Here is a 72,089-nt window from a genome sequence, read left to right as displayed (position 1 = left end):
ATTAATTACTAATAATTAAGTTAAAGAATTATAATTGCATTAAAACTCCTATAAAAATGTTAAAATATTTGTGAATGACAATGTGATTTCTAAAATGTACATGGATGATAAGGATAAGCAATGATAAAAGATGTGAAAGTTTTATGAAAGAATTTGTAAGAATCGAAAGTTACGAAAAAAAAATATAGAATTTTGACAAGTTAAAGTTAGTCAAATTATAAAAAGAAATTTAATTTTGATGTAATGTTGTACTATTACAAAAAAAAGATTTTTAGCGATAAATTTTTAACGATCATAATATTATTATCATAATTTTTCTTTTTACATCAATTATATTCGTTTTTTTATATGACAAAATGATTAATATAAAAGATAATTATTTTTATTTATGTAAACATTACGTAATTAAATGCACGTGTAAAATTATTTTATATTAACAATGTATTAAAATCAAATTCTTGTAAAAAATAATCAAAATTTATCAAAATTATATAAGCTTGTTTATCTAGTATTAAAATAAGTTTGCATGCTTATCAAGTAGCATTAGTGTGTGTAGGATAAACATATTTAGTACACAATATTTTTAGTACATATTTAGTACACAATATTTAGTACACAATATTTTTAGTATACATAAAAAATAAATTGTATCTTTATATTTTTACTTATAGGATAAACATATTTAGTACACAATATTTTTATTTATATCTTATTTATCAAATATAATTTTATGTCTATATATCTTTATCTCAATAATCTAGAACTATAAATAAACACAACCTAAAATAATGGTATGTATATTGTATTTCTTTGAGTGAAGCTCATAAATCAATATAAGTTTAGATTCCGAGTTTTTACCCTTTTTATTTTTTTATTAATAATAGAGTTACTAGAAGGTAAAAATATTTTTTGTTGTTGTAATATGATTCTTCTTCTTAATATATTGTTGTATTATTGTTGAAGTATTTGTCTGAGTGAACGATTTTATAACTAATTTATTGTGGAGTTTATACTTATAAAATTGAATTAAATAGATCAATATATACATAAATTATGAATCAAAATTATTTTTTAAAAAAACCAAAATAACTAATCTGAGCATGAAAGATATAAAGTTAAATTTTAACTATAAAAACTTGATAAACATATCTAACCAATAGTCAATAAAACTAAATTTTAACAATAAAAGACTAGTTAAATAAATCTAACCCATTGTCAATTGTGTAATATCGGTTTTAGTAAACCATCCAATGTAAAGCTCCAAACTTTCATCTCATCTTTTTTCCTCAAACTTAAAGCCCCAAAAATGCTACTGTATAATTGATAGCAACTGATTAAATTTATCTAAAAGAAGTTATCTTTTACGATTACAACTTAAATTTTAAATTTTTTGTAGCCACTTTTATCCGTGTGTATTTTTCATGGTAAATTTTAATACTTTAGTTATTTTTTTATTTACTTTAATTTTCTAAACCCATTTTTTCAAATATTTTAAGCAAGATTATATATATATATATATGATTAAAAAATTGACCCAATTGAAGTCAAGATTTAATTAGTATCAAACTATCAATGGAGTTTTTTTCCATTCTAGTGTATGATATATTATTATTATTGACATATTTAATTTTGAGTTATGTTACGTATATATTAAAATTAGCCACCAAAGTCAACCACTAGTATAAAATAGGGTTAAGTATCATTTTGGTTCTTAAGGTAGGATTATTTTATCCCCAATCTTTTTTTCACTACAAGATGATTCCAAAAATTTAACTAAATTTTAAAATCGTCACCCTTTTCCCTTCTTTCCCAAAATCAACCAAGTTTAAGAAACAAAACCCAAGCTGAACCATAACCCTATACCACCACCACCATTATCATGATGGTCATCATCATCATCATTAGAACTTCTTCAAAATCAACCAAAATCAACTAGAAGTAAAACAGAAATCCAAGCTGAACCAAAATCTACTACCACCACCACTACCATTATCATCATGGTCATCATCATCATCATCATCATCAGAAGAAGAACAATAATGGAATCATAAGAAGAAATATGAGAAGAAGAAGAACAACAACAATGATAATGGAATCATAAGAAGAACAACAAAATTCAAAATCCACCACTACCACTACCACTCCCACCCAGAACTCAAAAAATCAGAATTCACAAAACCAGAACAATCAAAACTCAGAATCATCAACAAAATTCAAAACTAAAATTCTTCCTCTTTCATTAACAAAACTCATATGCAATTACAATAATAAAAAATTCTCAAATTCATCTTCAATTACAAAAACCAAAAAATCCATAAATATAATTACCAAAACAAACGACGAGACGAGGTGCAACGGCAAAAAAGAGGTGCGACAATGAGAAGGAGGTGCGGCGAGATGAGGGCGAGGGCGAGGCGACGATGATGGCGAGGGTGAGGCGATGACGTCGGCGAGGGCGGGGAGCAGCGACGTCCACCCTCACGGTGAGATCTAGCGACGAGGACTGAACGACGAGGAGCAGGAGCGGCAGCGGCGAGGAGGAGCGGCGATGGCCCTTTCCCTTTCCCTTCCCTTCCCCCTCTCTTCTCCCTGAACCAAAACCCAACCCCCCTCCAGTTGATACCCTCCCCTTTCCCTTGACCCGTGTTTCTTTTCTTTCTTTTTTTTTTAATTTTTTTAATTAAGGATATTTTTGGAATAAAAATAAAAAATTTAGTAAAAAAGAGGGTTTTAAAACTTAGTTAAACATTTGGGACCATTTTGTAGCGAAAAAAAGGCTGGAGAAAAAATAAAATTTCAACTCTTATCTTAAGGACTAAAATCGTACTTAACCCTATAAAATATATGCTGGAATACAAATACACATTGAAAATAAATTAAACCACACATGTATTTATATATAAATATATTAGTGGTTGATTTTGGTGTACAAATAATATTTTTCTATAATTTTAATATCATGTTATTACTTGGTGGAAGTGAAGCAGTATCTTTTTCTTCTTAGACAAGGCTTCAAATCTCATCTTGAAATTTTGTTTGGTCATGCAATAATTTTAACAAAATATTTGAGAGTTAAGAAAACAAAGTTGAGTTCATATACAAAATAAAGTGGATGGAAGTCACACTGCACTCCAATACCACAAAAAATTACATACACACTTTGTGTGAAACTGATTTTGGGCCTATGGCGGCCCCCTGTAAACCCCAAAATTAATCATTTCTGTTTGATTTTTTGTCTGTAACAGAACATAAAACGGATTTGCTATTTCTATGATGATTTGGATCTTACCTCAGCATAAGAGTTTGACTGTAGTACTAGGAACCTAATAAGCAATTTTCAAACTCCAGTTTCATGTTCAAGCTATGATCACTCCATCAATAAAAGAGAAATAAGGAGTAGAAAACGGACCTTTTATTTACACATGTCACACCAAACCTTAAAACAAGCAAGTTAATTAAATCTCATAAGAATCTTTAATTATTTGTACTAAATTAACTAACTAACCTTTATTACCTCACCACTTCTTCCTCTCTCACCCTTCTTTCATGGGCAATCTCCTTTTGATATTCTTCTTGGCCATGGCCATTATTTCTAGTAAGTCATCGTCATCAGATTCATACACTCTTTCGCTTATTAACGGTGTCGAAGAGCTCTCGACGGAGACGGCGCCACAGCCAGAGATATGTAATGGATTGTTGGGAGAGTGTCACCAAAACTATCACCAAGATGATAATATAAGCAGAAGAAGGAGAAGGAATATAGGTGAAAAAGCAAAGTACATAAGTTATGATGCTTTGAAGAAAGATAAAGCACCTTGTAAGAGACGTGGAAGATCTTACTATGGTTGTGGAAGACCAGGAAAGGCCAATCCTTATAGACGTGGATGTAGTGCCATTACACATTGTGCTAGAACTATAGATTGAGATATATTATAGTTTATGTACACTGCACCAAAGTAAGTAGTACCTAGTAATAGTTCTTGTTCTTGTTATTATCAATATGGCTTGTTATTATTAGTATACATTAACATCTTTGATTTTTTTTTAAATTATTTTGTTCTTTTTATGTTAGTTCACTTATATGACGAGAGAGTGAGAGTAGTCCTGTGATCATAATTGTTTCATTATTAGTTGGTATGTGGTTGGAATTGGAGGTGGTGAAAGATTAGTATTACTAGAGGGTTAGATCTTCAGACTAAGGATTTAATTAGGGCCCAAACACTATTTAGGACTAGATCATGTACAGAGAATAGGTGAAGATCGTAGTGGACTCCAAACGTTAATAGGAAGTGATTTCTTCGAATATTAGCTTTATATAATATTGCAACTATAGATAAATATTCTCTATTCTTTTTTGAATTTATTAGGAACCGAGTATGTTTAATAATGTACTCATAAATAAAAACATTTATTTAAAAAGACATAGCTATTTAAAGAAAAAAAAAATAGTTAACTAAATACACTTTTTAAGACAAATATTGTGGAGAACTTGATTAATTTAATCTTTTATTGTTATTTTTTTTTATCGAAATGATATCAACATCTTTAAAATGATACTTCTTCATTTTTTTTATAATCTATTTGTCCTATGTATTGAGCATTTTTTTCAATTTATTTTGTTTGCGGTTACAATTTTTGGGAATTGATTAAGGCAATTATGAATATTTTAGATTTTTTTTGTTAGAGATAAAAGACAAATTTTACAAAGTCCTTTGTTTTCTTTGTAGAGGATATAAACTTGGAGAGGAAGCGTGCTCTTAGAAATATTCTTCTGATGAGATTACTAGTAAGTATTTGAGAGTACTTCTATTACATGGTAGATCAAAGAAAGAGGATTTTCAATTTATTCTTTTGATTGAATTGACAACATTTGTCACAATTTTGTCTGGGAGAGCTTATTTGGTTAGAAAACTTCATCTTCTCAAGTAGAAAATTGTTTGTTCACCTAAGACACATCGACTTTCTACCAGCACGATTGTTAATAATACAAATTTGATAAAATTAGCTTGAAATGGTGAGACTACTCTCGTTAAAAAAAATCAAAACAACTTTAAATACTTGGTATTCAGTTGGGCACTAGTTTTATGAGGAAGAGTGCAATTTTCGGTTAGGATCTCCTGCACAGACACTCTGATACTTAAAGTAAGTGTTCGTACGATGAGATAGTTAATCAGGATAAAAATGATATACATTGGAGGAGGAATAAGTCGCTCCCTATTTAGACCTTGTATTTAGGTGGGCCCTCTTGTTTGGTCCCGTCCGCCAGCTATTCAGGTGTAAAGTGACGTGTGGCTAATTATTAGTGTTTTCTCGTCCAACTGGCTCGTGGCTCAGTTTACAGGATTTACGCTTTTAATGAGTGTGAACTGTCCCCAGTCGTTGCTTGAGGAGTGTTTCTGTGCCTAGAACAATAAATTCTCTCTATGGGTGATTTGAAAGCTTAGTAAAATGTTTTTTTTGCCCTAACCTCCACGCCCGAAGGTTATCCTCTTTCAGCCTTATTATCCTTTTATCATTCACGCTCCCCTTTTTCACTTTCTTCCACCATCGCTGCTTCTCAACCACCAGTTCACCTTTTTCTTGTTCTATGTTTCCTTATGCTTGCTTCCAATCCATTTGCTTGCTTCCAATCCATTTGCGAGTTTTAGAATATCCCAATCAATCATATGCTTAGATGGCTTTAGTTACCAGGAGTTCTGTAGGTTTTTCTTGTGATTTCTAGGCTTGAAATGGTGCAACATGCCAAAGAATGTAGTTTTAGCTTTTGGCTTGATCCGTGATTCCGACTTCTCAAGATTTTAATATAAGTGGTGCCTTACTGTAGATATGGCACAGCAATTTCTTGTAAAACGTTACGTGTGAACCGTTACGTATAGTGTACCTCTGACGGAGTACATCCTTTAGGGTGAGCGCGTAGTAGTTACAAGAATTTCGTGACTCGGGATCGTTGTGTGGGGAGGTTCCGAGAAAGCCAGCTATAGTGTTTATGTTTCGGGCCCTGAGAACGAATTTGCCAAATTAACTTTGAGGCTCCATGAGTTGCTGATTGGATTGTGGGTATACAAACCCATGTTCACAGTTATGAGAGTTCGTCTTTCTTTTTTTCCTATTCATCATGACCCTTTTGAATCGGGTGTGATGTTGCTTATTCACAACTTCAATGGAATAGCTGGACTGCCATCTATCTGATACTTCGAGATGGTTTGCAAGTATTTAGAGCTCCCTCTTTCTCCTTTTTCTTAATCAAAAACCCATTCTGGGAGGATAAGCATAAAAAAGAGCACATTTTCTTCTGCAGCTCTGTGAATGTTCGCATTTTCTTGGCATTTATTACACTTTTTAATAAACTCATAAGCATCCGATATCATGGAGGGCCAGTAGTAACGAACTCTAATGAGCTTCCAAGTTAAGGATTTTTTTCCAATGTGGTGTCCACAGTATCCTTCATGTACTTCTCTTGGGATATGCACCATTTGGTCGGGCGTAGTAGGGGTTGGTTGAGCCTTTTCTTGTATAGCTATCCTTGTACCACTGTATACTTAGTAGCCTCTCTTCTTACTACTTTAGCTTCTTCTTCATCTTCTGGCAACAATCCTTCTCCAAGAAAATATTGGATCGGGCTGATCCAAGAAAGAAGATCTTGAGCTTGAGCAGGGTTACCGACGACTTCTTCACCAAGCCTTGGATGAGAAATCGGTTTTCCGTTTTGGGTTTGGTACTCACCAGTTTTGACAAAAAGTCTGTTCTATCATTTCTTTTCTTGAGTACATGTTGGACTACTACCTCCTCAAGATCCTTGCACAACTATTTAGTTTTTTCCAAATATTTTTGTAATAATGGGTCCCGGACTTAGTATTTCCTATTAACCTGTGAGGTCACCATTTGAGAGTCGCTGTTGACTTCAAGCTTTACTGCTCTAACGTCTTTAGCTAAAATTAAGCTGCCCAAGGTCTCCCTTTCTTTTGGTTGCCGAGGACCAATGGCTCTGAAAGATTTTTTTAAAGTGATTAAAAGCTTCTTCGCATGCCGGGGTTCCACTCAAAGGCCATCCATTTCTTCATCAGGTTGAAGAAAGACAGTGCCTTTGATGCCGATGCACCGAGAAAGCGTGATAGGGTTATCACTTATCAGTCTTCCCGCCAGTCTTTGTACGTCCTTCACATATCCCGGGCTTATCACGCAGAGAACGGCTTCATATTTATCCGGATTGGCTTCTACCCCTTTTTGTGTGATCATGAATCCAAGGAATTTTACCACTTCCATGGCGAACACACATTTTAGGGGGTTCAGCCTCATGTTGTGCTACACGGCTCAGCTGTCTTCACAAGTATGTCATTCACGTAAACCTCTACCGACTTATCGATGCGGTCTCTCCATCACCTATTCATATTTTTTTCACTTTAGGTCTTAGATTCTATCTCATGAAAAATCTATAATACTTTCGTGTTGGCCTTAGTTTATTTTTTTAGAAAATATTGTGAGTCAATGCTTTTAGTAGTTCACTATAAAAAGTAGGATATTACTGATAATTTTATTCTATTATTGACGAGTAATTGACGGATATATTTGGCTAAAAAGTTCCAATTTTCAATGGATTTTTAAGCTATATAACATGCTCCATAACAGCTTTAAAAAAATTATTTATCCATAAATTATCCATCATAAAATACAATTTATTTATTTATTTTTATTTATTTTTTCCTCGTCAAATAAACCTGTATCCATGAAGAATACCTATAAACTACGATGCATGAACATTTTGCTGAGTTGTCGTGTCCGCGTGTCGGACACATTTTGGACACTACACGCATGTGTCTATTGTGTCCAACCGGGTCTAGTTTTATTCTTAATCTATATTCTTAAAATAAATTTAGATATAGTATATATTATTATTTATTAAAACAAAAAAATATTTTAAATACTTAATATAATTAAAATAATACATTAAAAATAATTAAAAAATATAATTTATATTTTAATATCAATAAAATATCAAAATTTCATTACAATTTATTTAAAAAATACTTTATATTTTATATGTATTCGTGTCTCCGTGTCATATAAAATTTTAAAATTTGCGTGTCAATACGTCCCGTATCAGTGTTAGTATCGGTACATCATAGCCTATAAATGATCAAGTTTTAATTGTGGCAAACTTTCATCCAATATATATATATACACTAAAAACGGACAAATCGGTCCATTTTAAACAAAAAAAAACAATGAAACAAATATATTGATACATCATGTTCAATAAAACAGTGAAACATTAATTATATCTAATTTAGCTAAATGGGGGTAATAATAATAAATTCCAGACTGAGAAAACAATTGATCTTTTAACCATTAGCTATTGTGTAAAAAAATATAAAAAATGACCATGTAGAAAGAAAAAATAAACATACAAGTTAGCAATTAATTAATTCAACAATTAAAAAATATAAAAAAAATTCTATTTTTACCATATTAAAATATAAAATAACTCAAACATCACTTTGTTTCTATTTATGCTTCCTAAATTTATATTAGTATGCATTAAATCAATTCCAAAAAAAAATATTCTAAATGATTTTTGAATAACTATAAACTTTATTATTTCTTAAATAATTAGATTCTTGCACATTATTTTCTTTTTAATTGCTAATGATTTTTTTATTTATTATGAATAAGTTTGGTATGCAATATTAGCTTTATTTCACATAAATAAGATGAGATGCGGCCATTTAGTAATATTTAATTAATTTAGTAAGAATTTTTTAATTGAAGAGAATTTTGGAAGAATGAATAGAAAAAACATAAAAAATTTTTTTTACTATAATTTAATTTATTATAGGCCAAATAATTATTTTCTATTATTATTAATAATAAGATATATGATAAGGAAGGTGCTAAAGTAGAAGGGATACAATCAATAATTGCATTATAAAAACAATCTTAATTTTAATAAGCATGATTATCAATTTATTTTTTTTCGCTTATTTCATTCTTGCTGTGCAAGTATTGACAACAAAAAATAATTGATATTTGTTAAAATAGATGAAAATTTCATCTAATTTAAAAATATAATTAACTTTTTTTTATGTCAAAATACATATATTTTAGTTCAAATTTTATGATCGTTGTAGGAATATCTTCATCTTAGTTATATTTAATTTCAATGTATTTAATGTGAATTCAAAAATTAAAATATTTTTTTTATTAAAGTCATTCCTTATTTTAACCAATATACTTTTAGACCTATTAATTATTGTACTCTCTTTTTATTTTTATTCTGAGTACGCTGAATATTCTGCTATTTTTATTTTCTTCTAAATTTTACTAAATAATACACAAATGATATGACTAATATCTCAGATGAAGAGTATCTCCTTCTTACTTTTATTAATGTTTTTTTAATTTAAAGTGCTTCTTGTTTTATGCTTGTCAATAATACAACTGAAGTTAATATAAGAACATTCACCAAATTGAAATTGACAAGAGAAAGAAGATAACTCTGTTTTCTAAATTTGTGATATACAATTTTAGTGTTATTAAATTATTTAGCTATTGTCTGATCAAGTCAATATCATCATGAATACTGAATATGGGATTAGAGCTTATATACAAGATAAAAAAAAATCTTCTATTGGAAGCTTGGTGCATGCTAGTTAGTGTTGAATGGTTTGAAACGATGATAATTAGACTAATTATTTGGTTTAGATAAAACAATGAAAACTTCACATAGACTTGCATGCATACTCATAAACATAATGTTAATTATTAAAATACTTTAAATAGTGATAGATACATCAATATGTTGAAGTCATAACAGAGTCTAAGTGAAGAAGAGTCGGTTTGAGATTGTTAATTTAAAAAATACTGTCTGTGTTATATGCAATAACGATTTAAAATATGTACATTATTTGTTTTTAGGCTGTGCATTTGTTTAGTAGGTGTGGAGTGCTTATCAGGGTTTGGCCGTCAATGATTTTATCCGAGTTCAATGAAAGAGCATTTTTTAAACTGGAAAGAGGAACCGAGGAGTAAAGAGGGTCGAAGGGTTGAAGAACTTTTGTGCGATTATTTGGAACATTTGGTTGGAAAGGAACATAAGGATTTTCAAGAATAAAAGCAAAGATGTTGAAGAGATTATCAACATGACCGTGACTAACCTTAATGAGTGGACAGGTGTCGATCCCTTTTATTGTTGATGGCTATGCCGAAGATGACTTGGAGACTTTAGTTGTTTTGTTGTGATCATTTATTTAAATAGGATTGTAGTGTTTGTCTAACTCTATATGCTTCACTTTATTGTGTTGAGCTTTTACTTTAAAAAAAAAGGAAAAGACATAAGTACAACATTATTCTCATTTGTGTATGTAGACCATGAATTTATTATTTTTAGAGGACACAACATATTAGCGTAATTTTGAAGCAGAAAAACCTATTAGATGAAAAAAAATTTTTCTTGAATGAATTCAATTCCTTATTAAAAGGAGATTGTTGTTTTTGGCACCTGTATCACTAAAAAATTTAAAAAACAATCATGTACGTGAAGCTGAAAGTGTGTGACATATTATTTTCATGGATAATTCTGTTCGCTGTATTACATTACTAGGTATCTTTGTTCCAATAAATAAGAAAAAAATATAAATTGATATGAATCGAACAGGTTTTCTTCTTGTGAATAGGTTTTGCACTTGACCATGGAATAAGTAACTGTTATGGTTGAAATTATTGCTTAAAATGAATTTGTTATACTGCTGTTACTATAAATTAATTTCTTTTTAGTTCTTGATCTCTTGTTAGGAAGTTTCACATGCCACATACTTAATTCTGTGTTGTATGTATTGCAAAGGATACAATGAAGGTAGGCCGGTTAGCAAAGGATTTAGCAGCAAATGTAAATATTAAACACAAAGCCAAAGGACCGCTTTCTCGTCCAGTGGGTTATGTAACAATTAAGTGTCAATTTTAGTTGTGTCATTCCTTTAATAATTATTTGGCAAAAGAATTTCTCTTATTACTAAAAAGAATTTCTTTCCTAATCTAATATCCATACATGGAAAACATAATTTAAACCGTATGGGTAATAATTTTGTACTTCTTTCTCTGTTGCAGCATTCTTATAAGTTTATTTGGCAAAATAATCTATCTGATTGCTGTGTATAATCTTTAGGCTATTTTTTGTGTTTTTCATTTTATAAGGTTTTGATTCATTAAGTTAATAGTAAATCATATTCTTACAAATGAAATCGAGAAATGATAGCAAATCATATGCATACCTCTTCATCATATAACTGCTTCAGTTTAGAAATGGATTCATATACTTCACCCTTTTTCTTCTGCTTTTCTCCCAACTTTCTTTTCAAAGAATGTAATTCTTGGTTTATGGCCTCTTGTTTTTTCTCTGCATTTCTAATTTTGGTACATTCTGCCATCTCTTTTTTTCTGTTCTCCGAAGATTCATCACAGAACACCTATAACAAGTTAAGAAAAAAAAATCTGTTACAAGTAGCATCTTATGACACAAATAATTGAATGTGATGCTTTGATGTCAATGCCATAACTCACCTTGATTTGGTCCTTTATGGCGTTTTTCATCGATACATAGCCCGGAATCTTCCCCTTCGCAGAAGCATTGGCATCAGCTTTTTTCTTTTGGTTTTGGAATTGTTCAATTTCTCTCAGTAGCTTATGGCAATGATTCTCAGAGTAACCCATTTGATCTGTTTAAAATTTTCAACACTCGTATAAATTTTTAATCAAATCAAAGATTATAAGTCCTTAAATTACAGTATTTCTAAGCACTTCTAGTGACTGAAATTTATCAGCATCTCTCTGATGAGTGTCTATGTTTCTCAGAATTTGCTTTTCTTCCGCGAGACTCATGCTTCCGTGTCGCATCAATGCATTCAGATTCTATACAATATACATTGTTATCAAGTGATAGTAAAATTATTTGGAAGAAAAATAGAGTGAGGTACACATAATATTTAGAAGAGACTAAAGACATATGAAAGAGAGAGATGAGAGAGAGAGTTAGAGAGAGAGAGTGGGTGGGAAACACTGAGAGGGGTAGCTATAGGAATCAGGTAAAGGATCCTAGGGTTTGGAACAGAGAAGAGTACCGTCGATTGGAGAATGAGTCGTTCTTGATTTTCTTGGATAATCTACCAGAAGACATCTCGAAGAGAGAATTGTATCAGTTGTTCTGTTGGACTGGCCGCATAAATGACATATACCTTTCACGAAAACAAAAAAGGGGTACGATTTATATGTTTGTGTTCATACACTACACTACAAAGGGAGGAGCTTTGAAAGCTATAACAGAAATGAATCGTCTGAAGCTGAGAGGAAAGGAGGTGTTTGTTGGGGAAGCAAAGTACAGGAGATTGTCGAATACGAAGGACATGAAGAAGATACAACCAGCAGGTGGCAACCGAAACGACATGATCCGCCAGCCGCCGTGAGAAAGTAAGGTTGCTCAGATAACCCCATCTAGATGCCCTGAAGATGTGTCCAACGGGAAAAAGATCCAAGACCCACATGGAAATGGGTGGACAAAGGAATTGGAAGTTGCTGTGGCGAAAGAAAATTTAGACTGGCTATAGAAAAGTCTAATAGGTGGTACAACGAAGGCCATTGACTTTAGGTCACTAAAGGGTATGGTTGAGAAGATTTTCCCTCAAGTAGTTCAAGTTCGTGAAATGGGAGCGTATAAAGCAATGTTGACCTTTGACATTCTGCTGAATGCTGAAGAGACGTACACGTTTAAAATGAATAGCCTACTGCAGCTTTTTTCATAGCGTGTGGAGGTGGGATGAATCGGAAAGAAGTGAATCTCACAGGGTGTGGTTAGAGTGCTTTGGGGTTCCGCTTCATGCTTGGACTGTGGATACCTTTAAGTCGATAGGAGGTCTATGGGGGGAGGTGGTTGGGTGTGATAAAGTAACAGAATCATACTCCTCGTTCAGCGTTGGCCGTGTCCTAATTGATACCTGTGCTATGGATGTGATTAATGAATGGGTTCATATCAAAATAGGTACCAATGGATTCGACGTATTGGTAAAAGAGGTGGGTCAGGAAGTTTATGGTTCGCACTATAACTTGAATAATATGGCCGATGATATTGTAAGACACGATTACTGGGATTATGTAACAACAAAGGTTGGTGATGATATAGCTACAACGTCTACAACGCCAACAAAGTTGATAGGCTATGATGATCAGGCTGCGGAAGTTGCTACGAAGGTGCTAAGGGATGAGGTTGAAGATGATGATAGATTTGTAATTTCAGAATCAATTTTGAATGAGTGGAGTTATGATAATTTAATACACAATCAAAGAAAAACGGTAACACACCGGCCATTTGATGATGAGAATAAAGGATTGGCAGATTCGGCGGGATTTGATAAGTGTAACGAAATGGATTCTGAGGCCACCTTACCGTGGAGCTATAGCGGAACTCATTATGGGCTGGGTAAGGGGTTAACATTGGATAAATTTAATAGTGGAGGCCTGGCCAACTATGCTCCAATTATGCATTGGGCCAAGATGGCCCAAGATCACCACCAGCTATGCTAACGATTATGCATAGGAAGAAGTACGCTGCTGATGGATCTATTGGGCTGGATCCACACAGGGTTAGTCGGGTGGGCGGGCTCCAAGGTGATAGAACCGGGTCTGGCCATATTTCCCTGACGCCAAGGTGTTCTCGTGCGTGGAGGGGCGAGGGTGGTACGTCGCGCCAGGAAATCACCGGCGCTGAAGGCCGTCGAGGGGATCTCACGGTTGCTAAGGCATCGCCTCAGTGTGCCATTGGATGGATGCTGAACCCACGCTGGGAGTTTGTACCACCTGTGGAGAAGTGCGAAGGCCGTTGAATGAGAAGAAGCCATCAATCAGTCCACTGGAGAGGACCTGAGGTTGCTTGGGTCTGTCGGCGGCAGGGATGACGTAAGAGGGTGCCAAGCGGTGAAGGTGGGGGGGCCAAGAAAGAGATGGGTTACAAGGGGTTGAGAGTGTGAACAACAAGACTAACAATGAACCTGATGAGGATATTAATTTCGAGATTCGCAGGGAAAATAATGCAGATTTTGGTAATGAAGATCCTGGTATTGACTCTCTTGAAGACAGAAATCTCTTTGATCAGAATGAGAGCAAGGGTGTTGGTGACAAACAGAACCACCCGGGGGAAGAAGGCCACGCGAATTATGATGAGGGTAGTGGCACTGAGATTCCAAGCCTGAATGAGCAGGAGACAAAAAATAAGAAGACCTGGGATCTAGCCAAGGAATCAGGAGCAATGCTGTATAATGAAGAGGATGACATTATGGCTATTCTTCAAGAACAGAATGAAGATATCGCTCAGAAAAAAAGGTTGGCAAAACAGAAAGCTAAAGCCAGGTAGAGCAGGCTGAAATCTCACAAAAAGGTGTGTAATTATATTTTAAAATGACTTTATGCTCCTGGAATGTTAGGGGGTTAAGGGGTGATGGAAAGATGAGGATGGTGAAGGACCTAAAGAGAAAATATAGGTTGAATATGTTAGGCCTGGTAGAGACTAAAAGGCAGATTATAACAAGATTTGATGTTTTGAAAATTTGGGGGAACGACTGTGCAGTGTGGGAGTATGTGGGGTCTGATGGTACGTCTGGTGGGCTTCTGTTAGTGTGGGATGATGCTTTTTTCAAAATGCATAATTGCTATAAAGATGAGAGGTGGTTGTGTGTTGAAGGGGTTTTGTTGAATAATAATGTTAATTGTGCTTTTTTCTTGGTTTATGGTGTGCATTCTAGGAATGAAAAACTTATTGTGTGGGAGGAATTGAGTTACATAGCTGGTTTGTGTCAGTGTCCCTGTTGCTTTTTAGGGGACTTTAATAAGATTGTACAGGTGGAGGAAAGACAAGGCACTGATACGTTACCTTCATCGGCGGAAGATTTCAAGAATTGGATATCTAACATGGGTTTGGAGGACTTGCCGATCATTGACCGTAAGTTTACATGGTTCAGAGGACGATCTTGTAGCCGTATTGATAGAGCTCTGGTCAGCTTGGAATGGCTTGAGGTGTTCCCTAAGACTCGCTTAAGAGGGGGGCCACAGGGCTTGTCAGATCACTGCCCTATTATAGTGGAGGTTAAGAGGCAAAGGGATGGCCCGAGACTGTTCATAAGTCTAGATTCGTGGTTCACACATGAAGGCTTTATGAGATTGGTTAAAGAAGAATGGAGAGGGTTAGGCGACCTACAATTCACTGATAAATTAAAGGCTTTGACGGGTCCTCTGGGAAGGTGGCATAGGGCCAATTTTAGTGATATGGATAAGAAAATTACGAAGTTTGAGGACGAGATCAAGAAGATAGATGACATGGTGGGTGACGGGATTTATGATGGAACGGTGGAGGCAAGAAGGAGAGCGTTAGTTGTGTGCTGCGAGAAATAGTATGTGAGGAAAGAACTACATTGGAAGCAACTATCAAGGTCGAAGCATACGAAGGACATGGATAAAAATACCAGATATTTCCATAACTTAGCTTTTGCGAGAAGGAGGAATAACAGGATTGATGAGCTGGTTATTAATGGACGATTGATAAGGAATCAAGCTAGGATTAAGGTTTTCATCAAAGGTTTTTACAAAGACTTATATTATCAAGAGAAGTCTCACATGATAGGTTTCAGAAATGGTCTGGTGAATGTGATCTGTGAGGAAGATGCTTTGGCTTTAGAGCTACTACCGACACCTCAGGAGATTAGAGAGGCAGTGTAGGATTGTGAATCCTCCAAGGCTCTAAGAAGTGATGGCTACAACATGAACTTCATAAAGAGATGCTGGGATGAAATTGGTGCTAAATTCACGGCAACGGTACTGGACTTCTTCCAATCCTCCAAGTTACCGGCAGATGCTAATGTTACCTGGGTGGCACTAGCCCCCAAGTTTACTGGAGCCAAAGAAATCAAAGATTTGCGACCGATTAGCATGGTGGGGTGTGTGTATAAGGTGATCTCGAAGTTGTTAGTTAGGAGAATGCGAGGAGTTATGCCAGGACTAGTGGGCGAGACATAGAGTGCTTTTGTCAAAGGTCGGAAGATCAATGATGGGGCCCTGATAGCGTGTGAACCTGTCCAGTGGATCAAATTAAGGAAAAAAGAAGTGGCAATCGTAAAGTTAGATTTTTAGAAAGCATATGATAGGTGGTGCACGAAATTACAATCACACTTTTGCAACTCCGCGCAACTAACCAGCAAGTGCACTGGGTCGTCCAAGTAATACCTTACGTGAGTAAGGGTCGATCCTACGGAGATTGTCGGCTTGAAGCAAGCTATGGTTATCTTGTAACTCTTAGTCAGGATATCAATAATTCTCAGATTTAATTGTAAAAAGTAAAAGAACATGAAATAAATACTTGTTATGCAGTAATGAAGAACAGGTTGAGGCTTTGGAGATGCTTTGTCTTCTGAATCTCTGCTTTCTTACTATCTTCTTCTTCATGCACGCAAGGCTCCTTCCATGGCAAGCTTTATGTTGGGCATCACCGTTGTCAATGGCTACTTCCCGTCCTCTCAGTGAAAACGTTCCAAATGCGTTGTCACCGCACGGCTAATCATCTGTCGGTTCTCGATCATGTCGGAATAGGATCCATTGATCCTTTTGCGTCTGTCACTACGCCCAACACTCGCGAGTTTGAAGCTCGTCACAGTCATCCCTTCCCAGATCCTACTCAGAATACCACAGACAAGGTTTAGACGTTCCGGATCTCAGGAATGGCCGCCAATAGTTCTAGCTTATACCACGAAGACTCTGATCTGAATCATGAGGCTAAGAGATATGCATTCAATCTAAGGTAGAACAGAGGTGGTTGTCACGGATCATCACATTCATCATGTTGAAGTGCGAATGAATATCTTAGAATAGAAGCAAGCGTGATAGAATGGAAAACAGTAGTAATTGCATTAATTCATGAAGAACAGCAGAGCTCCTCACCCCCAACAATGGGGTTTAGAGACTCATGCCGTAGAAGATACAATATGAAATGTGTAGAATGTCATGAGGTACAGGATGAATCACTAAAAGTTATTTTTATAGTAAACTGGTGACCTAGGGTTACAGAAAATGAGTAAGCTAGGGTGTTTAGTGTAAAAATCCACTTCCGGGGCCCACTTAGTGTGTGCTTGGGCTGAGCATTGAAGCTTTCATGTGTAGAGACTTTTCTTGGAGTTAAACGCCAGCTTTTGTGCCAGTTTGGGCGTTTAACTCCAGCTTTTGTGCCAGTTCTGGAGTTAAACGCCAGAATTCTTGAGCTGAATTGGAACGCCTGTTTGGGCCATCAAATCTCGGGCAAAGTATAGACTATTATATATTGATGGAAAGCCCAGGATGTCTACTTTCCAACGCAATTAAGAGCGCGCCAATTGGACTTCTGTAGCTCCAAAAAATCCACTTTGAGTGCAGGGAGGTCAGAATCCAACAACATCTGCAGTCCTTTTTCAGCCTCTGAATCAGATTTTTGCTCAGGTCCCTCAATTTCAGCCAGAAAATACCTGAAATCACAGAAAAGCACACAAACTCATAGTAAAGTCCAGAAAGGTGATTTTAATTTAAAAACTAATAAAAACATAATAAAAACTAACTAAAGTATACTAAAAACATACTAAAAACAATGCCAAAAAGCGTATAAATTATCCGCTCATCAATAGGGTCAAGTGGAGCTTTGTAGATCTTGTTCTGCAAAAGATGAGGTTTGGACGAAGATGGAGGGGTTGGGTTATGGAATGTATCAGCACGTGTTCGATGTCAGTGTTGGTTAATGGATCGCCTTCTAAGCTGTTCAAGATGGAAAGGGACTGAGACAAGGTGATCCTCTGTCTCCCTTTTTATTTGTTCTTGTTGTTGATGTCCTGCACAGGATGATTGGAGAGGCTGTTAGAAATGGCCGTATATCTCCGTTGTTAGTTGGGAGAGATCATATCGAGTTATCGCACCTTCAGTTTGCAGATGATACGATTTTGTTCTGCCCACCTGATGAAGAAACCATTAAAAATTACAGGAGACTGCTTCGGTATTTTGAATTGATGTCGGGTTTAAGTATTATTTTTGATAAATCTAGCTTGATCCCTATTAACTGTAACGAGCTGTGGGTACGATGTATGTGCAGGGTGTTGGGATGTAAGGAAGCAACTTTTCCAGTAAAATACCTGGGTATCTCGCTTGGAGCAAACCCCAGGTTGGTTAAGACTTGGAAGCCAATTATAGACAAAGTGGAGGAAAAGCTTAGCCTCTGGAAAGCTAAGGTCCTCAACAAAGCCGGTAAGTTGGTATTTATCAAATCTGTGTTGAATAGCCTCCCGGTATATTATTTGAGCTTATATAAGATGCCTAAGGTTGTTGCGGAGAAGTTGATTTCCTTGCAGAGAAGGTTCCTATGGAGTAAGGAGGATGGGAGGAATGGTATGGCTATGGTCAAGTGGGAAGTGGTGCAGGCTCCTAAAAGGTTAGGTGGTTTAGGAATTGGAGATGCTCTGATCTGGAACACAGCTCTTTTGTTTAAGTGGCGCTTTTCTAAGGAGGAATGTCCATTATGGAAGAAGGTGGTTTGTTCCTGTAATAATCTAAATCCAGCTGTGCCTTTGTCCACCCAAGAATTACTCGTGCACCGGGGGGGTTTGTGGAGGGATATTTGTCAGTTACAGTTCACGAATCAAGAACTGAGGCAGAAGATGATTAATGGGTTGTCTATGGAGGTCGGAAACGGAAGAGGTACTCGCTTCTGGGAGGATGTCTGGCTCCTTGGAGGTTTGTTGAAAGATCGTTTTCCTAGACTCTACTGTGTTTCAAACCAAATAGGATCAGTGATAGGGGATTGTGGGTTTTGGGATGGATTTGACTGGATATAGAACTTCCAATGGAGACGACAACTGTTCCAATGGGAGTTGGATCTAGTGAACCAACTACTTGATGCGTTAAGGCTGGTTAGACTTGCATATGACAGACAGGATAGAGTTGTGTGGAAATACGATAAACAAGGTGTTTTTTCAACTAACTCATTTGTGCAGGTAATGCAGGAGGAAATGGTCCCGGAGGATATCACAAGCTATAGTTTTACTAGTACTATCTGGAAAGGACTTGTTCCACCAAGAGTAGAGGTGTTTGTTTGGTTTCCAACAAGATACTTTATGTGTATTATGTAATAACTGTGTTGAGTCTGGTCACCACTTGTTTCTAGGCTGTAGTTTTTCTTGGCAGGTTTGGTGTGCATGGCTATCATATGCTGGTAGAAAATGGTCTTGTCTGGGTACGTTGAGGGAGCATTTTCTAAGTTGGACTGAGAATTTAGATAACGTAAGGTATGGATGGTGAGCTTTTGCGCGATTATCTGGAATTTGTGGTTGGAAAAAAATAGAAGACTATTTCAAAATAAGGGAAAAGGAGTGGAGGAGATTATCAACATGTACTCTCTGAGTTACAAGGAGTGGCTAGGTGCGAATCCCTTTAGTTGTTGATGGCAATGTCGGAGATGACATGGGGATATAATTTACTGCTTGTTTCATGTTTTGTCTTTTATTTTATTCCGTGTTGACTATGCTCCACTTCATGTGTTCAGCTTTACTTTCAAAAAAAAAAACATTGTTATCAAGTGTAAGATGTAGATAGAGATTAATCACAGCACAATATATATACTACTAAAGTTCTAAGTTCTTACATGGTTATTGTTCACACCCTGGGTTGAGCTATCCAATCCGGGATGTTCAGTAACAAAGCGACCGACCTCTTTAGGTCAGGCTATCCGACCTCTTCTCAAAGAGCTCGGTCAAATCGACAGGAAAGCCCAAAAAGGGGCCCAACTTAAGGAATACGATCCAAATCCAAAGGCATCCCAAGCCTACAGAGAGAAGGGCGGTTCCCTTGAAGATAAGCCGACCTCACTCAAAGATAAGATAAGATAAAGATAAAATAACTAACTTATCTTATCTAAGAAGGTCACTCCACACTATTATAAATACACTGGAGCACCCAGGTATAACTCATACTCTGATTCTACTAAAAAACCTGCTTAATGCCCATGCTAACTTAAGCATCGGAGTCTCTTGCAGGTACCCCCACCCTCCGGTGACGAAGGATCAGTAGTGTAGCTAGATCAACAAGTCGGACATGACAGCTCCGGCCGCCACTCACCAGCCGGACACATCATCACCGACCAGTAAAGGAAATCTCGTCCGAGATCGACCTCCAGTTTCAGGTAACCCTCGGAACATTGGCGCCGTTTTCGGGGATCCTGGAAGTCATTCCATCACCATGGCGGACAACCATGACAACGACCATAATTCGGATCTAGAGGATAGAACACCGCACAAAAATGCAGGCAATACGCTGAAAGATACCCCAGAATCTAACGGAGACAAAAACTCATCAAATCCGGGAGTGATAGAAGCGCTTCAAGATCGTTTAAAGCAACTTGAAAAAGAAACCCAGCACCAACGAGAAGTTGGGAAGGATCTACAAAGAGAGGTAAGGCGACGCCGAGAATTAGAAGATAAACTTCTAAAACTCGAAACCGATCTTAAAGACAAAGCTACTCGGTCCACCCCTGAGGATAACTCTCGCAAGGATCAAGATCCATTCACTAGGAAAATCAAGAAGACCAAAATCCCCAAGGACTTCAAACTTCTGGATATGACTTTGTACGATGGCATTACAGATTCCAACCATCACCTCAGCAATTTCAGAAGTAGAATGTACCTCACCGACACCTCAGATGCAGTTCGCTGCAAAGCTTTTCCAACAACTTTCACAAAGACAGCAATCAGATGGTTCGACAACCTACCTCCGAAGTCCATCTCAAGCTTTGATGACTTAGCCAAAAAGTTCCTGGCCAGATTTTCCATCCAAAAAGATAAGGCTAAACACGCCCCCAGCCTATTAGGAATCAAGCAAGGAGATCAGGAAAGCCTTCGCAACTACATGGAAAGATTCAACAAAACATGCCTAGACATACAAAGCCTACCAACAGAGGCCGCCATCATGGGCCTCATCAATGGCCTAAGAGAGGGACCTTTTAGCCAATCTATATCAAAGAAGTACCCCACATCTCTAGATGAAGTACAGGAACGAGCGGAGAAATACATCAACATGGAAGAAAATTCTCGACTAGGAGAAACCTCAAAATCCGGATTCACCTACCGAGACAAAGAAAAAGAGTCCAAAAAGAAGGAAGATCGACAAGGGAAAAAAATTAAAAAATATCATAATTACACCCCTCTTAGGGTGTCCCTGGTGGATGTTTACAAAGAAGTCTGCCACATAGAAAAAATACCCTCAGCTTGACCACTCAAAGGCAAAAGAGGATGAGAAAACCGGAATGAATATTGTGAATACCATCGAGTCCGTGTGCACTCCACCAACGAATGCTTCGACTTAAAAAATGTCATAGAAAAATTAGTGAGAAAAGGAAAGGTAGATCGGTATCTGGCCACCCGGGACGATGAGCAAAGAGAAAGGAGAAGAGACGAGGAGGTTGGACGAACCGAGCGATCACCTCGAACACCAGAAAGACATGTCCATATGATACACTGAGGGTTTGCAGGAGGAGGAATCTCTAAATCATCTCGCAAAAGATATCTCAAAGAAGTATATCATGTCGGAGGAAAGGAGAAAGCACCCGACATCCCCGCAATTACGTTTACCAAGGAAGATGCATCCGGCATCATCTCAGGACACGACAATCCCATGTTCATCACCATTATACTGGCAAATGCAAATCTTCACCGCACACTGATAGACCAAGGGAGTTCTGCCAACATCTTATTCAAAACTGCCTTCGACAAGCTCGGCCTGGAAGATAAAGAACTCAAAGCATATCCAAACAGCCTGTTCGGACTGGGAGACACTCCAGTGCAACCACTAGGATACGTCCCGCTACACACAACCTTCGAAAAAGGAAACCAATCCAGAACACTCAAAATAGACTACATCGTGGTCGACGTGAGTTCAGCCTACAATGCCCTAATAGGTCGGACAACATTAAATCAACTCGGCGCAATAGTTTCAACTCCACATCTGTGCATGAAATTCCCAACTGCAGAAGGGATAGCTACGATAAAAGCAGATCAGAAGATGGCGCGCCGCTGTTATAACGAAAGTCTAAACCTCAGAGGCAGAGGAGAAGAATTCCACATAATCGAACTTGGTGGAGTTCAGAGGCGAGAAGAACTCCGTCCAAAACCTGAAGGTGAAATAGAGAAAGTCCAGATCGGAGACATCCCGGACAAAACAACCAATATTGGCACGACTCTAAAAGGAGACATAAAAGAATCACTCGTACAGTTCTTACGAGACAACGTCGACCTCTTTGCGTGGAAGGCTGCAGACATGCCAGGCATAGACCCCGAGTTAATGTGTCATAAGCTAGCAGTCTACCCTGGATCTCGGCCAGTACAACAGAGGCGTAGAAAGCTCGGACCCGAAAGATACCCAAGCTGTGGAAGAGCAGGTACAAGCTCTACTGGAGGCAGGATTCATAAGAGAAGTCAAGTACCCACTATGGTTAGCTAATGTCGTCTTGGTGAAAAAATCAAACGGGAAGTGGCGAATGTGCACCGACTATACAGATCTCAACAAAGCCTGCCCAAAAGACCCTTATCCACTCCCAAGTATCGTCGCTCTGGTAGATGCTTCCTCTGGATATAAATTACTCTCGTTTATGGATGCATATTCCGGATACAATCAAATCCCCATGTATCCACCCGATCAAGAAAAAACCTCATTTTTAACACCAAAAGTGAATTACTGCTACATTGTGATGCCTTTTGGTCTCAAGAACGCGGGAGCTACTTATCAAAGGCTAATGAATAAAGTCTTTTCAGATCATATCGGAAAAGTCATGGAAGTCTACGTAGACGACATGTTAATAAAGACACAAAGTGAAGAGAAATTATTGTCCGACCTAGTCCAAGTGTTCGACACTATAAGGAAGCATGACATGCGACTCAATCCTGCAAAATGCACCTTTGCAGTAGAAGCAGGCAAGTTCTTAGTTTTTATGCTCACACAAAGAGGAATTGAGGCAAATCTGGATAAATTCCAGGCCATACTCAACATGAAGAGCCCAACTTGTGTCAAAGAGGTACAACAACTCAACGGGAGACTGGCAGCCTTATCCAGATTCCTAACGGGATCAGCGATAAGATCTCTTCCCTTCTATGCTACTCTAAGGAAAGGAAAGAAGTTCGAATGGACAACAGAGTTCGAACAAGCCTTCCAAGATTTCAAAAGATTTCTAGGACGGCCACCTATCCTATCTCAGCCATGAGAAGGAGAACCACTCATATTATACCTCGTGGTAGGGAGTCGGGCAGTAGCCTCAGCACTAGTTCGAGAAGAGGACAGTGGGCAACAACTCGTATACTTCATCAGTAAAGCATTACAAGGATTCGAGCTGAACTACCAAAAAATAGAAAAGTTTGCCTATGCTCTCATACTAACATCTCGATGACTTCACCCGTACTTCCAAGCTCACACCATTAAGGTTCGGGCCAACTAGCCCATAAAAGGGATATTGCAGAAAACAAATCTAGCAGGCAGAATTTTACAATGGGCAGTCGAGTTATCCGAGTTTGACCTCCAATATGAAGCTCGGACAGCCATCAAATCACAGTACTTAGCCGACTTCATTGAAGAATTTACAGACACTCTAAAAACCCCACAGAATGGAATCTCTACGTGGACGGTTCCTCAAATAAGCCTGGAAGCGGCGCAGGTGTGATAATTAAAAGTAATCAAGGAACCCAAATCGAACTCTCTCTCAAATTTGGGTTCCCTGCCTCAAACAACCAGGCGAAATATGAGGCACTACTAGCTGGTTTAAAGCTGGCTAAAGAGGTCGGAGCTCAAAGACTCATTATCTTCAGCGACGCACAAGTGATCACTTCACAAATAACGGGGAGCTACCAAGCCAAGGACCCCAATATGAAAAAGTACCTGGATAAAACCAGGGAATAGCTCGGACAATTCCGAGAATATGAGATCCGTCACATACCCCGCGAGCAGAATGCTCGAGCTGACGCACTCTCAAACTAGCCAGCACCAAACCAGGAGGCAACAGTAGAAGCCTCATCCAGGAAATACTACAGAACCCGTCAATCTTGGAAGAGGAAAAAGTCCTAGCCATAACAGGTCTAGATCAAGGATAGATGACTCCTATAATTAACTACCTCAAAATAGAAACACTTCCTACAGATGAGAAGGAGGCAAAAAGGTTAAAACGGGAGGCACAATACTACACCATCATAAACAATACTCTATACAAAAGAGGAATTTCAATACCATTGTTAAAATGTGTACCGACTTCCAACACGAAGGAAGTTCTAGAAGAAATACACAGTGGCATCTGTGGCAATCATCTCGGAGCACAAGCGCTCACCAAAAAAGTACTCCGGGCAGGATTTTATTGGCCAACTCTACAAAAAGAGGTCACAGAGTTCGTAAAGACATGTCCATCATGTCAAAAATATGCCAACTTTCACATCGCCCCGCCAGAGGAGCTCATCAGCGTAACCTCACCTTGGCCATTTGCAAAATGGGGACTCGACCTTTTCGGACCTTTTCCTCAGGGATCGGGACAAGTTAAATTCCTCATAGTAGGGGTAGACTATTTCACAAAGTGGATCGAGGCAGAACCCTTAGCTAACGCCACTGCTCAAAGAAGTCGAAAATTCCTATATAGGAACATTATCATAAGGTTCGGGGTTCCATACTCCATCACCACAAAAAATGGCACATAATTCACAGATGCAGGCTTTAGAAAATTAGTAGCCGACTTGAACATAAAGCACCAGTTCACTTCCGTCGAACATCCCCAAGCCAATGGACAAGCCGAAGCTGCCAACAAAGTCATATTGGCTGGGCTAAAATGGAGATTACAAGACGCAAAGGGAGCTTGGGCCGAAGAGCTCCCACAAGTCCTATGGGCATATCGAACAATGCCACATTCCACCACAAAAGAATCACCCTTCCGATTAGCATACAGGACGGAGGCAATGATCCCAGTGGAGATCGAGGAAGGGTTGCCTAGAGTGGTCCATTACAATGAGGAAGCCAACTCCCAACTTCAAAGGGAAGAGCTCGACCTACTTCCTGAAATTCAGGAAAGAGCTCGGATAAAGGAAGAAGCACTAAAACGTCGAATAGCTTCCAGATATAATCAAAAGGTAGTGCCAAGAGGTTTCGCTGAAGATGATCTCATCCTAATCCGAAATGATATTGGAACAACTCGACCTGGAGAAGGAAAGCTGGCAGCAAACTGGAAAGGACCCTACCGAGTCATAGAAGTACTTGGGAAGGGCTACTACAGACTATCCGAACTCGATGGGCAAGAGCTTCCTAGGTCGTGGCATGCCTGCAACATAAGAAGGTACTATAGCTAGAGACGGTAAAAGATCTCAGCATAAGATGCACTCTTTTTCCTGAAAAGGTTTTTAATGAGGCACCAAGTTGAGATCCAGAAATTATCCGACTCAAAAGGATAAAAACTCCGTATCTACATATTTTCATTTTCTTTTAAATAAAATATATTAGACATTCTACAAGGTTTCAAGACGCATTAATCTGAAACATTCATCGTCCGATTATAAAGCAACAGATTGGCAGAAAGTGAAAAACAAATTCACTGCACGGTCACGTTAAAGACCAACAGAGATGAAAACCAAATTCATCTAAAGGTCAACTAAACGAGGATTGAACTCACCTTCTACAAATCGGCAAAGATGAAAACATAATAATGCAAGAAGTTATCGAAAGTGATCCGGAGAAAAGACCTGACGAGGTCTTAATGGATTGCTAAATAATAACTTAAAGACTGGCCGACGTTAAGAAGTCGGACCAAGTCAAACCAAGTTATAAGTAAACCCTGGAAAGAGGTCTGGCCAATTCTATAAAAGAGGATTACTTTAACTTAGAAGGGCTCGACATGACGAAGTCAGCCCAAGACATAAAAGTTATAAAAGTAATCCCTGAAAAAGACCTGAACAAGGTCCAAGAAAGAGGATTACAAAAATAACTTAGAAGGGCTCGACATGACGAAGTCAGCCCAAGACATAAAAGTTATAAAAGTAATCCCTGAAAGAGACCTGAACAAGGTCCAAGAAAGAGGATTACAAAAATAACTTAGAAGGGCTCGACATGACAAAGTCGGCCCAAGACATAAAAGTTATAAAAGTAATCCCTGAAAGAGACCTGAACAAGGTCCAAGAAAGAGGATTACAAAAATAACTTAGAAGGGCTCGACATGACAAAGTCGGCCCAAAACATAAAAGTTATAAAAGTAATCCCTGAAAGAGACCTGAACAAGGTCCAAGAAAAAGGATTACAAAAATAACTTAGAAGGGCTCGACATGACGAAGTCGGCCCAAAACATAAAAGTTATAAAAGTAATCCCTGAAAGAGACCTGAACAAGGTCCAAGAAAGAGGATTACAAAAATAACTTAGAAGGACCTGACATGACAAAGTCGGCCCAAAACATAAAAGTTATAAAAGTAATCCCTGAAGGAGACCTGAACAAGGTCCAAGAAAGAGGATTACAAAAATAACTTAGAAGGACCCGACATGATGAAGTCGGCCTAAAACATAAAAGTTATAAAAGTAATCCCTGAAGGAGACCTGAACAAGGTCCAAGAAAGAGGATTACAAAAATAATTTAGAAGAACTCAACGTGAAGAAGTCGGTCCAAAACATAAAGCTACCAAAATAATCCCTGAAAGAGACCTAAAAAGGGGTCCAAAAAAGAGGATTATCAACAATAGCTCGGACAAAACCAACATAATGAAATCGGCGACCTTAGTGTTATACGACAAAAAGTTCCAGCACTACCAAAAACCTAAAAAAGGCGCCAAGATAAGATAAAGATCGACATGATATTAAAGGCGTGGAGATATAATAAAAACAAGTTCAAAGAGGCTACCCAAATCAGCCCCAAGAACTTGGAAGCTATTTTTTGTTTTTCAAAATAAAGTTGCCAAACAAGCAACTAAAAAGTGTCAACAGTCAGCAAAACATCAATTCCAAAATAAAGAGTTTAATAGCCCACAAGCCGGGCAATATACACAAACAAAGAGAAATTTCAGCTAAGATCCGAAAGCCTTCTCGGCAGCATCAGCACGGGGTGAAGGAGGGTGAGCCTGGAGAGGCACTGCATCCACTGTGCCATCATCCCTATTCAAAATTTGGCAATCAGGATCTAACTCTGGAGGAACTGTAGAAGTCAACACTTTGGCAGCAGGCGCGGAGGGAGGTTCGACATCATCATCATCCGGGTCGTCAGGGACAATCTTACCATCCCTCACAACATTGTCCAGGCTGAAGAGAGTAAGGTCGACCTCAGGAGCAAGAACTCGAACCTACTCCTTCAGGTTCTCATAAGCAGCATTTACGCTGCCAACAAGGTGACCCTGGAGTTCGGAGTAATCAACTTGGGCAGACTCCAACTCCTCCCTTAGACGCATTACCTCCCGATAGGATGTGACGTAGCTGTCTTTATGCCTCAATACCGTGTCCTCGGCCAACCTCACAGAAGCCGCCAAGGCAAGAGAGCTAGCCTTCTCGCTCTTCAGCTCCTTCTCCAGTTTGGTCACTTTCACTTCAAGCTCCTCCTTCAAGCCCTTCATCCGATCGAACTCCTGTTTAGCCTCCTCCATGAAGGCTTTGGTAGCATGAAGGGGAAGATTTTGGGCAGTTCGATACAGGGCAGCTCCCATATGTGCCATCTTAATGCTGCTCTGAGTTATAAAATCTAAATGGCGAAGGAGTGATACATCATCCATAGGGAGGGCACCATAAGGACCGATCTACTGATCGACAAACTCCACCGCATCAAAGTTAAGAGCATCAAGGTTGAAAGGCTCAATTGTTTTTTGTTTTTTGTTGGGAGGAGCACCAGAGGTAGCGACAGAAATCTGTGGAGGGTCGGCCAGACGAACCCGAGGAGTAGGGATCACCTTCCTCGGCCTAGGTGAACTTGGCACGGACGGCTTCACCTGAACTTGAGAAGATCCCTCTCCTGCCACCTTGGCCGATATATTTTGAGCAGCGGCAGCCTTCCTTGCCTTTTTGAAGGCCTTCATAGAGTCATTATTTTTAGACATCTCTGAAAAATAGAATCAACAACAGTAATAGGTTACAATTACAAAAAGAGGAAGCAAAGCTAAAAATAAGTCAGACAGTACCCAAAGCAGTTCGAACTAGGGACGGGTCCCCCAGAAACTTTTTTGTATCAAGGTGGGGCGGTTCCCCCCATATATCTTCAAGAACAATTACAAAAGCCCGCTTAACCTCGTCAAGCATCTCCCATGTATAACGAAACACTGACACATTCTTTTGCCATTCTAGAGGAAAAGCAGGCTCATAATTCTCATCAAGAAAAAAGGGACGGGCCCCCTCAACAGCTCGAGCTTTAAAGAAATAGTTCTTAAAATCCTTAAAGGACTCATCATACATGGCAAAAACTTTATGTCCCTGGGTAGACCTAAAAGAAACCCAAGAAGCTTTCTTTTTGGAAGAAGCCCCAGGCTTGGCTGAAACAAAAAGATAAAGGAAAAGAGTCTGAGAAGGTGTTACGCCTAACTCCTGACAAAGCAGCTGAAAGATCTTGACAAAACCCCAGGAATTCGGGTGAAGCTGAGATGGGGCAACGTTACACGACCACAACAAGTCGGTCTCAAAAGCAGTAAAGGGAAAAGTAATGTCCAACTGGCTGAAGAAATACTCATAGGCATAGAAGAAGGGACGCTCCCCCGCGACCGAGGTTGGAAAACAAACCCTCTCGTCAGAGTCGGGTGCTACAAGCTCATAATCCCTCTCCTGGGCACCGCTACCACAAATCCTATGATATTTTCTCAGCTCTACACAAAACTCAGCATCCACCACAGAGACACACATTAAGACAAGGGAGTCCAGCCAATCGGACATCCCCTCAGGAATTTTAGAAGACATCTCTACAATATTTTTGCGAGAAGACATGGCCAAACAAGTCCTACAAACAAGAAAAGAAGATTGGATTACTAAAAAACATCTCGGACGAAATCAAAATAACTCGGCCATCATAATCCAGTATAGTACAAGCAACAAAAGGAAACCCCAGGACCCATACCAAAAAGATCTAGGGGCATCCTTTGGAGGCAGTCGATAGGACAAGGACTCAGGGAAACCTACAAGTCTACATCTCTACACATCTTAACAGGAAGATAACACTCTGAGAAGAAAGCCACGAGCTACAAATCAAATAAAGTCATCAAAATAACTACCTCCCAAATTCACAGTCGCAGACGGAACTACCAAGCAATGAAAGTATCAACAAGGAGTCATCAAAGACGCCACCTTTTTCAGAAAATAAACACCCCAAACAAACAAGCCACTAGAAAAAATCGTCACTTTCTACAAAGGATCATCAATAAAATCATCAACAGAGCAAAAGTCATCAAAAGGAGCAACCTTCTGGGCAAAGTAAAACAGGTTCATAAAAAACCAGAAAAACATGCAGCACAGCGACAAGCGAGCACGACAATGTAAAAAGATTCAAGTTTTCCAAACATGCATTCAAAACCAAAACTTTACCAAAGAACCGAAGGAAAAAAAACAAAAGAAGCACAAAGAAAGAAAAACCAACCTGAACGAAGGAAGAAGCTTCGAAGGAGAGTGAAGATGGAAAGACAGAATTGCCCAGAAAATCGCTGAATGACGCCGCAACGCAAGAAAGGCAAAATGTAGGCAAAAACAGAAAGCGAGAGAGTGAAGGGAGAGGTTACAAAAAAAATGAAGAAGAGAAACCGTTTCTGAGTGCAAAATTCAAAATAAAAAGCCAAGGGAAACGGGGCAATTAAATCCAATTAATGAAGGTATTAAACCCTCGCACGTTCCTAAGAACAGAGCGCTGATATAAAAGCGCGCGCTTTTAGAGGAAAACGTTCCACATTCAAAAAATTTCTACAAGGAAAGAAATCAACAAATGCTCGAGTTCGGCTTCACTAGAGAAGGATCGAAGTCAAGGACTCGACCTCAAAAAAGAAGACCGAGCTCAAGCAGGGGCACTGTTCACACCCTGGGTCGAGTTATCCGATCCGGGATGTTCAGTAACAAAGTGACCGACCTCTTTAGGTCAGGCTATCCGACCTCTTCTCAAAGAGCTCGGTCAAATCGACAGGAAAGCCCAAAAAAGGGCCCAACTTAAGGAATACGACCCAAATCCAAAGGCATCCTAAGCCTACAGAGAGAAGGGCGGTTCCCTTGAAGATAAGCCGACCTCACTCAAAGATAAGATAAGATAAAGATAAAATAACTAACTTATCTTATCTAAGAAGGTCACTCCACACTATTATAAATACACTGGAGCACCCAGGTATAACTCATACTCTGATTCTACTAAAAAACCTGCTTAATGCCCATGCTAACTTAAGCATCGGAGTCTCTTGCAGGTACCCCCACCCTCCGGTGACGAAGGATCAACAGTGTAGCTAGATCAACAAGTCAGACACGACAGCTCCGGCCGCCACTCACCAGCCAGACACGTCATCACCGACCAGTAAAGGAAATCTCGTCTGAGATCGACCTCCAGTTTTAGGTAACTGGTGCACGAAATTGTGATCTTAGGCAACGGCGTCAAAACTCTGTACGCACGTCTTAATAAATTGTTTTTCATTCACAACTTCGATACAACTAACCAGCAAGTGTACTGGGTTGTCCAAGTAATAAACCTTACGTGAGTAAGGGTCGATCCCATGGAGATTGTCGGCTTGAAGCAAGCTATGGTCACCTTGTAAATCTCAGTCAGGCGGATATCAAATAGTTATGGAGTTTTCGAATATAATTAATAAATAAACAGAGAATAAAGATAGAAATACTTATGTATATCATTGGTGAGAATTTCAGATAAGTGTATGAAGATGCGTTCGTCCCTCTGAACTTCTGCTTTCTTACTGTCTTCATCCAATCAATCTTACTCCTTTCCATGGCTGGCTTTATGTAAGGACATCACCATTGTCAATGGTTACTTTTCATCCTCTCTGGAAAATGGTCCGATGCGCTGTCACTGCATGGCTAATCGTCTGGAGGCATCACCGTGGTCAATGGCTGTATCCTATCCTCTTGTGAAAATAGTCCAAATGCTCTGTCACAGCACGGCTAATCATCTGAGGTTCTCGATCATACTGGAATAGGATTCACCCTCCTTTTGCGTCTGTCACTACGCCCAGCACTCGCGAGTTTGAAGTTTGTCACAGTCATTCAATCCCAGAGTCCTACTCGGAATACCACAGACAAGGTTTAGACTTTCCAGACTCTCATGAATGCCGCCATCAATCTAGCTTATACCACGAAGATTCTGATTAAGAGATCCAAGAGATACTCATTCAATCTAAGGTAGAACGAAAGTGGTTGTCAGGCACGCGTTCGTGGGAGAATGATGATGATTGTCACGTTCATCACATTCATGTTGAAGTGCGAATGAATATCTTAGAAGCGAAATAAGTTGAATTGAATATAAAACAGTAGTACTTTGCATTAATTCATGAGGAACAGCAGAGCTCCACACCTTAATCTATGGAGTGTAGAAACTCTACCGTTGAAAATACATAAGTGAAAGGTTCAGGCATGGCCGAATGGCCAGCCCCCATGATCTAAGAACCAGATGTCCCAAGATGTCTAATACAATAGTAAAAAGCCCTATTTATACTAAACTAGTTACTAGGGTTTACAGAAGTAAGTAATTGATGCATAAATCCACTTCCGGGGCCCACTTGGTGTGTGCTTGGGCTGAGCTTGAAGTTTCCACATGGAGAGGTCATTCTTGGAGTTGAACGCCAGTTTGTAACGTATTTCTGGCGTTCAACTCTGGCTTGTAACATGTTTCTGGCATTTAACTTCAGACAGCAGCGTAGAACTAGCATTTAACGCCCTTTTACGTCATCTAAACTTGGCCAAAGTATGAACTATTATATATTGCTGGAAAGCCCTGGATGTCTAATTTCCAATGCAATTGGAAGCGCGCCATTTTGAGTTCTATAGCTCCATAAAATCCACTTTGAGTGGAGGGAGGTCAGAATCCAACAGCATCAGCAGTCCTTCTTCAACCTCTGAATCTGATTTTTGCTCAAGTCCCTCAATTTCAGCCAGAAAATACCTGAAATCATAGAAAAACACACAAACTCATAGTAAAGTCTAGAAATGTGAATTTAACATAAAAACTAATGAAAACATCCCTAAAAGTAACTAGATTCTACTAAAAACATACTAAAAACAATGCCAAAAAGCGTATAAATTATCCGCTCATCACAATACCAAACTTAAATTGTTGCTTGTCCCCAAGAAACTAAAAATCAAATAGGATAAAAAGAAGAGAATATATGATGAGCGGATAATTTATACGCTTTTTGGCATTGTTTTTAGTATGTTTTTAGTAGAATCTGGTTACTTTTAGGGATGTTTTCATTAGTTTTTATGTTAAATTCACATTTCTGGACTTTACTATGAGTTTGTATGTTTTTCTATGATTTCAGGTATTTTCTGGCTGAAATTGAGGGACTTGAGCCAAAATCAGATTCAGAGGTTGAAGAAGGACTGCTGATGCTTTTGGATTCTGACCTCCCTACACTCAAAATGGATTTTCTGGAGCTACAGAACTCAAAATGGCGCACTTCCAATTGCGTTGGAAAGTAGACATCCAGAGCTTTCCAGCAATATATAATAGTCCATACTTTGCCCAAGTTTAGATGACGAAAACCGGCGTTCAACGCCAGCTCTCTACCCAATTCTGGCGTCCAGCGCCAGAAACAAGTTGCAAAGTGGAGTTCAACGCCCAAATTGGCACCAAAACTGGCGTTCAACTCCAGGAATGACCTCTACACGTGTAACACTCAAGCTCAGCCCAAGCACACACCAAGTGGGCCCCGGAAGTGGATTTATGCATCAATTACTTACTTCTGTAAACCCTAGTAGCTAGTTTATTATAAATAGGACTTTTTACTATTGTATTAGACATCTTTTGAACCATCTTTGGAATCATCTTTTGATTATTTTTAGATCTCTAGACCTCCATGGGAGGCTGGCCATTCGGCCATGCTTACCCCCTATTCACTTATGTAATTTTAACGGTAGAGTTTCTGCACTCCATAGATTAAGGTGTGGAGCTCTGCTGTTCCTCAAAGATTAATGCAAAGTACTACTGTTTTCTATTCAATTCAACTTATTCTGCTTCTAAGATATTCATTCGCACTTCAACCTGAATGTGATGAACGTGACAATCATCATCATTCCCCATGAACGCGTGCCTGACAACCACTTCCGTTCTACTTTCGATTGAATGAGTGTCTCTTAGATCTCTTAATCAGAATCTTCGTGGTGTAAGCTAGAATGATGGCGGCATTCAAGAGAATCCGGAAAGTCTAAACCTTGTCTGTGGTATTCCGAGTAGGATTCAATGATTGAATGACTGTGATGAACTTTAAACTCGCGAGTGCTGGGCGTTAGTGACAGACGCAAAAGGAGGGTGAATCCTATTCCAGCATGATCGAGAACCGACAGATGAATAGCCGTTCCGTGACAGGGTGCGTTGACCATTTTCACTGAAAGGAGGGGATGTAGCCACTGACAACGGTGATGCCCTTGCATAAAGCCAGCCATGGAAAGGAGTAAGACTGATTGGATGAAGACAGCAGGAAAGCAGAGGTTCAGAGGAACGAAAGCATCTCTATGCGCTTATCTGAAATTCTCACCAATGATTTACATAAGTATTTCTATCCCTATTTTATTAATTATTTTCGAAAACCCCATTACTATTTTATATCCGCCTCACTGAGATTTACAAGGTGACCATAGCTTGCTTCATACCAACAATCTCCGTGGGATTCGACCCTTACTCACGTAAGGTATTACTTGGACGACCCAGTGCACTTGCTGGTTAGTTGTGCGAAGTTGTGAACCATGGTATTGGCATCATATTTTTGGCGCCTTTGCCAGGGAAAGAAAGAGCAATGAATTTTACATAATCAAAGTGTAATCACAATTTCTGCGCACCAAGTTTTTGGTGCCGTTGCCGGGGATTGTTCGAGTTTGGACAACTGACGGTTCATCTTGTTGCTCAGATTAGGTAATTTTCTTTTTTGTTTTATTTTCAAAAAATTTTTCAAAAAAAAAAATTCTTTCAAAAATTTTCTCCTTTGTTTTCAAAAAAAAATTAAAAAAAAATGTTTTCAAAAATATATTTTTCTTCAGAATTTTTAAGAATGAATTCTAGCGTTTCATGAAGCATGTTGAAGCCTGGCTGGCTGTAAAGCCATGTCCAATTCTTCTGGATAGGGTATGTCAGGCGTGTCATGTCTGAATTACATACTAAAGCTTGGCTGGCTATTCAGCCATGCCTGACCCTTTGATTGGAGCTTTAGACTAAAGAGCATAAGATTCCTAGAATTCATATTAAAAATTTTGGAACCCTTATTTTTCTCTTTCAAAATGATTTTCAAAAAAAAAATTAATTAAAAGAAAATACAAAAAAATCATAAAATCATAAAAATAAAAAATATTTTTGTGTTTCTTGTTTGTGTCATGTTATAAGTTTGGTGTCAATTGCATGTGCATCTTGCATTTTTCGAAAAAAATCATGCATTCATAGTGTTCTTCATGATCTTCAAGTTGTTCTTGGTAAGTCTTCTTGTTTGATCTTTGCATTTGCATGTTTTGTGTCTTTTCTTGTTTTTCATATGCATTCTTGAATTCTTAGTGCCTAAGCATTAAAGATTTCTAAGTTTGGTGTCTTGCATGTTTTTCTTGCATTAAAAGTTTTTCAAAAATGTGTTCTTGATGTTCATCATGATCTTCATAGTGTTCTTGGTGTTCATCTTGACATTCATAGCATTCTTGCATGCATTCATTGTTTTGATTTATAACTATCATGCATTGCATCATTTTTCTTGTTTTTCTCTCTCATCATAAAAATTCAAAAATCAAAAAAATATCTTTCCCTTTTTCTCTCATAAATTCGAAAATTTGAGTTGACTTTTTCAAAAATTTTTGAAAATCTGGTTGTTTTTATGAGTCAAATCAAATTTTCAATTTAAAAATCTTATCTTTTTCAAAATCTTTTTCAAAAATCAAATCTTTTTCATTTTTCTTAGTTATTTTTGAAAATTCCAAAAATATTTTTCAAAAATCTTTTTCTTATTTTTTTATATATCAAATTTTCGAAAATAACAATAACAATTAATGTTTTGATTCAAAAATTTCAAGTTTGTTACTTACTTGTTAAGAAAGATTCAAACTTTGAGTTCTAAAATCATATCTTGTGATTTCTTGTGAATCAAGTCATTAATTGTGATTTTAAAAATCAAATCTTTTTCAAAAACTTGATTTCAAAATATCTTCTCTAACTTCCTAACTCCTTATCTTTTCAAAATTTGTTTCAACTAACTAACTAACTTTTTGTTTGTTTCTTATCTTTTTCAAAACCACCTAACTAACTCTCTCTCTCTAATTTTCGAAAATATCTCCCTCTTTTTCAAAATTTCCTTTTAATTAACTAATTATTTCAAATTTTAAATCTTAATTTTTGAAAATTACTAATATTTTTCAAAAACTATTTTCGAAAGTCACTAACACTTTTTCAAAAATAATTTTCGAAAATTCACCTTCTTCCTCATCTTCTTCTATTTATTTATTCATCCACTAACATCTCCTCATCTCACATCTCTGCTATCCTTACCCTTGTGTTTGGATTCTTCATTTTTCTTCACCCCTATTCCTTTTCTTCTTCTACTAACAATAAGGAACCTCTTTACTGTGACATAGAGGATTCCTCTTCTTTTCTTTTTCTCTTCTCTTTATTATGAGCAGAGACAGAGAAAAAGGCATTCTTGTTGAAGCTGATCTAGAATCTGAAAGGACTCTGAAGAGAAAACTAAGAGAAGCTAAATTACAACAATCCAGAGACAACCTTATTGAAAATTTCGAACAAGTAAAGAAGATGGCAGCCGAACCCAACAACAATAATGCAAGGAGAATGCTTGGTGACTTTACTGCACCTAATTCCAATTTACATGGAAGAAGTATCTCCATTCCTACCATTGGAGCAAACAATTTTGAGCTGAAACCTCAGCTAGTTTCTCTGATGCAGCAGAACTGCAAGTTTCATGGACTTCCATCTGAAGATCCTTTTCGGTTCTTAACTGAATTCTTGCAGATCTGTGATACTGTTAAGACTAATGGAGTAGATCCTGAAGTCTACAGGCTCATGCTTTTCCCTTTTGCTGTAAGAGACAGAGCTAGAATATGGTTGGACTCTCAACCCAAAGACAGCCTGAACTCTTGGGATAAGCTGGTCACGACTTTCTTAGCCAAGTTCTTTCCTCCTCAAAAGCTGAGCAAGCTTAGAGCTGATGTTCAAACCTTCAGACAGAAAGAAGGTGAATCTCTCTATGAAGCTTGGGAAAGATACAAGCAGCTGACCAAAAAGTGTCCTTCTGACATGCTTTCAGAATGGACCATCCTGGATATATTCTATGATGGTTTATCTGAGCTATCAAAGATGTCATTGGATACTTCTGCAGGTGGATCCATTCACCTAAAGAAAATGCCTGCAAAAGCTCAAGAACTCATTGACATGGTTGCTAATAACCAGTTCATGTACACTTCTGAGAGGAATCCTGTGAGTAATGGGACGCCTATGAAGAAGGGAGTTCTTAAAATTGATACTCTAAACGCCATATTGGCTCAGAACAAAATATTGACTCAGCAAGTCAATATAATTTCTCAGAGTCTGAATGGAATGCAAGCTGCATCCAACAGTACTCAAGAGGCATCTTCTGAAGAAGAAGCTTATGATCCTGAGAACCCTGCAATAGCAGAGGTAAATTACATGGGTGAACCTTATGGAAACACCTATAATCCATCATGGAGAAATCATCCAAATTTCTCATGGAAGGATCAAAAGCCTCAACAAGGCTTTAATAATGGTGGAAGAAACAGGTTTAGCAATAGCAAGCCTTTTCCATCATCCACTCAGCAACAGACAGAGAATTCTGAGCAGAATCCATCTAGCTTAGCAAATTTAGTCTCTGATCTATCTAAGGCCACTGTGAGTTTCATGAATGAAACAAGGTCTTCCATCAGAAATTTGGAAGCACAAGTAGGCCAGCTGAGTAAAAGAATCACTGAAATCCCTCCTAGTACTCTCCCAAGCAATACAGAAGAGAATCCAAAAGGAGAGTGCAAGGCCATTGACATAACCAAAATGGCCGAACCCAAAGAGGGAGAGGAGGACGTGAATCCCAAGGAGGAAGACCTCCTGGGACATCCAGTTATCAATAAGGAGCTTCCCTCTGAGGAACCAAAGGAATCTGAGGCTCAACTTGAGACCATAGAGATTCCATTAAACCTCCTTATGCCCTTCATGAGCTCTGATGAGTATTCCTCTTCTGAAGAGAATGAGGATGTTACTGAAGAGTAAACTGCCAGGTTTCTTGGTGCAATCATGAAGCTGAATGCCAAATTATTTGGTATTGAAACTTGGGAAGATGAACCTCCCTTGTTCACCAATGAACTAAGTGATCTGGATCAACTGACATTGCCTCAGAAGAAACAGGATCCTGGAAAGTTCATAATACCTTGTACCATAGGCACCATGATCTTTAAGGCTCTGTATGACCTTGGTTCAGGAATAAACCTCATGCCCCTCTCTGTAATATAGAAACTGGGAATCTATGGGGTGCAAGCTGCTAGAATCTCATTAGAGATGGCAGATAATTCAAGAAAACGGGCTTATGGACAAGTAGCGGACGTGTTAGTAAAGGTTGAAGGCCTTTACATCCCTGCTGATTTCATAGTCCTGGATACTGGAAAGGAAGAGGATGAATCCATCATCCTAGGAAGACCTTTCCTAGCCACAGCAAGAGCTGTGATTGATGTGGACAGAGGAGAATTGATCCTTCAATTAAATAAGGACAACCTTGTGTTTACAACTCAAGGATCTCTCTCTGCATCCATGGAGAGGAAGCAGAAAAAGCTTCTCTCAAAGCAGAGTCAACCAAAGCCCCCACAGTCAGACTCTAAGTTTGGTGTTGGGAGGCCACAACCAAACTCTAAGTTTGGTGTTGAACTCCCATGTCCAAACTCTAAGTTTGGTGTTGGGGGAGTCTCAACAATGCTCTGAACATTTGTGAGGCTCCATGAGAGCCCACTGTCAAGCTATTGACATTAAAGAAGCGCTTGTTGGGAGGCAACCCAATTTCTATTTATCTAACTATATTTTTCTTAGTCTTTATTGGTTCATGATCATGAGGAGTCACCAAATAAATATAAAAATTGAAAACGGAATCAAAAACAGCAGAAGAAAAATCACACCCTGGAGGAAGCATCTGCCTGGCGTTCAACGCCAGAACAGAGCATGGTTCTGGCGCTGAACGCTCAAAATGGGCAGTATCTCGGTGTTGAACGCCCAAAATGGGCATCATCTGGGCGCTGAATGCCAGAATTGCACCCTAGAGAGGAGCTGGCGCTGAACGCCCAGAACAAGCATGGTTCTGGCGTTCAACGCCAGAAATGGGCAACAAATGGGCGCTGAATGCCCAAAATGGGCACCAACCTGGCGCTGAACGCCCAGAATTGTGTGCAAGGGCATTTTACATGCCTAATTTGGTGCAAAGTTGTAAATCCTTGAACACCTCAGGATCTGTGGACCCCACAGGATCACCTCAGGATCTGTGGACCCCACAGAATCCCCACCTACCTCCACTCACTTCTTCTCACCCCTCACCACTCTCTTTCACAAAATCCCATAAACACTCTTCCCCAAAACCCTTCACCAATCACCTCAATCTCTCTTCCCCATCACCTCCTCACCACTCACATCCATCCACTCATCCCCATAAACCTACCTCGTAAACTCCAACTACCTTCAAAATTCAAAATCAATTTCCCACCCAAACCCACCCTATATGGCCGAAACCTTACCCCCCCTCCCTCCCCTATATATAGCCCTCCATTCCTCCTCATTTTCACACAACACAACCCTCTCTTCTCTTCTTGGCCGAAACACAACCCCTTCTCCCTCTCCTTCATTTCTTCTTCTTCTTCATCTATTCTTTCTTCTCTTGCTCGAGGGCGAGCAAAATTCTAAGTTTGGTGTGGTAAAAGCATAAGCTTTTTGTTTTTCCATTACCATTGATGGCACCTAAGACCGGAGAATCCTCTAGAAAAGGAAAAGGGAAGACAAAAGCTTCCACCTCCGAGTCATGGGAGATGGAAAGGTTCATCTCCAAAGCCCATCAAGACCACTTCTATGATGTTGTGGCCAAGAAGAAGGTGATCCCCGAGGTCCTTTTCAAACTCAAAAGAAATGAGTATCCGGAGATCCGACATGAAATTCAAAGAAGAGGTTGGGAAGTTCTAACAAATCCCATCCAACAAGTCGGCATCCTAATGGTTCAAGAGTTTTATGCCAATGCATGGATCACCAAGAACCATGATCAAAGTAAGAACCCGGATCCAAAGAACTATGTTACAATGGTTCGGGGGAAATACTTAGATTTTAGTCCGGAAAATGTGAGGTTGGCATTCAACTTGCCAAACATGGAAGAGAACGCACACCCCTATACAAGGAGAGTCAACTTTGATCAAAGGTTGGACCAAGTCCTCATGGACATATGTGTAGAAGGAGCTCAATGGAAGATTGACTCAAAAGGCAAACCGGTTCAACTAAGAAGACTGGACCTTAAGCCTGTTGCTAGAGGATGGTTGGAGTTCATTCAATGCTCAATCATTCCCACTAGCAACCGGTCTGAAGTTACTATAAGACCGGGCCATCATGATCCATAGCATCATGATTGGAGAAGAGGTGGAAGTTCATGAGATTATACCTCAAGAACTCTACAAAGTGGCTGACAAGTCCTCCACTATGGCAAGGTTAGCCTTTCCTCACCTCATCTGCCACCTATGCAATTCGGCTGGGATTGACATAGAGGGAGATATCCTCATTAAAGAGGACAAGCCCATCACTAAGAAAAAGATGGAGCAAGCAAGAGAGGCCATTCATGGAGCTCAAGAGGCGCATGAAGCTCATCACCATGAGATCCCGGAGATGCCTCAAATGCATTTTCCTCCACAAAACTATTGGGAGCAAATCAACACCACCCTAGGAGAACTAAGCTCCAACATGGGACAATTAAGGGTGGAACATCAAGAGCACTCCATCATCCTTCATGAAATTAGAGAAGATCAAAGAGCAATGAGGGAGGAGCAACAAAGACAAGGAAGAGACATAGAAGAGCTCAAGGACATCATTGGTTCCTCAAGAAGGAAATGCCACCATCACTAAGGTGGACTCATTCCTTGTTCTTACTTTCTCTGTTTTTCGTTTTCTCCATGTTAAGTGCGTATCTATGTTTGTGTCTTCATTACATGATCATTAGTAGTTAGTAACTTTGTCTTAAAGTTATGAATGTCCTATGAATCCATCACCTCTCTTAAATGAAAAATGTTTTAATTCAAAAGAACAAGAAGTACATGAGTTTTGAATTTATCCTTGAACTTAGTTTAATTATATTGATGTGGTGACAATGCTTCTTGTTTTCTGAATGTATGCTTGAACAGTGCATATGTCTTTTGAAGTTGTTGTTTAAGAATGTTAAATATGTTGGCTCTTGAAAGAATGATGACAAGGAGACATGTTATTTGATAATCTGAAAAATCATAAAAATAATTCTTGAAGCAAGAAAAAGCAGCAAAGAACAAAGCTTGCAGAAAAAAAAAGAAGAAAAAAAAATAGGCGAAAAAAAATAGAAAGAAAAAGCAAGCAGAAAAAGCCAAAAGCTCTTAAAACCAAGAGGCAAGAGCAAAAAGCCAATAACCCTTAAAACCAAAAGGCAAGGGTAAATAAAGAGGATCCCAAGGCTTTGAGCATCAGTGGATAGGAGGGCCTACAAGAATAAAATCCTGGTCTAAGCGGCTAAACTAAGCTGTCCCTAACCATGTGCTTGTGGCGTGTAGGTGTCAAGTGAAAACTTGAGACTGAGCGGTTAAAGTCAAGGTCCAAAAGCAAAAAAAGAGTGTGCTTAAGAACCCTGGACACCTCTAATTGGGGACTTTAGCAAAGCTAAGTCACAATCTGAAAAGGTTCACCCAGTTATGTGTCTGTGGCATTTATGTATCCGGTGGTAATACTGGAAAACAAAGTGCTTAGGGCCACGGCCAAGACTCATAAAACAGATGTGTTCAAGAATCATCATACTGAACTAGGAGAATCAATAACACTATCTGAACTCTGAGTTCCTATAGATGCCAATCATTCTGAACTTCAATGGATAAAGTGAGATGCCAAAACTATTCAAGAGGCAAAAAGCTATAAGTCCCGCTCATATGATTGAAGCTATGTTTCATTGATAGTTTGGAATTTATAGTATATTCTCTTTTTTTTATCCTAATTGATTTTCAGTTGCTTGGGGACAAGAAACAATTTAAGTTTGGTGTTGTGATGAGCGGATAATTTATACGCTTTTTGGCATTGTTTTTAGTATGTTTTTAGTAGAATCTGGTTACTTTTAGGGATGTTTTCATTAGTTTTTATGTTAAATTCACATTTCTGGACTTTACTATGAGTTTGTGTGTTTTTCTATGATTTCAGGTATTTTCTGACTGAAATTGAGGGACTTGAGCCAAAATCAGATTCAGAGGTTGAAGAAGGACTACTGATGCTGTTGGATTCTGACCTCCCTGCACTCAAAATGATTTTCTGGAGCTACAGAACTCAAAATGGCGCGCTTCGAATTGCGTTGGAAAGTAGACATCCAGAGCTTTCCAGAAATATATAATAGTCTATACTTTGCCCAAGTTTAGATGACGCAAACTGGCGTTCAACGCCAGCTCTCTACCCAATTCTAGCGTCCAGCGCCAGAAACAAGTTGCAAAGTGGAGTTCAATGCCCAAATTGGCACCAAAACTGGCGTTCAACTCCAGGAATGACCTCTACACGTGTAACACTCAAGCTCAGCCCAAGCACACACCAAGTGGGCCCCGGAAGTGGATTTATGCATCAATTACTTACTTCTGTAAACCCTAGTAGCTAGTTTATTATAAATAGGACTTTTTACTATTGTATTAGACATCTTTTGAACCATCTTTGGAATCATCTTTTGATCATTTTTAGATCTCTAGACCTCCATGGGAGGCTGGCCATTCGGCCATGCTTACCCCCTATTCACTTATGTAATTTTAACGGTAGAGTTTCTGCACTCCATAGATTAAGGTGTGGAGCTCTGCTGTTCCTCAAAGATTAATGCAAAGTACTACTGTTTTCTATTCAATTCAACTTATTCTGCTTCTAAGATATTCATTCGCACTTCAACCTGAATGTGATGAACGTGACAATCATCATCATTCCCCATGAACGCGTGCCTGACAACCACTTCCGTTCTACTTTCGATTGAATGAGTGTCTCTTAGATCTCTTAATCAGAATCTTCGTGGTGTAAGCTAGAATGATGGCGGCATTCAAGAGAATCCGGAAAGTCTAAACCTTGTCTGTGGTATTCCGAGTAGGATTCAATGATTGAATGACTGTGATGAACTTCAAACTCGCGAGTGCTGGGCGTTAGTGACAGACGCAAAAGGAGGGTGAATCCTATTCCAGCATGATCGAGAACCGACAGATGAATAGCCATGCCGTGACAGGGTGCGTTGACCATTTTCACTGAGAGGAGGGGATGTAGCCACTGACAATGGTGATGCCCTTACATAAAGCCAGCCATGGAAAGGAGTAAGACTGATTGGATGAAGACAGCAGGAAAGCAGAGGTTCAGAGGAACGAAAGCATCTCTATGCGCTTATCTGAAATTCTCACCAATGATTTACATAAGTATTTCTATCCCTATTTTATTAATTATTTTCGAAAACCCCATTACTATTTTATATCCGCCTGACTGAGATTTACAAGGTGACCATAGCTTGCTTTATACCAACAATCTCCGTGGGATTCGACCCTTACTCACGTAAGGTATTACTTGGACGACCCAGTGCACTTGCTGGTTAGTTGTGCGAAGTTGTGAACCATGGTATTGGCATCATATTTTTGGTGCCATTGCCAGGGAAAGAAAGAGCAATGAATTTTACATAATCAAAGTGTAATCACAATTTCTGCGCACCAATATACTATAAATTCCAAACTATCAATGAAACATAGCTCCAATCAGATGAGCGGGACTTGTAGCTTTTTGCCTCTTGAATAGTTTTGGCATCTCACTTTATCCATTGAGGTTCAGAATGATTGGCATCTATAGGAACTCAGAGTTCAGATAGTGTTATTGATTCTCCTAGTTCAGTATGTTGATTCTTGAACACAGCTACTTTATGAGTCTTGGCCGTGGCCCTAAGCACTTTGTTTTCCAGTATTACCACCGGATACATAAATGCCACAGACACATAACTGGGTGAACCTTTTCAGATTGTGACTCAGCTTTGCTAAAGTCCCCAATTAGAGGTGTCCAGGGTTCTTAAGCACACTCTTCTTTTGCTTTGGACCTTGACTTTAACCGCTCAGTCTCAAGTTTTTACTTGACACCTTCACGCCACAAGCACATGGTTAGGGACAGCTTGGTTTAGCCGCTTAGGCCAGGATTTTATTCCTTTAGGCCCTCCTATCCACTGATGCTCAAAGCCTTGGAATCCTTTTATTTACCCTTGCCTTTTGGTTTTAAGGGTTATTGGCTTTTTGCTCTTGCCTTTTGGTTTTAAGAGCTTTGGCTTTTTCTGCTTGCTTTTTCTTTTTCTTTCTATTTTTTTTTTGCTATTTTTTTTCTGCAAGCTTTGTTCTTTGCTGCTTTTTCTTGCTTCAAGAATCATTTTTATGATTTTTCAGATTATCAAATAACATGTCTCCTTGTCATCATTCTTTCAAGAGCCAACATATTTAACATTCTTAAAAAACAACTTCAAAAGACATATGCACTGTTCAGGCATTCATTCAGAAAACAAGAAGCATTGTCACCACATCAATATAATTAAACTAAGTTCAAGGATAAATTCAAAACTCATGTACTTCTTGTTCTTTTAAATTAAAACAGTTTTCATTTAAGAGAGGTGATGGATTCATAGGACATTCATAACTTTAAGACAAAGTTACTAAATACTAATGATCATGTAATAAGACACAAACATGGATAAGCACTTAACATAAAGAAAACGAAAAACAGAGAATGGAAGAACAAGGAATGAGTCCACCTTAGTGATGGTGGCGTTTCCTTCTTGAGGAACCAATGATGTCCTTGAGCTCTTCTATGTCTCTTCCTTGTCTTTGTTGCTCCTCCCTCATTGCTTTTTGATCTTCTCTAATTTCATGAAGGATGATGGAGTGCTCTTGATGTTCCACCCTTAATTGTCCCATGTTGGAACTTAATTCTCCTAGGGAGGTGTTGATTTGCTCCTAAAAATTCTGTGGAGGAAAGTGCATCCCTTAAGGTATCTCAGGGGTTTCTTGATGATGAGCTTCTTCATGTGCCTGTTGAGATCCATGAATGTGCTCTCTTGTTTGCTCCATCCTTTTCTTAGTGATGGGCTTGTGAGATGAATCTTTCCATCTCCCATGGCTCAGAGGTGGAAGCAATTGTCTTCCCTTTCCTCTTTCTTGAGGTTTCTCTGGCCTTAGGTGCCATCAATGGTTATGAAAAAACAAAAAAGCTATGCTTTTTCCACACCAAACTTAGAATATTGCTCGCCCTCGAGCAAAAGAAGAAAGAATAGAAGAAGAAGAAGATATGGAGGAGATGGAGGGATGTGTGTATTCGGCCATATGGGTGGGATTGGGTGGGAAAGAGATGTTAAATTTTGAAGGTAGGTGGGTGTATGGATGTGAGTGGTAAATGGAAAATAGAAGGGATGACCATGAATGGAGAGAGAGAGAGAGGGTGAGGTAGGTGGGGATCCTGTGAGGTCCACAGATCCTGAGGTGTCAAGGATTTACATCCCTGCACCAATTAGGCATGTAAAATGCCTTTGCATGCAATTCTGGTGTTTAAACGCCGAACTGATGCTTGTTCTGGGCGTTCAACGCCCAGATGCAGCATATTTCTGGCGTTGAACGCCAGCCAGATGCTTGTTTCTGGCGTTCAGCGCCAGCTCTTCTTCACTGTGCATTTCTGGCGTCTAAACGCCAGGATGCTGCTTGTTTCTGGCGTTCAACGCCAGAAACATGCTCTGTTCTGGCGTTGAACGCCAGCCAGATGCTCCTTACTGGCGTTTAAACGCCAGTAAGATCCTCCTCCAGGGTGTGATTTTTCTTCTGCTGTTTTTGATTCCGTTTTCAATTTTTATATTTATTTTGCGACTCCACATGATCATGAACCTAATAAAACATGAAAAGAACAACAAAATTAAAATAAAATTAGATAAATAAAAATTGGGTTGCCTCCCAACAAGCGCTTTTTTAATGTCAATAGCTTGACAGTGGGATCTCATGGAGCCTCACAGATGTTCAGAGCATTGTTGAGACTCCCCAACACCAAACTTAGAGTTTGGATATGGGAGTTCAACACCAAAATTAGAGTTTGGTTGTGGCCTCCCAACACCAAACTTAGAGTTTGACTGTGGGAGCTCTGGTTGACTCTGTTTTGAGAGAAGCTTACTGTGCCTCTTTTCCATGATTACAGAAGGATGTCCTTGAGTTTTAAACTCAAGGGAGTCCTCATTCAATTGAAGGACTAGTTCACCTCTATTAACATCAATCACAGCTCTTGCTGTGGCTAGGAAGGGTCTTCCAAGGATGATGGATTCATCCTCATCCTTCCCAGTATCTAGGATTATGAAATCAGCAGGGATGTAAAGGTCTTCAACCTTTACTAATATATCCTCTACTTGTCCATAAGCCTGTTTTCTGGAATTGTCTGCCATCTCTAATGAGATTTTAGCAGCTTGTACCTCAAAGATTCCCAGTTTCTCTATTACAGAGAGGGGCATGAGGTTTATCCCTGAACCAAGGTCACACAGAGCCTTTTCAAAGATCATGGTGCCTATGGTACAAGGTATTAGGAACTTTCCAGGATCCTGTTTCTTCTGAGGCAATGTCAGTTGATCCAGATCACTCAGTTTATTGGTGAACAAGGGAGGTTTATCTTCCCAAGTCTCAATACCTAATAATTTGGTATTCAGCTTCATGATTGCACCAAGGTACTTGGTAACTTGCTCCTTAGTAACATCCTCATTCTCTTCAGAAGAGGAATACTCATCAGAGCTCATGAATGGCATAAGGAGGTTTAATGGAATCTCTATGGTCTCTAGATGAGCCTCAGATTCCTTTGGTTCCTCAAAGGAAAACCCCTTATTGATCACTGGACGTCCCAGGAGGTCTTCCTCCTTGGGATTCACGTAATCTCCTTCCTCTTTGGATTCGGCCATGATGATCATTTCAATGGCCTTGCACTCTCCTTTTGGATTTTCTTCTGTATTGCTTGGGAGAGTACTAGGAGGGATTTCAGTGACCCTTTTACTCAGCTGGCCCACTTGTGCCTCCAAATTTCTAATGGAGGACCTTGTTTCATTCATGAAACTTACAGTGGCCTTAGATAGATCAGAGACTAAGTTTGCTAAATTAGAGGTATTTTGTTCAGAGTTCTCTATCTGTTGCTGAGTGGATGATGGAAAAGGTTTACTATTGTTAAACCTATTTCTTCCACCATTATTAAAGCCTTGTTGAGGCTTTTGTTGATCCTTCCATGAGAGATTTGGGTGATTTCTCCATGAGGGATTATAGGTGTTTCCATATGGTTCACCCATGTAATTCACCTCTGCTATTGCAGGGTTTTCAGGATCATAGGCCTCTTCTTCAGAAGGCGCCTCTTGAGTACTGTTGGATGCAGCTTGCATTCCATTCAAACTCTGAGAAATCATATTGACTTGCTGAGTCAATATTTTATTCTAAGCTAATATGGCATTTAGAGTATCAATTTCAAGAACTCCCTTCTTCATAGGCATTCCATTATTCACAGGATTCCTTTCAGAAGTGTACATGAACTGGTTATTAGCAACCATGTCAATGAGTTCTTGAGCTTCTGCAGGCATTTTCTTTAGGTGAATGGATCCACCTGCAGAAGTATCCAATGACATTTTAGCTAATTCAGACAGACCATCATAGAATATATCCAGGATGGTCCATTCTGAAAGCATGTCAGAAGGACACTTTTTGGTCAGTTGCTTGTATCTCTCCCAAGCTTCATAGAGGGATTCACCTTTTTTCTGTCTGAAGGTTTGAACATCCACTATAAGCTTGCTCAGCTTTTGAGGAGGAAAGAACTTGGCTAAGAAAGCCTTGACCAGCTTATCCCAAGACTTCAGGCTATCCTTAGGTTGAGAGTCCAACCATATTCTAGCTTTGTCTCTCACAGCAAAAGGGAAAAGCATGAGCCTGTAGACTTCAGGATCTACTCCATTAGTCTTAACAGTATCACAGATCTGCAAAAATTCAGTTAAGAACTGAAAAGGATCTTCAAATGGAAGTCCATGAAACTTGCAGTTCTGCTGCATCAGAGAAACTAATTGAGGTTTCAGCTCAAAGTTGTTTGCTCCAATGGCAGGGATGGAGATGCTTCTTCCATGTAAATTGGAATTAGGTGCAGTAAAGTCACCAAGCATCCTCCTTGCATTATTATTATTTTCGGCTGCCATCTCCTCTTCCTGTTCGAAAATTTCTGAAAGGTGCTTGCTGGATTGTTGTAATTTAGCTTCTCTTAGTTTCCTCTTCAGAGTCCTTTCAGATTCTGGATCTGCTTCAACAAGAATATTCTTGTCCTTGCTCCTGCTCATATGAAAAAGAGGGAACGAAAAATAATAATAACAGGGATCCTTTTTACCCAAGTATAGAGGTTCCCTTATGTGAGTAGAAGAAAAGAAGAAGAGAAAATCTGAACTCAGAGAGAGAGAGAGAGTTCGGATTTTTTGGTGAGTGAGGAAGAGATGTTAGTAAATAAATAAATAAATAGAAGGAGATGAGAGAGAGAGAGAGAGAGAATTTTCGAAAATTATTTTTGAAAAAGAGTTAGTGATTTTCGAAAATTGTTTTTGAAAAAGGTTAGTAATTTTCAAAAATTAAAATAAAAAATTAAAATAATTAGTTAATTAAAAAGAATTTTTGAAAAAGAGGGAGATATTTTCGAAAATTAGAGAGAGAGAGTTAGTTAGGTAGTTTTGAAAAAGATAAGAAACAAACAAAAGTTAGTTAGTTAGTTAAAACAAATTTGAAAATCAATTTTGAAAAGATAAGAAGATAAGAAGTTAGAAAAGATATTTTGAAATCAAATTTTTGAAGAAGATATGATAAGAAGATATTTTTGAAAAGATATGATTGAAATTAGTTTTTGAAAAAGATTTGATTTTTAAAATCACAATTAATGACTTGATTCACAAGAAATCACAAAATATGATTTTAGAACTTAAAGTTTGAATTTTTCTTAACAAGCAAGTAACAAACTTGAAATTTTTGAATCAAAACATTAATTGATGATGTTATTTTCGAAAAATAGGAGATAAAGATAAGAAAAAGATTTTTTTGAAAAATATTTTAAAATTTTCGAAAATAAATAAGAAAAATGAAAAAGATTTGATTTTTGAAAAAGATTTTGAAAAAGATAAGATTTTTAAATTGAAAATTTGATTTGACTCATAAGAAACAACTAGATTTTAAATTTTTTTGAAAAAGTCAACTCAAATTTTCGAATTTTTATGAGAGAAAAGAGGGAAAGATATTTTTTTGATTTTTGAATTTTTATGATGAGAGAGAAAAACATGAAAATGATGCAATGCATGAAGATTTTGGATCAAAACAATGAATGCATGCAAGAATGCTATGAATGTCAAGATGAACACCAAGAACATATTTTTGAAATTTTTTTTATATATGCAAAGAAAACATGCATGACACCAAACTTAGAAATCTTTAATGCTTAGGTACTAAGAATTCAAGAATGCATATGAAAAACACCATACAACACAAAACAAGAAAACATCAAGATCAAACAAGAAGACTTACCAAGAACAACTTGAAGATCATGAAGAACACTATGAATGCATGAATTTTTCGAAAAATGCAAGATGAACATGCAATTGACACCAAACTTAAAATTTGGCTCAAGACTCAAACAATAAACACAAAATATATTTTTGATTTTTATGATTTTATGATTTTTTTGGATTTTTCGAAAATTATTTGAAAAATGAAAATAAGGATTCCAAAATTTTTAATATGAATTCCAGGAATCTTGTATTCTTATTCTAAAGCTCCAATCTGAGGGTTAGACATGGCTGAATAGCCAGTCAAGCTTTAGAAGATATTGATACTTTCCATGTATAGAGCAACTAAGTGTGTGAGAATCAACAAGCTCTTGTGGTGATAAGTTGAAACCTCAGTCCAAAAGATTAGACATGGCTTACAGCCGGCCAGGATTCAACAAATCATCATGAAACACTAGAATTCATTCTTAAAAATTCTGAAGAACATAATAAAATTTTTGAAAAGAATTTTTTTTTTTATTTTTTTCGAAAACAAATGAGAAAGTTTTGAAAAAATTTTTGAAAAATTTTTGAAAATAAAACAAAAAGAGAATTACCTAATCTGAGCAACAAGATGAATCGTCAGTTGTCCAAACTCGAACAATCCCCGGCAACGGTGCCAAAAACTTGGTGCACGAAATTGTGATCTTAGGCAACGGCATTAAAACTCTGTACGCACGTCTTAATAAATTGTTTTTCATTCACAACTTCGATACAACTAACCAGCAAGTGCACTGGGTCGTCCAAGTAATAAACCTTACGTGAGTAAGGGTCGATCCCACGGAGATTGTCGGCTTGAAGCAAGCTATGGTCACCTTGTAAATCTCAGTCAGGTGGATATCAAATAGTTATGGAGTTTTCGAATATAATTAATAAATAAACAGAAAATAAAGATAGAAATACTTATGTATATCATTGGTGAGAATTTCAGATAAGTGTATGAAGATGCGTTCGTCCCTCTGAACTTCTGCTTTCCTGCTGTCTTCATCCAATCAATCTTACTCCTTTCCATGGCTGGCTTTATGTAAGGACATCACCATTGTCAATGGCTACTTTTCATCCTCTCTGGAAAATGGTCCGATGCGCTGTCACTGCATGACTAATCGTCTGGAGGCATCACCGTGGTCAATGGCTGCATCCTATCCTCTTGTAAAAATGGTCCAAATGCTCTGTCACAGCATGGCTAATCATCTGAGGTTCTCGATCATACTGGAATAGGATTCACCCTCCTTTTGCGTCTGTTACTACGCCCAGCACTCGCGAGTTTGAAGTTCGTCACAGTCATTCAATCCCAGAGTCCTACTCGGAATACCACAGACATGGTTTAGACTTTCCAGACTCTCATGAATGCCGCCATCAATCTAGCTTATACCACAAAGATTCTGATTAAGAGATCCAAGAGATACTCATTCAATCTAAGGTAGAACGAAAGTGGTTGTCAGGCACGCGTTCGTGGGAGAATGATGATGATTGTCACGTTCATCACATTCATGTTGAAGTGCGAATGAATATCTTAGAAGCGAAATAAGTTGAATTGAATATAAAACAGTAGTACTTTGCATTAATTCATGAGGAACAGCAGAGCTCCACACCTTAATCTATGGAGTGTAGAAACTCTACCGTTGAAAATACATAAGTGAAAGGTTTAGGCATGGCCGAATGGCCAGCCCCCATGATCTAAGAACCAGACATCCCAAGATGTCTAATACAATAGTAAAAAGCCCTATTTATACTAAACTAGTTACTAGGGTTTACAGAAGTAAGTAATTGTTGCATAAATCCACTTCCGGGGCCCACTTGGTGTGTGCTTGGGCTGAGCTTGAAGTTTCCACGTGGAGAGGTCATTCTTGGAGTTGAACGCCAGTTTGTAACGTATTTCTGGCGTTCAACTCTGGCTTGTAACGTGTTTCTGGCGTTTAACTCCATATGGCGTTCAATGCCCTTTTACGTCATCTAAACTCGGCCAAAGTATGGACTATTATATATTGCTGGAAAGTCCTGGATGTCTACTTTCCAACGCAATTGGAAGCGCACCATTTTGAGTTTTGTAGCTCCAGAAAATCCACTTTGAGTGCAGGGAGGTCAGAATCCAACAGCATCAGCAGTCCTTCTTCAACCTCTGAATCTGATTTTTGCTCAAGTCCCTCAATTTCAGCCAGAAAATACCTGAAATCATAAAAAAACACACAAACTCATAGTAAAGTCCAGAAATGTGAATTTAACATAAAAACTAATGAAAACATCCCTAAAAGAAACTAGATTCTACTAAAAACATACTAAAAACAATGCCAAAAAGCGTATAAATTATCCGCTCATCAGTAACCCTCAGAACAGTTATCAAGCTCTTCTTCCTTGAAGCATTTCTTCTTAGATCTTCTCCTAGGTGCATTGTTCATGAAACACAATTCATCAAGAGCCACATATAAGTTACTTAGTATCTTCCCTTTTTGCGCCACGCGGCGTCTCCATTCCATTTTCCAATAGTATGAGCTTCTCATCCCAGACACAACATAGTCCTTTTCTGACTGTTAACAAAAACAACATAACATCATTATATTATTCTGTCTTCTATATCAAAATTGAAGGCTGAAATCAATGCTTACAGTCTTCTCTTTGATTTTATCAGTGATTTCACGAATATCTCGATTCATTTTCTCCACCGTGAGCTCTTGTTTCTTGATTTGAGATATTGAATCATGCTCTGATGATGGCCAAAGCTTCACAAAATAGAACTGATGAACTAGTTTTGGGACTTCATCATCCTCTTGTGAAATTTCTGATGATGGATTTGATGATGATGACATGGTTTGCTTCAATTCCTTGCCCCCAAAATGTTAAAATTTGATCCTTATATAGTATATGCTAAGAAAAATTTAAACAGGACAATATGCAGAACAATTTTATGGGAAATTCTCACTCTAATAATTAAGGTGATTGGAAAATTAATCGAGAGGCATATAGTTCTTATTTTTATGGATACAATAATTATGCAAAAGCTGAAGGGTAGTAACGGTAATTCAATAGCAAATTAATTAAGTAGTCTCATATGATGTGGTCAAGTTCTTGCACCCCACGCCAAGAAAGTCAACAGCTAATCTCCATTCTTTAATAGTACTCAGTCAGCTAGAGCTATATTTTGAAGATGATCATGTGAATCGAACTATATATATTTGTAGATGAAAATAATAAATAAAAACAAGAGATTTATTCATTCCGAGTTTCTTTATTCCATTCTTACTCTTCTATTACATTGCCAATATATAGAAACATCTTACAAATTCTTTAAAGTCAGAAAAAAATGATATGACCGTTACAAATATCAAGTTATTCTCAGCATTATGAATCATAACTCAGCAGAATGCATCATAGTTCGGCGTTATGTTATGAATCGGCGTTACGTTATTAATCGGCGTTACAGTTGCTAATCGGCAATCAACGTCATTAATCGGAAAATTATGTTATAATTCAGCTTAACAGACTGCTTTCCAAGAAGTGAAACGTCCAACTTAACATTATTGCTCTTTAATACAGACAATAAAGCAGAAGCATAACCGACTAGTACATTTCCACCTACAAAAGATATGATCTCCTATCCAAAAGACATATTGAATTCTCAATACTGACTTAAGCTTCGGAGTGCCTTTGCAGGTACACTCCCCCCTGTTTCTTGCTCAAAGCTTTACGCGATTGGAAATCCTCTTGGAGTAAAGCTCGGATTACCACAAAGCTCAAAGGTCGGCACCGAAGATAACAACTCGGTGTCGATTCCCAGAGACCGAGCTTTCTCTCCAGGTATCCATACAAGAACAATTGGCGCCCACCGTGGGGCTGAGAATATAATCCCTTCCATATATCATCGGCCTCGAGGTTCTCATTTGAAGTCATGGCTGAACAACTTCCACCCACACCATCCGAACTCCTCCAGATGGTGACCGAGTTGCGGCAAGCCAACCAGCGCATGGTCAAAGAGAACCAAAGAATGGCAAATCAAATTGCCAACTTGAATAACACCCGGATCGAAAACTACAACGATCGATAAGAACCGACAGAAGAAACCGAGCATCAATCAGGACCAACACACGTCTCTGACACTGCTCGGCATGAGGAAGACCAACCCGAGCATGATGAGGAAGCTCGGCCAGAAATGAGAATGACCACCTGGAAAGCTCCCCTGGGCCCTTTACGGCCGAAGTGAAGAACTTCGTGCTGCCTAGGAGATTCACTTTGCCGACCACTCTGACTCCCTATGACGGGTTGGGTGATTCGAAGAAATACATCAAAAAATTCACCTCCATAATGATAGTAAATGGTACATCTGATAAAGTTTTATATTGTTGCTTTCCATCTTACTTCGACGGTCCTGCACTTGATTGGTTTTGTTCTTTGCCTGCAGGTTCTATTTCTTACTTTCGAGACCTATCAAAGCCCTTTGAGGAGCACTTTGCTGGATCAGCCATTTACCTACACGACTCCGATTACCTGAATACAATCAGGCAAGGCCAGCAAGAAAGCCTCAGGGATTACATGACGTGCTTCACAAAGATAGCCATGAATATACCCGACCTCCACCTCGAGGTGGAACTGCACGCAATAAAAAGCGGACTGCGACCAGGAAAATTCCAGGAAACTATTGCTATAGCCAAACCTAAGACTATGGCTGAGTTCCGTGAAAAGAATAAAGGACAGATCGACATCGAGAAACTCCGACAAGCTTGGAAAACAGAAAAGCCTCACTACAGAGATGACGACAAAATGCGAGACAACAAGAAGAATTTCAAACCAACTCCACGATATGAGTCCTACACTAAATTCAACACCAAGCGCGACGACATCATCAAGGAGATCTTGAATTCAAAATTAATCAAGCCACCAAGAAAAGCCAGCAGTTACCCAGATTCAAAAGGCGCGGACCGATCAAAATATTGCTCTTTCCACTGGAAGCACAGCCACACTACCGACGACTGTGTCATCGCCAAAGACCTACTGGAGTGACTAGCTCGGCAAGGTCACCTGGACAAATACATTGACGGCCACATACAACGGTGAGCACCCCCTTCTGGAGACCAGAGCTCGGCCACACAGCATGGCCGAGATAAAGACTGACCGAACAACAACCATCCCGAACAACCAACACGTATAATTAACTGTATTTTCGGAGGTTTTGTAGGGGGAGGAGCCACAAGCTCGGCAAGAAAGAGATCTTACCGAGCTATGCTTTCCATCAACGCTGATCAAACTCAACAGCAGACACTACCACACTCCCCGCAGATAACATTCCATACAGCCGATCATAACAACAGTATAGCAAATCTCAATGACCCGGTCGTAATCTCCTTGCAACTCGGAGATCTCCTAGTAAAAAAGGTGTTGCTGGACCCTGGGAGCAGTGCCGATGTCCTATTTTACTCCACATTCCAGAAGATGAAATTGAGCAGCAACATCCTCCAACCTTCTACTGGAGACCTGGTAGGTTTCTTAGGTGAGCGAGTCCCGGTTATGGGCTCTGTGTGGTTACAAACCACACTCGGTGAGTTTCCCTCGTCAAAAACTTCAGATATTCAATACTTGGTGGTTGACTGTTTTAGTCCTTAGAATTTAATACTTGGCCGACCTTTCTTAAATAAGTTCGGTGCTATAGTATCTACAATTTATCTTTGTGTTAATTTTTCTTTGCAGGATAACACAATTGCAACCATTCACAGTGATGCCCGAGAAGCCAGGGAATGTTACAACAACAGTCTCAAAAGACCTAACCGAAACACAGAAGCCCACGTTCACAACATCGGCAGCATGAACAACCTGCCAATCCTGACTGACCTTGATCCCAGAGCGGGAACACTTGAAAGACCAACCCCAACAGAAGACCTGCATAAAATCTATTTTACAGAAAGCACGGACAAATTCACATACATCGGCTCAACATTATCCTCAGAAGAAAAATCGTCATTCCGAGCATTCTTATAGCAAAATGCCGACCTGTTTGCTTGGACCCCAGCTGATATGCCAGGCATCGATCCATCCATCATATCACACAAGTTGGCATTAGATCCATCTGTCTGACCCGTAGCACAAAAAAAGAGAAATCTCGGCCATGACCGAAAACAAGCTTCCCTAGAAGAAACCCAGAAGCTTATCAACGCGGGCTTCATCCGATAAATCAGATTCACAACATGGCTGGCAAATATCGTCATGGTGAAAAAACATAATGAATGCAGGTGCAACATATCAACGTCTAATGGACAAAGTATTCACCAAACAGATAGGCAGAAACATTGAGGTCTACGTGGACGATATGGTTGCCAAGACTAAGATCGGCAACAATCACCTTGATGACCTCGCAGAAATCTTCGGACAGCTAAGAAAATATAACATGCGGTTAAATCCCGAAAAGTGCGCATTTGGGGTTCAGAGCGGTAAATTCCTCGGCTTCATGCTCACTAGCCGAGGTATTGAGGCAAACCCAGAAAAATACCGAGCTATTTTAGACATGAGAAGTCCACAAACCATCAAGGAAGTCTAGCGGTTAACAGGGAGACTTGCTGCACTCTCTAGATTCTTACCTTGCCTAGCTTCTAAATCTTTATGTTTTTTCCAAACTTTAAAAAAGAAAAAAGCTTTCCAATGGACTGATGATTGTGAACAAGCATTCACAACCATCAAAGAAACTCTTTCAAAACCACCAATTTTACAAACCCCCTTACAAGGGGAACCATTATTCTTATATTTATCTGTCACTAACTGGGCTATAAGCTCCGCTCTTGTTGCAGAAAGAGAAAAGAAACAGTTCCCGATCTATTTTACTAGCAAAACATTACAGAATGCCGAGCTTTGATATCCGAGCATTGAGAAACTTGCCCTAGCCCTTGTCTTCTCAGCCAGGAGACTCCGACCATATTTTCAGAGCCATGAAATCCATGTTCGGATAGATCATCCTTTGCGGCAAGTCCTTCAGAAACCTGAGCTGGCTGGCCGACTAGTAAATTGGTCGGTGGAGCTATCAGAATTTGATATCAAGTACGAAGGCCGAGCATCCATCAAATCCCAGTTTTTGGCCGACTTTATCGCTGAATTCTCGGTACTAAGTACAACTGAAGACTACATCGAATGGTCTTTATACGTCGATGGGTCCTCGAACCCACAAGGGTGTGGAGCAGGTATCATTCTTGATGATAGCCACGGCAACGTCATCGAACATTCCCTCAATTTTTCATTTAAAGCAAGCAACAATCAAAGTGAGTATGAAGCGCTAATTGTTGGCCTTAGACTCGCTGCTGACCTAAACATTACCGAACTTAAGGTATATTGTGACTCCTTACTTATCGTCCAGCAGGTAAACAACTTATACCAAGTAAAGGACCCTTTGCTTTCTAAATACTTGGATATCGTACGAAATTTACTTTCAAAATTTTCTAAACACGAAATACAGCACATACCAAGGGAAAGTAATGGCCGAGCTGACATTCTGTCTAAACTCGCCAGCACTCAACCAAATGGGTCATCACTTTATCAATCAACACTGCTCAAGCCAAGCATTGAACTAACACAAATCTTAAGTGTAACACAGGAAGCAGATTGGAGATCTCCATACATAGAGTATCTCCAGACAGGGATCTTGCCAGGCGACGTCGAAAATGCTCGACACTTCCGCCGACAAGCCTCCTTTTTTACAATTTATAATAATTGCCTATATAGACGAGGATTCTCTCATCCATTACTTAAATGTCTTTGCAGAATAGAAGCTGAGCTTGCACTTGCCGAGGTGCATGAAGGGATTTGTGGTACACACCTCGGAGCCCGAAGTCTGTCTTCCAAAATCCTCAGAGTTGGATTATATTGGCCGACAATATGACAAGATTGTCAAGCAAAAGTTAAAAGCTGTAACAACTGCCAGAAACACAGTCTGATCACACACCTCTCGGCCGAACTCCTACACTGTTCCGAGGTAAGTTGGCCGTTCAACCAATGGGGCATAGATATACTCGGCCCTTTCCCCACAGCAGCAGGGCAGGTAAAATTCCTGGTTGTAGCAATTGACTATTTTTCCAAAAGGATAGAGGCAAAGCCCCTAGCCAAAATCACATCACAACAAACGATTTCTTTTGTTTGGAAATATATTATTTGTCGATTCAGCATTCCTCGGCATATTATCACAGATAATGGTCGCTAGTTTGCCGATCAAAAGTTTACATCCTTTTTATAGGAACTAAAAATCAAACAATATTTCTCCTCGGTCGAGCACCCACAAACAAATGGCTTAGCAGAGGCTGCAAATAAAGTAATACTACATGCTCTAAGAAAGAAACTGGATGATGCAAAAGGCCTCTGGGCCGGGCTTATCCCAGAGATCATTTGGGAATACAACACAACAATTCACTCAACCACAAAGGAAACACCCTTCCGGTTAGTCTACTGTTCAGACGCAATGATACTAGTGGAGATCTCCCAATCCTCACTGCGAATTGAATTGGCCGACCAAACTATAAAAGAAATAGCTCGCCAATCCGAACTTGACCTCATAGAAGAACTCAGATCGTCCACAGCAGTCAAACATTTGGCCATGCAATAGCACATAGCCCGAAGATATAACCAAAGACTTCACCCAAGGTCTTTTCGTGTAAACGACCTTGTGCTCAGGAAAACCGAGGCAGCTAGAAGACCATCAACCCATGGCAAACTAGCAGCTAATTGGGAAGGCCCTTACCGAATCACAGAAGTCATCGGCAATGGAGCTTACCGATTACAAACCTTAGAGGGTAAAGATCTTCCTAACACTTGGAACGTATCTTCTTTAAAGTTATATTACAGTTAATACCAGGGACAGGCCAGTACTCTTTTTCCTACTACCAAGATTTTTTCCACAAGGGTTTTGCTTGGAGAGGTTTTAATGAGGCTAGCCTACCTGGGCCTTTGAAATCAAAGGTTCTCCAATAAATAAATCTCTTATTTTATCAAAATCATTATTCTCCCCATTTCACACTTCTTCTTCATTTTTAACTTACACATCATGCCGACCTACATCCGACCATTCGGATACTATCAAACAAACAATTAACTGATCATATTCCAAAACAGATCATTTGGAATCTATCAATCCGATAACCGATCCTAATCGGAACTTGATAACTCGGATACAATCCATCAATCCGATAGCCGACCTTAAAACGGAAATTCAATCATACAAATATCCGATCTAAATCGAAATCCGATCATTCAATCAAAAAAATATCCGATCTTGATCGTAAGCCGATCATACAGAATTTATCAATCATACAAACATCCGATCTAAAATCGGAAGCCGATCATACAGAATTTATCAATCATACAAACATCCGATCTAAAATCGGAAGCCGATCATTCAGAATTTATCAAACAAATGACCGATCTAACTCGGAACCCAGTCATTCAGAATTCATCAATCAATCCATCAAATATCTGATCTTAGTCAAAATCTGAATACTATGATACTATCATTTCAATAAAATAGCCGATTATAATCCGAACCCGACTATTCTGCAAATATCAACCAAAACAAATAGCTGATCTCAATAACAGATTGCCGAACAGATCCTCGGAAACCGACTTAATCAAAATTGTTGCCGATCACTAAAACAGAATACATTTATTATCATGCCTATTAATCGGCATCCCAAACTCGGCCTACCCAGCCTTTCTATGATATTTCTTAATCAAATTAATGGTATTTCACCGTTACAACAATTTTACCTAAATATTTGACTCAAAGCCACAGTCACAAACACCAAACTCATCATACAAAATTATATTATAATCATAACATGCGCAACAGCATGTAAACAGAAAACATCCAAGTGTGTTTTTCCAAAAACAATAGCAAAATATAAGTTACAAGCACAAAAGCCCAACACAAGAGCAACATAGTTTTCAAACAAAAAACAAAATAGAACCAAACCAAATTCCTATCAAATATTTTAAGCCTCCCCCTCAACATCATCATCATCTTCCACCATGGCCCCATCTTGAACAATCTTCCCCGGATCCATCTGAGACAAATCAACATCAGGAGCGAGAAACTTAGCTTGCTGACAAGCTCGCTCAAAACCCTCCACGAATGAATCAAGGATCTCAGTTCCCCTCTGCTTTTCAACCTCTTTCAACTTTGCTGTAACTTCAATCACTTTAGCACTCATGCTCGAAAGATCGGCCTCTTTCTTCTTAACATCTTCAACCTCTTTCGAATAATTTTCCCTAATTTCCTTCAGCTCCTTCTCTATTTCTGATAACTTGGTCTCCAATTTAGCAAGTTTCTTACCTTTTAACTCCAGCTCCTCCTTTAAAATTGGATCTTGTTTAAGCTCAGCAAACCTCCAATGTTTCTTCTCTCGGCTACGCCCCAAACTGGCAAGCCTAAAACCAATCACCTAAAAACAAATATAAAGAACACTATCTTCAGACTTCCAACTATATATCAAAGAAAACAGAAACAACTCAAAAAATACAAATACCTGCATATATTGATCAATGGTGACGTAACCAACCTCATCAGCCAACGTTACATCCGCCGAATTTTGACACACATCATCGGCAACAGCCATATAGGGGAAGTCTTTCCCCCACAATGACGATCCATCACTTTGATCGGTAACGTCATGCAATCTCTGCTGACTTTTGAAAAAACTTTGAATTTCCTCAATAGGAACTTCACCCCCATCATCCTCGGAACATTCAGATAAATCGACAAGACTTGTTTTCCTTTTCTTCGCAATAACTTTTCTTCTCCCTGGCTTCAGTTGATTAACTTCACCAACACCCACAGCCTTTTCTACTTTGGAAGTAGAACCCCTTTATCAACACTTTTGCTCTTAACCCGAGCTCTCAGAGTAGATGCCGAAACCCCTGGATACTTTCCACCTGAAAACATAGAAAAAAAAAACATTAAAACCACACTTCAAATCCTATTAACACAACAGTTTTAACAAAACTCACCTAAATATTCTACCACAGCCTGCCTATCCTCCTCCCATTTTAGCAAATCAAACACCGACAACAACTCCTTCCGATCAATAGCTTCCACCAAATACTCAATGATACATTCATTCTTTGAGCTAATGATTTCCGGCCCCAGAATATTCTGAGACTCCGAACACCACGAAAGTGGAAATCTCTCCCCTAAATGCTCATCAACGTAAAAGGGAAACTCCCCTTCAGCACTGGTCACCTTCAAATACATCTCCTTAAAATCCTTAAAGGACGACTTATACAACTTAAAAATAGCAAACCTCGGGGAGCTATTCAAATTCACCCACCCCCTTTCCACACACCTTTTGCCTGAAATAAAGAAAAGAACAACTCCACAGAAGGAGCCTCCTCAAAAAAATCCATCAGAATTTTAAAACCACGCAAAAATGCCCATCCATTAGGATGGAGTTGCGAGGGAGCACAGTTAAGTTGCCTCAAGACCTGACACTCAAACTCACTAAACGGCAACCTCACCTTCAATTCCTCCAACACACAGCTATACATATAGAAGAACTCAAACCCTTCCTTCCTATGAAAAATACGATCGCTAGAAACACAAGGACGCAGCTCAAATAGCACACAAGAACCACCCCTCGCAACTTTACTCTTGTTTATCTCCTTTACAGATTCTTCATCCAAGAACAGTGAGCATCGTTTTCTAACATCATCACTCACCCAATCATATGACCAATCAACTTTATCTTTCTTTTCTTTCTCAAAACCCATTTGGAAAAAATAACATGAAGAGGAAGAATGGAAGTTACAGAGATGAAGAGAAAAATAGCGTACCTCTTTTGCTCATTCTTTTTCTCCTAATGCAATTGATACACATACAAACCTTGAACCAAACACAAAACCCCTTGGACTCCAAAAAACTATTAACTTCCCACTACAAAATGGTTCTCGAATCCATCAACCAATCTAATCAGTCATATCAAAAGCCACCACGCGCACTGGGAACACGCACGGCCTGCACCAAACATTTAATTTTTCTTTCTCCTAATTATAACACTGCTTAACATTAAAAACTGTTTAACAAAGCAGATTGAACTGGGGGCTACAAGGCATAACCACCCGCCGAACTATCCAACAGCCGATTTATACATCAATTAAAGCTCAACCTGTTTCATTAAAACATATTCCCAGGCTAAGCTTGGGGGCTACGATCCGACCGTTACAAATATCAAGTTATAACTCGGCATTATGAATCATAACTCAGCAGAACGCATCATAGTTCGGCGTTATGTTATGAATCGGCGTTACGTTATTAATCGGCGTTACAGTTGCTAATCGGCAATCAACGTCATTAATCGGCAACTTACGTTATAATTCAGCTTAACGGACTGCTTTCCAAAAAGTGAAACGTCCAACCTAACATTATTGCTCTTTAATACAGACAATAAAGCAGAAGCATAACCGACTAGTACATTTCCACCTACAAAAGGTATGATCTCCTATCCAAAAGACACATTGAATTCTCAATACTGACTTAAGTTTCGGAGTGCCTTTGCAGGTACACTCCCCCTGTTTCTTGCTCAAAGCTTTACGCGATTGGACATCCTCTTGGAGTAAAGCTCGGATTACCACAAAACTCAAAGGTCGACACCGAAAATAACAACTCGGCGTCAATTCCCAGAGACCGAGCTCTCCCTCCAGGTATCCATACAAGAACATGATGATAATACATACACAGTCTGGTGACTATATCTATTTATTTATAATTTATAGTATATTAATTTTGAGATTCAAGATTTTACTCAATAGAAATATGATCTATTGAATGATATGTAAGGTATCACAGTAACATTGTATTATTTAGGAAAAACAAGTTTGAGGTTTAACTGGTCAAAGAAAGTTGTATAAAACATTCATTTTAACTAGATTAAACTTGTTATTTTAAGTATTTAATTTAATTGTTGGTATTTATGACACATCGGAGATTTTGTGATTTTCCGTGGTCCTTTGATAACATTATCACTTACAATTAGTATGTCAATTCGCCATTTCATCAATCAGAAATTTCATTTGATTTAGACGTGATATTATAACAATTCTAATTGGTGCCCATAATGTTATAACACAGGCGTATTTCTTTTTTTCGAAAATTAAATAATAATGTTTTACTTTTGGAGGAAGAAACTAAAAAGCTACATCATTTTTATAATAAAATGCCAAAATACCTTAAAATCAAACAAAATAACCAAGCTCGTAACCAAAATTCAAGTGTTTATTTAAACTTACCAAAATGATTAAAGAAAAAGTACTTGAGTAGGTGTGACAATAGATGCTAGCTCTTCTCTCCCTCTCAAGGCTGCATTGAATCACAGCACCAGTATAACAACACAAATTAACTAAGTTGGGTGTATACGTATCTATATAAAAGACATTCCAACTCCAATATATAGTCCAATAGCTAGTGGAAGTATATGTAGTGGAGAAACTCTTTTACAATTTTTAGTATTTGTTGTTATTATATAAATATTAAATTATTTTTAATAAATAAATTTTATTAATTTATGTATGTAAACTTTAAAAAAATGTGAATACAAATGTGAATACAAATGTTCCTATGTAATGTGTGTTAAGTGAAAGCAATAATCGAACTTGTATTATGTAATGTATATGTTTCGGGGGATAATAAGTACCAACAAACGATATTAGTAAATTGAATTGGAAATGTTTAATTATTCTGTTTTTGTGAAATTTTTAATTAGGTCTTTATATTTTTTTTTTAATTGAGTTCTTACACCAAATTTTTTTTAATTGAGTTTTTACACTTTTTTTTTTCTTTTTATTTGGGTTTCTGCACTAATTTTTTTTTAGTTGGATCTTTATAAAATTAAGTCAATTACTGCCAAAAATGACCTAATTGAAAAAAAACATTAGTATAGGGACCTAATTAAAAGAAAAAAAAGTATAGAGACCTAATTAAAAATTTTACAAAATTATATGGACCAATAGAATAATTAAACTAATTGAAAAATATAGTTGATATAAATTAATTAGTTCAACCAATTTTTTCTAAATAAAAAAATAAATCCATTATAAAATCATTTATCCAAAAATATTCATTCAAATAATAAGAACCTTTTTAGAATTTGAAACCTAAATTCTCATAAATCTGTTTTCTTTTTGTGCTTAAATTATTTTTTTTAACAAAATTTGAACTCTATATTTTATGATCCTATAAATTTTAAATTTTAATACTATGTTATTCAAAATTTTAGTAGTTAAGTGTTTTCTATAGTAAATAGGAATAGTTTTTATTTTGGTTTTTATGATCTTTTTAACTTAATTTTTTTTAAAGTTAAGAGTGAAACTCAAACTCACAATTTTTAGGTGAGTATGGAAAGACTATGCTATTTAAATTATAGTTCATTGGTTTTTAACCTAATAAATTAATGGTTACCTTTTTACATACCTAAATTTTATTTAAAGATTTATACTACATGTATCAATAAATTATTATTACATTTACAAAATAAAATTTAAATTTTTAACACTTATTTAAGTGGACGAGTGAATTATTGCTAAACTATGAATTGTTGGTTAATAAATTAATATAGGTTGGTAGCTAGCTAGGTAGGAGAAAATACCAAAATAGCAATAGATCAAGAGAAAGTCTCAAGAATCAGTACTTTTATTAAAATTTAGTTAATATTTAACTATAAAAAAAAGTGTGTAATTTCACATTATTAGATATAATCTCATATCATTAAAAATATTAAAAATAATTAATTAATAATTATAAATCACAAATTGTACTAACTTTCTAATACTATTGATATATTGTGGTTGTATGAATCCAGAACCGAATTGAATGTATCTAGCTCCGAATTGAATGTGGCCTCTGAAAGCAGCAGCAGAATCTCTTAGGGATCCCGCCCGAAACAATAACATTATTCATGAAAAACAGAAGCAGAAGCTGCTGGTATTGAAAATAGTAGTTTAATTAATTGTCTCTACAACGCTGAAATTTGAAGTTAAGCTAGCCTTCCAAATAAACAAATAGAAAATCCTGGATCTTTATTTTCTGCGCTCTAATACATGTATATCCCCGTGGATCGTATCACATGCATTATTATTCATCCAAAAGCCATTGTACTAATTATCAAATTAGATTATTTATACTAATTAATTTGAATTTCTATTGGTTGGTTATTTTAATTTGGTTAATTAATTAGCAATGATTAATATCAAGTTACTCCTAAATCCTAACTAAACCAGAAGAGATAACATATATTAGAAAGCCGAATAATGTTGACTAATGTTACCTAACATTTTTCTTAATTAATTTCATCTGAATATCTTAGTGAACTACCAACTCGATTCCTGATCATTTCACAGAATAACAAAATAATTTTTGATGAATATTGTAATCTACTTCGGTCTCTGTCCCATACTTCTGTAACACAAGACGGATCCTGTGAGTGAATCTTCAATAACTACGAATGGAAAACGTTGAACTGTCACAGTGAGCGTGTGTTACCTTACTGATGTGGATAAATTATGCAGACGTGGACACCTCAAATGATCAGGGGATTAATTGTCCCTATCCACGTCAACAAAAAACGTGGTTGTTTTGAGGGGAAGAGACGTTTCACGTTTATTTCACATTGTGAAATTCCATAAAAACCCTTCATTCACATTTCAGAATTACTAGAAAACCCTAGGAGAGAACGTTTTTCACCTTCGTAACCATTGTTTATCTTGAGGAGTTGGAGTGTCGTGTTGACATTGTAACTGTGGTGGACATTGACGAAGCTGACGTCGTTGTCGTTGACAGAGCTCTGACGGCGCTTGGAGGAGTTCACTCACGTGCTTGTCGCCGTCCAGGTAAGCCCCGTTCTTGATGAACCTCTTTGTCTCTTGTGCTTTATGTGGTCCTATTAACTGACTCTGACACACTACCATTGATCTTTACAACTCACTTGTGGTCCTGAACAAAGAAAACATAAAACTTGATTAAGTAATGTCCAACGTGATTACTCAGGGTTGATAATATATTATTTTAAGTACACATTAGAAAAAGTTAGAAACAGATTCCACTAATTTGGACTGTGGTGAATTTAGGAAAAATTGAAATGCTTGTCTCTCGTTTGTTGTTCCAATGTGCTACTAAGATTCTAATGCATATTTATTTTTTGAAGTGTCTGAATATTTAATTATTCCAGTATTTTATCATGGGGGCTGAGGGAGGTCTCTCTTACATGCATGGAAAAGTGAAGAGGTTTTCTACGCTGGACCTAGATTATGTAAATTTTTTTTAACCTGGTGACATTGTTTAAGGAGTTGGGTTACACAGGGTATAAGGAGATGTTTTGACTTGATATGAGAGCACCCAACATGAAGGCTGGTCTTCATGCCAATTAAGGGGGATATGGAGATTAATCAGACGAGGAAAAATAAGCTTATGAACAGGGACTCTGATGAATTGTACATTTATTTTGAATACGAAGTGGATACGTGGTGTGGGGATTAATATCAGTCTAGAATTTCACAAAATATGAAATCTCGTTGCAAGCATAGTCTAGACCAACAAGTAACCCTCCACCAGAGTTAGAATAAAGATGTCACAATTCAAACCAAATTAACCGGGAATAAAATCCCAGGTCGTCTTCTCAAAGAGCTAGTGACCACAAGTACACAAGTTTGGTTGTGAAGGGAGGGGGGAGGGTTTCAATAATGAAGCAACTAAATAAAGGAATTAAAGAACAATCAGTATTGCAACTAATGAACTAAAGAACTATCTATGTAATATAGACAAGTAAATCTTTAAAGTAATTAAAGTATGGTTCAAGGCATAAAGGGAAGTTTTAGCTTGGGTTGAGTTAGGGAATTCCTTCCTTTTCATAACCACAACTATGAAAATCATAATGGATTAATCTCACCTAGTCAACCCTTAACATCGAAGAGTAAGTCAAGTGAGCATAGTTGTTCTTAATCCACAAATCCTAGCTAAGGTGCGCACAAAGAGCAAAAATGGCTGAGGTGCGCACGCACAGAGGGTTGCAGGCGCTCCGGGCAGAAGAGCTGCAAACAAGCTGGCATACGCACATAGGGGGTGTACGCATAGATTGCAAGAGAAAGGGTTGATGTGCATACGCATAAGAGTGTGTGCACGCACAGAGGGCAAAAAATGGGGATGCACACGCACAGAGACGTGCGAGCGTTCCCAACAGAGGGCGCGCAAAAGGGTTGGCGTATGCACATATCGGTGCGTACACACACTGCCCTATTTCTCCAAAAATTTGCCTCAATTTCTAAGGCACTCAACTTAAGCTCAATATAAGTTTCAACCTAAAACATTCAGAAATTCATCAACTCATGATCCATATGAAAATCAACCTATCCTAAGCTCAAAATTAAACTAATCCTAAGTTACCTAGAGCAAGTAAAATGCAATGAAATTAAATTATAAACAAAGAGAAGGGTTAGAACAATATTACCATGGTGGGGTGTCTCCCACCAAGCACTTTGGTTTAATGTCCTTAAGTTGGACGTGCATGAGTTCAATGATCACTACTTGAAGCCACCCCAAGGAGGAAAATCTCCAACTCCTCAGCATGCTTAGCTTTTGTGTGCTCCAATGACTTAGGCTCCTTGACAACCTTTTCTTCTTCTTGGCCAACCTTAGGCTCAATCATCTGTTCTTTAATTAGATCATATCCAAAGATAGATTATACTTCAAGGGTTGGTTTTTTGGCTCCATCCAAGGTGAATTTCAACACCTTCCCTTCGGCTTCAAACGAATAGGCTCCCGAAAATGCATTTAACTTGAACTTAGATGTCTTCAAAAATGGCCACCCAAGGAAGATGGAAGATGGCTTATCCGAATCAATTGGAGGTATCTCCAAAATGTGAAAATCCACCGGAAAGACCAAACCTTGAATGCTCATCAACACATTCTCTGCAATCCCCACAACCAAAATAATACTTCTGTCCGCCAACACAAATCTTGTCCTGGACTGCTTCAAAAGTGACAAGTTCAATTTTTCATAAATAGGGAGGGACGTAATACTCACACAAGCTCCCAAATCACACATGCAATCCATGAACTCCATTCCACCAATCACACAAGTCACGAAACAAGGACCGAGATCACCATACTTCTCCGGAATAAGAAAGGAGATAGAGTCATTTACCGGATTCTTACTTTGCTCACCAATTTTCTCCTTGTGAGTGCAAACATCCTTTAGGAATTTGGCATATTTTGGAACTTGTTGGATGGCTTGAAAAAGAGGGACGGTAACCTCCACATTCTTGAAAATCTCCACCATATTAGGATCAAAGTCGTCATGCTTCTTGGCCTTTTTAGCCACCGTTGGAAAAGGAATTGGTGTGGGTTCCTCAATAGGATTTTTCCTTTTAGGCTCCTTGACTTTTAATGGATCCTCCTCTTCTCTTTCAACATCTTCCTTCTCACCTCTATTCAATTCTACCTCCTCTTCGATTTCTTCATCGTGGGCTTCCTTATTTACACTTGTAGGCTTGAGACCAACTTCATCTAATTTGGTACCATTCTTTAAGGTTATAGCATTGATGCTCTCCTTGGGGTTTGTTTGAGGTTGAGAGGGTAGGCCGCTAGAGGTAGAAGCTTGAGGGGGGTTGTGATTGTTGAAAGGAGATATAGTCAATCGGGATAAAGCTTCGGCAATGGTTGCCATGTAAGTTTCTTGCTTCTTGTAGAACTCCCGTTGCTCTTGTATGAAGCTCTGAAGTGCGTCATTCATATGAGGTTGGTTTGAAGAGGATGGTTGATTATTTTGGTGAAGTGTAGGCCTAGTGTGTGGTGGTTGATATCTTGCCTGAAGTTGAGAGTGTGATTGTTGATTAGGTTGTGGGTGGGGTGGGCTTTGTGGTTGATATGATTGGTAGTGGGGTTGCGGTGGTTGTTGGTAAGGTTGTTGGCCTTGAGAGGGTTGGTGATAGTAAGCTTGTTAGGTTAAAAAAGGTTGAACTTGAGAGGATTGATTCTATCTTTGATTTAAGTTGTTTCTCCACCCTTGACCTTGGCTTCCTCTATAGTGGTAGGATCCTTGATTGCCTTAATTTAAGTTGGACCTTTGTGGATAAGAATTTGCCACCGCTAATGTGTTGTCCTCTTAGATTTGAGGACACTCAATGGTGTAGTGACTATTGCAAGCACAAATACCACAAGATTTAGAAGGCCCTTCAATCCTAGGAGGTTGAGGTGGAGCTAGCAACATTTGTGGAATTTGTTGACCTTGAGTAATTTGCCTTAACAAAACCATCATTTTAACAAGTGTCTTAGTCAAGATAGCGTCACCCGAAGGTGAGACTTCACTTATAGCCTTTGGTTGGGTGTTCCTTATTCTTAAATGTTGAGTTGAATCCGCCAAATCCGCAATGACTTCCCAAGCTTCTTCCGCGGTCTTGTTTTTAGTGAGAGATCTTCCACTTAAGGCATCTATAAGTAGCTTGTCTTGAGGGACAAGCCTTGACAAAAGTAGCTAATGAGTACTAGTTCATCAATGCGATAATGAGGACAAGATTCCAACAACTTCTTGAATCTTTCCCAATATTCATAAAGGGTTTCTCCATCTCTTTGCATGATGTATGAGATTTCTTTCCTCTAACGATCCGTCTTTTGAGGTGGGAAGAACTTCTTAAGGAACTCCTTGTGCAACAAATCGCAATTAGTTATCACTTCATCAGATTGGGTGTAAAACCATTCATTTGCCTTTTCCTCCAAAGAGAAAGGGAACGCGAAAACCATGAGTCTATCTCATCCGAGCCATGCCTTCTTGCGGTTGAGCACACAACTTGAAAGTCCTTCAAGTGCTTGAGGGGATCTTCACCCGGAAAACCATGATACTTTGGAAGTAAGTTGATCAAACCCGTCTTGAGTTCAAAGTTCTCATCTAAATCGGGGTACCGAACTTGCACGGGTTGCAAAGTAATATCTGGAGCTCCGGCCTCTTTGAGAGTGATTCTCCGAGGTGATGCCACCATGTTGTTGTCACCTAATTCACTCACAGAAATTTCAGCACTTCCAATAGAAGAATACAAGGTTCCTCGTTTAATGAAGAATGAGAATCACGGTTAGAAAGTGATTGTGAATCGGGTCACTCTTCAAGAGAATCTGATTCACTATACACAAATGCTAACTGGCGCCGAGCTTGCCTAAGATAAGTTAAAGTCCTTTCGATTTCAGGATCAAAAGGGGTTAAGCTCAGGTCTGGAAGCGACCGCATCATTTAACTGACGAATCATAGAAATCATGCAATTATCATAACAAAGCAAGAGTAATAAACCAAGTAAAAAGGGTCTAATAGTTAATAACTACTAAAACTATCCAAATAAAAGTACTAGCTACCAATTAGTGTCAAGTGACAAACAAAAATCAAGTATTCACACTATTGATGGACCTCTTTGTCTCTTGTGCTTTATGTGGTCCTATTAACTTACTCTGACACACCACCATTGATCTTTATAACTCACTTGTGGTCCTGAACAAAGAAAACATAAAACTTGATTAAGTAATGTCCAACGTGATTACTCGGGGTTGATAATATATTATTTTAAGCACACATTAGGAAAATCTAGAAACAGATTCCACTAATTTGAACTGTGGTAGGAAAAATTGAAATGCTTGTCTCTCGTTTGTTGTTTCAATGTGCCACTAAGATTCTAATGCATATTTATTTTTCGCAGATGTATGAATATATAAGTATTCCAGTGTTTCATCATGGGGGAGATTTTAGAGAGATGCTGAGGGAGGTCTCTGATAAACCACAATTTTATGGTTTATTTTGTATTGAATTAAGTGGATTTTATCAATTATTCTCACACTTATTCATGTAAATTGCATGTTTTTAAGTTTCCTTCCTAATTGTGTGCTATGATTGAAAACATGATTCTTTGGCCTTAAAATTGATAATTTTTAATCCTCTTTTATTATCGTTCGATACCGTGATATGTGCGTTAAGTGATTACAGGATTTATAGAGCAGAAATGGCATAGAGGATGAAGAGGAAGCATACTAAAGTGGAAGGAACGCAAGAATTTGGAGATTTGAGAAGCTGGAGGCGACGCGCGCACATGGCTGACGCGTATGCGTGATCAAGCCATTTTCCAATCGACGTGTACGCGTGACAAGCGTCACGTGCCTCAGTAAAGCGAATTCGCTGGGGGCGATTTCTGGGCTGCTTTTGACCAAGTTTCAGGCCCAAAAACTTAGACAAGAGGCTGCAGAGTGAAGCTGGAAGGACGATATACACATTCATTCCTTCACACTTTAGGTTTTAGATGGAGGTTTCTAGAGAGAGAGAGAGAGAGGCTCTTTCCTCTCTCTAGGTTTTAGAATTTTTAGTATTATTTCTTCTTAGCTTCAAAATTTTATCTTGATTTAATTTAGTTTTCTTCTACCTTTTATTGTTCTAGTATCTTAGTTTATCTTCTCTTGTTGGTTTCTTTATTTTTACAATTTAGTTTATGAATTTTTTTGTCCGATTCAATTTTCTTTTAATGCAATTTGAGGTATTTCATGTTTATTGCTTCTTTTTTTAATTGTTGGTTATTGATTCCTTGTGTTTGTTAATCTTAGATTTCACTATTTCTTGTTACTTTTCTATGCTTTCATTTTGTGCCTTCCAAGTGTTTGATAAAATGCTTGGTTGGATTTTAAAATAGATTTTATATTCTTGACTTGGATTGATTAATTAGAGACTCTTGAGTTATCAAAATTCTTTTGTTGATTGGTGATCGAAAGTTGCTAGTTGGCTTGAGCCTCACTAAATCCAGTCTTTGATTAGGACTTGTGAACTTAAGTCGATTTTGCTCGCTTGACTTTCCTTCATTTGTTAGAGGATAACTAAGTGAAAGCGATTTGCACTTACCATCATAATTGATGATGATAATGAGGATATGAATTCTAATTCTCAATCCTTGCTAAGACCTTTCTTAGTTGTTAGTTTATTTTTCTCGTAATTTATATTTTTTTGTTCCTTATTTCAAAACCCCAAAAAGAATATACCTCATAGCCAATAATAAACTACACTTCCCTGCAATTCCTTTGAGAGATGACCCGAGGTTTAAATACTTCGGTTAATTTTATTGGGTTTGCTTAAGTGACAAACAATCTAAACGTTGATTGAGGTTTAATTGTCGGTTTAGAACTATACTTGCAACGTGATATTTTTGTGAAAATATTTACCGACATTTTTCCTCCGTCATTCTCTCCTACATGCATGGAAAAGTGAAGAGGTTTCTCCTGTTGGACCTAGATTATGTGATTTTTTTTGACCTGGTGACATTGTTTAAGGAGTTAGGTTACACAGGGTATAAGGAGATGTTTTGGCTTGATATGAGAGCACCCAACATGAAGGCTGGTCTTCATGCCATTAAGGGGGATATGGAGATTAATCAGATGAGGAAAAATAAGCTAATGAACAGGGACACTGATGAATTGTACATTTATTTTGAATACGAAGTGGATATGTGGTGTGGGGATTAGTGTCGATCTAGAATTTCACAAAATATGGAATCTCGTTGCAAGCATAGTCTAGACCGGCAAGTAACCCTCCACCAGAGTTTAGAATAAATATGTCACAATTCAAACTAAATTAAATGGGAGTAGAATCCTGGGTCATCTTCCCAAAGAGCTAGTGACCACAAGTGCAAAAGTTTAGTTATGAAAGGGGGGTTTCAATAATGAAGCAACCAAATAAAGGAATTAAAGAACGATCAAAATTGTAACTAATGAACTAATAACGAATTAAAGAACTATCTATGTAATATAGACAAGTAAATCTTTAAAGTAATTAAAATATGGTTCAAGGCATAAAGGGAAGTCTTGGCTTGGGTTGAGTTAGGAAATTCCTTCCTTGTCATAACCACAATTATGAAAATTATAATGGATTAATCTCACCTAGTCAACCCTTAACATCGAAGAGTAAGTCAAGTGAGAATAGTTGTTCTTAATCCACAAATCCTAGTGTTCATACCCTGGGTCAAGCTATCCGACCTAGGGAGATCGAAGACAAAGCAACCGACCTCTTCCGGATAGGACTTCCGACCTCTTCTTTAAAAGAGTTCGG

The 72,089-nt window shown here is 38.3% G+C and overlaps 2 protein-coding genes, 2 non-coding genes and 1 pseudogene across 4 annotated transcripts; 4 read left to right on the top strand and 1 right to left on the bottom strand.

Annotated features, from left to right (window-relative positions):
• Nucleotides 1–3,579: 3,579 nt before the first annotated feature.
• Nucleotides 3,580–3,924, top strand: LOC148547231 (protein RALF-like 19 pseudogene; annotated as a pseudogene).
• Nucleotides 3,925–15,792: 11,868 nt separating this feature from the next.
• On the top strand, nucleotides 15,793–18,875 carry LOC148547230 (uncharacterized). The gene is made up of 3 exons (XM_088495343.1): nucleotides 15,793–15,968; nucleotides 17,888–18,040; nucleotides 18,137–18,875. Exons 1-3 carry the CDS (start codon nucleotides 15,793–15,795, stop codon nucleotides 18,873–18,875), a joined length of 1,068 nt encoding a protein of 355 aa, XP_088351469.1.
• A 28,273-nt stretch (nucleotides 18,876–47,148) lies between these two features.
• On the top strand, nucleotides 47,149–47,256 carry LOC148547229 (small nucleolar RNA R71). Its single transcript, XR_015898383.1, has one exon. It is a non-coding gene; the product is annotated as a small nucleolar RNA R71 (small nucleolar RNA).
• A 19,283-nt stretch (nucleotides 47,257–66,539) lies between these two features.
• Nucleotides 66,540–67,694, bottom strand: LOC107610494 (uncharacterized). The gene is made up of 2 exons (XM_016312544.1): nucleotides 66,759–67,694; nucleotides 66,540–66,674 (listed from the first exon to the last, which is right to left on the bottom strand). The coding sequence occupies exons 1-2, from the start codon at nucleotides 67,692–67,694 to the stop codon at nucleotides 66,540–66,542; spliced, it is 1,071 nt and encodes a 356-aa protein (XP_016168030.1).
• Nucleotides 67,695–68,522: 828 nt separating this feature from the next.
• Nucleotides 68,523–68,631, top strand: LOC148547228 (small nucleolar RNA R71). Its single transcript, XR_015897669.1, has one exon. It is a non-coding gene; the product is annotated as a small nucleolar RNA R71 (small nucleolar RNA).
• Nucleotides 68,632–72,089: the final 3,458 nt, after the last annotated feature.

This window comes from Arachis ipaensis, chromosome B8 (assembly GCF_059453495.1).
Source record: "Arachis ipaensis isolate K30076 ecotype BB chromosome B8, ASM5945349v1, whole genome shotgun sequence".
Classification (NCBI taxonomy): Eukaryota; Viridiplantae; Streptophyta; class Magnoliopsida; order Fabales; family Fabaceae; genus Arachis; species Arachis ipaensis.
This window is presented reverse-complemented; position numbering and strand designations above follow the sequence as displayed.

Coding starts and splice junctions, on each gene's coding strand:
- LOC107610494 (XM_016312544.1), bottom strand. CDS start 67,694: ATGGCAACCATTGCCGAAGCTTTATCCCGATTGACTATATCTCCTTTC. Junction 66,675..66,758: donor CGTTTGAAGCCGAAGGGAAG/GTGTTGAAATTC, acceptor ATTAAAGAACAG/ATGATTGAGCCTAAGGTTGG.
- LOC148547230 (XM_088495343.1), top strand. CDS start 15,793: ATGAACTTCATAAAGAGATGCTGGGATGAAATTGGTGCTAAATTCACG. Junction 15,969..17,887: donor CGACCGATTAGCATGGTGGG/GTGTGTGTATAA, acceptor TGTCCTGCACAG/GATGATTGGAGAGGCTGTTA. Junction 18,041..18,136: donor AATTACAGGAGACTGCTTCG/GTATTTTGAATT, acceptor ATGTATGTGCAG/GGTGTTGGGATGTAAGGAAG.